General features: G+C 46.4%; 3 protein-coding genes across 4 annotated transcripts; 1 reads left to right on the top strand and 2 right to left on the bottom strand.

Annotated features, from left to right (window-relative positions):
• Positions 1 to 3,189: 3,189 nt before the first annotated feature.
• On the bottom strand, positions 3,190 to 14,837 carry TM6SF2 (transmembrane 6 superfamily member 2). Its single transcript, XM_077842163.1, has 10 exons — positions 14,514 to 14,837; positions 11,577 to 11,680; positions 10,698 to 10,795; positions 10,130 to 10,233; positions 9,278 to 9,360; positions 8,793 to 8,917; positions 7,270 to 7,371; positions 6,804 to 6,896; positions 6,232 to 6,351; positions 3,190 to 4,319 (listed from the first exon to the last, which is right to left on the bottom strand). Exons 1-10 carry the CDS (start codon positions 14,603 to 14,605, stop codon positions 4,113 to 4,115), a joined length of 1,128 nt encoding a protein of 375 aa, XP_077698289.1. The 5' UTR covers positions 14,606 to 14,837; the 3' UTR covers positions 3,190 to 4,112.
• Positions 14,838 to 19,637: 4,800 nt separating this feature from the next.
• On the bottom strand, positions 19,638 to 43,293 carry SUGP1 (SURP and G-patch domain containing 1). 2 transcript variants are annotated; one of them, XM_077841888.1, is made up of 14 exons: positions 43,233 to 43,293; positions 41,961 to 42,132; positions 41,027 to 41,130; positions 40,329 to 40,556; positions 38,084 to 38,207; positions 36,998 to 37,101; positions 34,954 to 35,077; positions 32,201 to 32,502; positions 26,093 to 26,199; positions 25,200 to 25,377; positions 24,759 to 24,865; positions 23,577 to 23,722; positions 21,919 to 22,048; positions 19,638 to 20,789 (listed from the first exon to the last, which is right to left on the bottom strand). In XM_077841888.1, exons 1-14 carry the CDS (start codon positions 43,255 to 43,257, stop codon positions 20,763 to 20,765), a joined length of 1,878 nt encoding a protein of 625 aa, XP_077698014.1. In that variant the 5' UTR covers positions 43,258 to 43,293; the 3' UTR covers positions 19,638 to 20,762. The 2 variants fall into 2 exon arrangements, with proteins under 2 accessions (XP_077698014.1, XP_077698016.1); XM_077841890.1 differs by having other exon boundaries at positions 40,329 to 40,553.
• Positions 43,294 to 43,812: 519 nt separating this feature from the next.
• Positions 43,813 to 69,957, top strand: MAU2 (MAU2 sister chromatid cohesion factor). Its single transcript, XM_077841783.1, has 19 exons — positions 43,813 to 44,229; positions 44,650 to 44,667; positions 44,929 to 44,994; positions 45,931 to 46,026; positions 47,858 to 47,952; positions 48,967 to 48,994; positions 49,554 to 49,709; positions 49,940 to 50,086; positions 51,232 to 51,322; positions 52,016 to 52,119; positions 53,469 to 53,546; positions 54,326 to 54,391; positions 55,259 to 55,342; positions 56,461 to 56,510; positions 56,786 to 56,863; positions 57,394 to 57,505; positions 58,683 to 58,773; positions 63,542 to 63,669; positions 65,288 to 69,957. The coding sequence occupies exons 1-19, from the start codon at positions 43,813 to 43,815 to the stop codon at positions 65,360 to 65,362; spliced, it is 1,980 nt and encodes a 659-aa protein (XP_077697909.1). The 3' UTR covers positions 65,363 to 69,957.
• Positions 69,958 to 70,194: the final 237 nt, after the last annotated feature.

The following is a 70,194-nucleotide window of genomic DNA, read 5'->3' as shown; positions in this document are numbered from 1 at the left end:
GGCGGGGGGGGGGGAAGACTTGGGAAGGAGAAAGGAGCCGGGCTCGGTCACTGCCGGGAGCTGGCAGCTGGGGCTGTGCCGCAGACAGCAGGATGCTCTGCCCGTGGGGGGAGACATGGGGTGGGTCTGCTACAGCGAAAAGGGGAGCGCCTAGAGACCCCCCACCCCGATCAGGGCCCCTCGTGCCGGGCACTAAGCAGACCCAGCAGGAGACAGTCCCTGCCCCTAGAGCCCACAGCCTGAATGCACCAGACAGACAAAGGAAGGATCATTCACCCCATTTTACAGCTGGAGCACTGAGCCCCAGAGAGACCCAGTGACTCGCCCAGGACCACCCAGCGAGTCAGTGGCAGAGCTGGGCATTAAACCCAGAGCTCCTGAACCCAGGCTCAGGGCCCTTAACCACAAGCCCCCTGGGCTCCTTCATTCTCTTTCCCCAGGGCTCCCTCCTGCCTGTGCTGCCCAGCTCCCCCAGCCCACCTGCCCTCCTGCGCGACAGGCAGAGCAGGTGCGCGCTGTCCCGGGCTGTGGCCGCTAGGGGGCAGCAGACAGGCTGATGGGATACCTGTAACCTGCAAGGGGTTGCCCCGGTAGGGCAAGGGGAGCTGGCTGTGGCCCCCCCCTCCAGCCACTGCTTTCCCGGGCTGCGGAGGACATGATCCCCTCACTGATCACGGCATCTCCAGAGCCCCCCACCCACTTCTGCCCAGGCTGCGGCACTGGTGGGGCAGGGGAAGGGCCAGGTGGCATTGCATGGCCATCATTGCAGGCTGGAGCCAGGGGCTGGGAGTCAGGCGGCCTGGCCTCAATCCTCATCTCCGGGGGGTGCCGCGGGGTCACAGGGAGACAGGGGCATTCAGCGGTTAGAGGAGAAGGAGCTAACACGCAGCAGGCCAAGGCTGCATTTCGCCTGAGCCCCTTGAGCGCCGGCTGGGCTGCGACCCTGCAGCCTGGCTGCCGAGTCCCCCGGGCGTTGCTCACTCCGTGCCCCACTTCTCAGCCGCTGCACCGGGGCCTTCTGAGGGCAGAGACCCTCGCCCTGCTCCCCGCATGTCACTGCCGCAGGCCCCGCGTGGGGGTGGCTCCCGCTGCTGGGAGTAGGCCCCTGGGATTCGGGGCTCACGCTGCGGCGGCATGAGCGACAGGATGGGGGGATCACACCCCAGCCTCTGTCTGTTTTTCAGGCATGTGCTAATTAAGGCCCTGGGGCCGTAGGGCACCGAGGGGGGGAAGCACCAGGTTCAGCAGAGGTAGCGAGCCCCATGGGTCGCTGGGCTCTCCCTGAAGCTCCCAGGCTTTCAAACCAACCCACCAAAGCACCAAGCTTCAGGAAACTCGCTTGAATTCTGCAAAACCGCCCCCAAGCCTTGGTATAAACAAGTGAGTGACACGCGGCTGTGCACCCGCACCCCTAGGAACTAGTGCGTCTGCAGGTCCCTCGGGCATGCACGCCATACAGGAGCATGTGTGAACACGCACACCCACGCACAGCTCCAGGCACCCAGCCATGAGTGGTTAGACACAGACTCACACAGTGATGGACATGCAGATACACTCCACAGCTGCCCCTGCTGGAGGTAGGGGCACATTAGACTTTATAGATGTGGAAACTGAGGCACAGACAGGTTAGTGGAATCATCAAAGCTGGGGATAGGAATCCTGACGCCCAAGTACCTGCTCTAACCACTACACCCCACTCTCTTCCAAAGCCAGGAATTCTAGCTCCCGGTGCAGCCCTCAGAACTTAAATTGGTTGCATGGGTCGTGGTCTCTGGCCCACACACCAGGCTTCTGTGTTAGCCGGCATGTGGACAGGGAATGCACGTTAATGGGAGGGGCCACGACTTTGATCTGGTGTGGGGGAGGGAGATGGGGGGGTGCTGGAGCTGGTCCCTGTCAGCCGCTTGCCCTGGCCTGCACCATGCTGTGTTCTTAGCATGGTGGGTCCCTAAGCCCCGGCTGGGCTGGGCAGCTCTCCGAGTCAAGGGGCCAAGGGCTCAGAGCTGCAGCACAAACACAGACATGCCAAACCCGCCAACAAAATGCAGAAACTGGGCTTGTTTTTGGCTTAATTGGCTTGTGAGCTGCTTGTTGGCTAGTTTTTGGCTTGTAGCTTGTTTGGCTCAAAGCTTATTGCTTTTGTTTCCTTTTTTTTTTTTTTTATCAGCTCCCAGCAAGAAGGGGCAAGTGGGGTGGGGGGCAAGCAGGGGCAAGGGGGGAGAGAGTCAGGGGTGCACAGCAGGCCCACCACAGTCCCAGACTGCAGGCCGGGCGGATCTAGTCACATAAAGTGTTGGGATTCTTAGGGACTGGCTTGTTTTGAAATGGGATTCGCTTGATTTTGGGCTTACTGTGAAAGTCGGGTGCTTATTCACTGCGTGAAACTTGGCAACCGTGCACAAAAGCCTGGCCCCAGCTCGAGACGTTTTGCTCCCCGCTGTCTCCCAGAGGGCTGGGTTGCCCATGCCCCATTTTTCTGGGAGGGGGACCCTGGCGCAGACCTGGACTGGGGAGCGTTTGAGTCGGGGCTGAGCAGAGCCTCAGGGGCAGCACACGAGAAGGGGGAGCGCGGGGCTCAGACAGGGGAACAGCAGGCACATGGGACATCATCCCCCCATTCTGCATCCTGGGCTGGAACCCTCAGGACACCCTGGACAGACCCAGCCCTGCCCCCCGACCCCACCCCACCCCACCCACACACCTGAGCCCTCTCTGGTACACTGCAGCCCATGGAGGCTGTGAAGAGATAAGGGTGGGGAAGGGGCCCAGCTTCTGCCTCCCCTGGGCAGGCACCGTCCCACAAGGGCTCATTGATTTGGAGCTGTGCAGGTTGTGGTGTCCCAACGTGAGACACTGAGCACCTGCTCCTTAGGGGGGCCAAGCCCCCACTGCTCCTGGCTGCAGCTGGGGGGTGGGGGTGGGCTCAGCTAGGCCCTGCCAGTAGCCACTGTGGAAAGCAGGAGGGCCCTATTCTGTAGCAAACCGCGCACTGGAGCTCAGGGCAGCTGAGGGCCTAGCATCCCCTCAGGGGCTGGAGACTGTGGGGGGGGGCGGGGGAGACTTCTCAGTGAGCACCCTTGTCAGAACCACACAGCACAGTTCAGGAAATCGATCCACCCCCCGCAGCAGGGACTGTGAGCACCTGAAAAAGTATCCAGCCACAGCAGGGTTAAAAAGTCACAGCACAAAATGATTTTATTCTGTAAACGGTTTGTTACGGAGGGTCTCTGGCACCTCCCTTCTTTAAGCATTGCAGCATGGCTAGGGAACAAAGCCTCCCCCACCCACCCGACATGGCTTTGCAGAACAAGAGGACCCTGTGAGCAGCAATCCTTAGGGAGACGCAGGCTGCAGGGTGCCCCATGGCACCGACAGGGGCAGGGCAGTGGGAGCAGGCTTTGGAACGGGAGACAGGTTCCCCCAAGCCAGGACATGGCCAGTCACTCCAGAGCCAAGCTCCTAAACACCACCAGGGTCACAGCAGCCAGCACAGCCTCAAGGCACCTCTGCCTCCATCACCTTTCCCCTGGTGCCAGGGCAGCCTGGACCCCAAGGGCCGTCCCGGCAGAAGGGCCCACAGCTGCCAACACCATTAAGGACTCCAAGGCAAAGGCCAACAGGGAGGCAGGGGGAAGAGGGCTCAGAGCAACCACTCGGCACCCTAGGCCTGGTGGTTGGTGCTAGGGAGGGGAGGGAGACACACGCCCTCACTTCAGAGCGCTCCCTTCTGGCAGGGTGAGGAGTGCCGCTGAGGGGCTGAAGTGCCAATCAGGCCTGGAAAAGAACTTCAGAGCTCCATGAAGGATGGGGGGGGCGGGGGTAGCCCAGGGCCAAAGAGGAGGAACAAGACCCTGCCATGCACAAAATCCCTGACCGCCTGCTGTAAAACTCCCCCCCACCCCCAAAGCAGGGATCCTCCTTCCCTTCAGTGGCTTGTCCCCTGGAGCCACATGGCCCGGTTATTAACCCAGCAGGGACGGAGATTTCGTCATTCTGCTGCCTCCATCCAGGCTGAGCGTATTGGGGCCCGGGGGGGGGGATGTTCGGGGAGGGAGGGTAGCAGCTCCCCCTTGCAGTGTCCTGGCACTGGAGGCAGGAGCCAGGCTTTCTCCTCACTGATGCTTCTTGATCCCATCCTGGCCGGTGGGAGCAGCTGGCTGGAAGAAGCCAGGGCTGTGGAGACAGCGGTAGGCGAGGAGGTGCGGGCCCAGCGCATAGAGGATGTTGGTGAGGAGGAAGATCCACCAGACCTCCTCCGGGGTGCGGTAGGGGTAGGGGGTGCGGTGGTGCAGGGAGGAGCCCACGTGGGAGAACTGGGCCTGAAATGCACAAGAGGGGCAGGGTGATGGGAGACGCTGCCCACGGCACCTGCCCCATGAGCCCCCTGCCAGCCCCTCCCTCTACAGTGAGTGGGAAGCCTTGCCCTGGTGGGGCCCCAGCGAAATGACTTGGCTAAGGGGCAGTGAGCGGGTGCCAGCGGACAGTGCTGGCTCCCACCCCTGGGCGCAGGCCCCAGGTTCGAGAGGAAGGCTGAAGGGAAAGCACCTTTGATTCTATTGCACCATGGAGACATAGCCAACAGAACTCATGTCCACAAGACTGTAAGGGCCAGACGCTCCCATCTCAGCTCCAGCAACCTGCCCAAACAACGGGGGCGGCTTCTCACACTGCTCTGCACCCAGCAGCTCCACCACAAACAACAGGGGCAGGGGCAGATTCTCCATTTAGAGCAACAGGGATTGCTGAGGGCTGATCTCCTTTCAAGTGCTGGCCCCATTCCCCACCCCTGCAGCCCAAGTGTCACAAGAGGGTTAGACCCTGTTATGCATAAATCCAGCAGGGCCAAGAACTAGGGATTAAAGAGGGTAAGCCCCATCCTCATGCACCAGGGCATAAAAGTGCATCAGCAGCTGGGGTCAGGAAGGAATTGCCTTGGGAAGATAATGGTGCACAGCCAGGCACACAATGGGGTTTGTCCCCAGGGGAATCCAACACTGGTCCCTGTTGGGCCAAGGGGTTTGGGCTAGCCGGCCCCAGGGCTACACTGGGGCAGCCGTACCCATGCTGATAGCAGGGCTGCATGTTCCCCCATGCCCTGTTGATAGCTACACGGGGCGCTGGCTCAAGTCTATTTCTGTGAAACTAATCCACGTCCGCCATTAACATCCGCTGAGAGAGTAATTATAAGGCTCTGCTCGTTGCCATAGAAACTGCTCCACATGCAAACCCAAGGACGGGGGAATCGTGAGAGGTCAGAACATGCTTGTCCAGGAGCCTAGTGCAGGGGCACTGGCCCAGTGACACACCAGCCCTTTAATGCATTGGCCCTGCACTGCCCGTGACTCCCGCCTACAGACAGCATTGCTCTTGCTGAACCACGGAGCGGGGCTAGGAGCGGGACTGACTAGTAGCTAGGTGGCTCGGTGCAGTGGCAGATGCTGTTTGCAGTTCAGAGCCCTGTGCCAGCCCGGAGGAGGGGTGTGAAGGCTGCTGGGACCATGGCCTGAAACCTAGGCCTCCCCCGAGACACGGGCTCAAGGAAAGATCTGGGAAGCTGGCACTGACAGCTGAATCTGCCACTCCATCCCAGTGGTAAGTTTCAGAGCAACCTCCGGCTGTGCTTTGAGCAGAGCGCGATTTCCAGGTGTAAACAGGGGTGACTGTGGTTCCAGAACATCGTGTCCCCAGGCCTGTCCCCTCCTACACCCACAGGGAGACCCGGAGGCAAGAACAGCACAGAACCCAAGGCAGGAATCAAACGTCCCTGCAACTCCAGACAAAATAAGAGGGATAAGCCTCAGTTTTATCTCGTCCCCCGACTCCAGAGCTGGAGCCCTCATGTGGCTTAGCAGTGAGGAGATCCTGGGTTCCCAGCATCTGTGGGACCCCAGTGGACAGGGCTGGACCCACCCCTTGCCCCTCCCCTCGTTTTACAGCGGACTGAGTTAAAGAAAAAAACCACCAGGACACTTGGGTTCTATTCCTAGCTCTGCCGCAGACTGGCTGGGTGGCCTTGGCCCAGTCACCTGCCACCCCCAACCCCTCCCATCTCCCTCTAAACTGTGAGCACCTGGGGGCAGGGACTGTCTCTCACTCGCCGTTGATGAAGCCCCAGCAGAACGGGGCCCTGTTCTCATCCACAGTCTCTACTGCAATACCCCTACTAACAGGCCCAGGGTCTGCTGCTCCCCAGGGGCTGTGCAACAAATCCCAGCCCCAGCCCCTCGTTACCTGCGCTACGGCCCCAGCAAACACCAGGGCCCAGTCGGGCAGCCATGTGCAGCCAGGCCGCAGGAGCCCATAAATGCCAAGGCAGAAGAACGGGAGGACGTAGAACATGTAGACCAGCATCTGGGAGCAAAGGGAGAGAGGTCAGCACAGGCCTGAGCCAGGGCAAACTGTGAGCACAGGGCAGGGACTGGGAGAAGTAAGGAAGCGAGTCCAAGAACAGAGGTAGGCCTGGACCGGAGCCCTGGATGCAAAACTGCCCTGGGCTTGCAGGAATGCCCAGCAGGATGCTCAAAATCCCAGGCCCCCAGGGACACCTACAAGCAGCCCCAATGTTCCCAGGTAGTTAAAATAAATGAATAAGCAGCACCCTCTTCTAAGGGATTTAGGTGCACAAGTCTATACACTCCAACATCCCATACGGCCCTTTATAGAGCCTCCCCCTGAATCTCTCTGGGCCTGAATTCCCTGCCTGGACAATGGGGATACTGATTCCGCCATTCTCCTACCCTTTGTCCGGCAGCCTCCAAGAACCTGCACGGAGAGCAGCTGGACCCAGTGGGCTCCACACTCACCTGCACTTTGGGGTAGGCGACGGGGTCACGCAGATATGGCTCGTACTGGTAAATGTAGTTGAAGCAGGAATCGGACGGACAGTCCAGGACCACCTGGAGACACAAGCAGAGTGCATGGGAGAGCCATCTCTGATCCCCCCACACCGACCCCTCACCCAGTTGCCCCCAGGAGATACAGAGTGCATGGGACAGCCAGATCTGAGAGCCCACGGCCATTCCCCACCCTCACATCAACCCCAGGCCAAGCTGCCCCTCTGAGATAAGCAGAGTGCATGGGAGATCTGGCCCCTGTCCCTGCCCCTCCCACATGCCCCACTGACTCACAGACTTTAAAGCCAGAAGGGACCACCATGTTCATGTAGTCCAACCTTCTGCACATTGCAGGCCCCAGAACCTCCCCTTCCCTACTTCTCCCCTGTAATAGAGCCCAACCCTCTGGCTGAGTCACCGACTGGCCAGCCCTTACCAGCCCTCTGAAGAACGTGAACGTCGCAGCCACCAGCAGGAACAGGATCAAGCCCAAATCCAGGGGCCGCTGATACAGACTTCTCTGCTGCTCCGCCACAACCTGAACACAAGCAGCCGCTGTGGGTGTCAGGGCCCGGGACGCTGGCCCTTTAAGTGGAAAACTTGAAAGGGCCAAATTTAAAAAGCCAGTTCTCTTTGCCTCCCCCTGGCTGGGCAGAAACCTCGATCCAGGGCCAGCAGCCCCAGGGGAGTCTAGCTCAGGACAGGCAGCGTCTCCTCCCTTTGAAGGGCGGATCCATTCCCAGCCTCAGCACATTCTGCTTTTAAACAGGCAGTGAGTGGCGGGAACCTCCTGCCAGGGCTGCTCTGGAGACTGAGGTTTCCAGAGAGAGGCCTTGCTCCGCGGGAAGGGAGGGGGACGAGGATGGACAGGGCTGCGTTCATCCCCCATTCAGATGCAAAAAACATTTTTTAAATTAAAGTCCCTTAAAAGAATAAAAGGAGGGGGTGGTTCCCCCCGTCCTGAGCCCAGTGAGTTAAGGATAAAGGGCTCCGCAGCCGTCCCTAGGCAGGGCAATCAGACATGCCCAGGGCCCTTCTCCCGTCCACGCTGCATTGGACTCACATCTACAGCTCTGCGTGGGCTAGTGCAGTGTTTCTCAAGGACCAGTCCGTGGACCGGCACCGGTCCGGAGGTCTCCCTGACACAGTTTAGGATGGCAGCAAGCCGGTCCCTGGTATCAAAACAGTTGAGAAACACTGGGCTAGAGGCCAGGACCGGAACGGGAGGCATGAGACCTGGGTTCTGTTCAGTGATCCTGGGCCCGTCTTGTCTACTCAGCTTGGAGCAGCCCTGCCTGTCTCTCGCCGGATCTGTGCAGCGCCTGGCACAACGGGCGCTGGAAGACGCCCCCAGGCCTAGTGGTGCCAAAGCAGCATCTCCGCTCAGCTAGCCAAGGGAGCGGACAAGCCTGAGCGGGTGAGACACACACCAACCAGCAGAGGGCAGCAGCGCACAGACACATTAACAGGGAGAGAGTGTGGACCCGGCACCAAAAGCAACTGCATTTGCCCTCCTGGCGAAAGGGTGCCAGCCAGCTGTGCCTGCGATGAGGGCTGGGTAAGGGATCGGGGCAATTCCTGCCAGGTTCGCTCATCCACCCCCAGCCTCCAAAACGGGGGTTTTCTCAAACAACGGTGTAAAATACGGGGCTGGAATATGGGAAAAACCAATCAGCGGCTTGAACCCGAACCAAGCCCTTAGCTCGGATGGAGGCCAGTGATGGAGAAGGGGGACCCGGCTCCGAGAACAGCGCCCCAAGGCTCGGTAATGATCCCAAGGGGCCAGGAGCTCAGTGTCCCAGCCCCAATGGAAGATGTCACCTGCAGATTCCCTAGCCACAGGCAGGGGGGTTGGCTCCGCACAGGCCCAGGGCACCCCCTGCCCAGTCACCAACACCCGCACGTTCCTTGCAGGCCACCTGCCCCAGATGGGGACCCCCAGCCCACCAGCCCGCCTACCTTCTCAGCAGTGCAGCAGGGAAGGGATTTTGGCTGGCTGAAGAGTCTCATCCCAGCCCAGATTGGGATCAGGATGTAGGGCACATTGAGCAGAAAGGAGGGGCGGATCTCAGAGCTGTACTTCCCTAAGAGAGAAGAGTCCCCGGTTGTGCGTGGAGCAAGACCAACCCTAGAGACCGGCACCTTTGGTTAACCCCATGGAGAGTGCGTAGCAACACCCCACTCCTCCCACATTCCCCCCTGCAACATTCCACCCCTATGGGGTGGGAAAAGGGGGTTACTGCCCCACGCACACCCCAGCTTCTCTGCCACCAAGGGGGCCTGTCTGCCAGTTTTAGTGATGCATGCTGGACTTAAACCTGCAACTCTGGGGTGTGTCCCTGCAGAGGCAGAGCGGAGCAAGGGCAACACGGGAAGGACACAGAGACCAGAGCTCAGAGCGGAGGGTAGCTCCCCAGGGCTTGTTGCTGGCAGGCACCCCATACCTAACATGTTCCCAGGCAGGAAGACAACAACGCTCATCATCAGGGAGCCCAGCCAGTAGAGACCCAGGGTCCTGTAGTTCTTCCTGGGGAGACAGTGGAAATTCAACACCCTCTTGGGGCTCACCCCATCACTCAACCCCTGCTGCATTCATAGGTTTCTTCCCCTCGCCTGCTCTCCGGCATTAGTGGCAAGGTGGGGTCAGCCCTGCCACGCTCACAGCATGTGGGTTCAGAAGCGCACTCCACCACCCCAGAGCAGCCTCCCCTCCAACAGCCGCTCTTCCCTTGCAGCATCCCAGCACTGGGAAGGGACTGCTACCCTGCCTGGCTTCCCACCACCAGAGCGCCCTGGCTGCAGGCCCTCACCAGCCCAGGAATTCTTCCTCACATTGGCTCCAGGCGCTGCCCATTCCTCACAGGGCTGCTACCAGCTGGGCAGGGCACATCCATGCCCGGAGTTTCCCTCGCCCACCTTGGGCTGCTGCCCTGTACCGACTGAAGCTCCCCACTGTTCCTGCACTAGAATCAAATGATAAGAGGGCTGGAGTTCGGGTCAGTTACTCAGCCCGGCTCTCCATGCCCATGGCCGGGAGGTCCCCTGAGAACAGGCCCACGCAGGAGATTTCTGCCGCTTCCAATCCTGGCTGGGACCTTGTGCAAAATACTACTGGACAGCTGACTATGGTTCTCTTAGCGCCCCCCCTTGCCCCCCTCCCCAGACTGTTCCAGCAAAAAGCAACCCCCACTCTCCTCCACCCACCACTTGGAAGCAGCCATGCAGTGCCCTGCCAGTGAGAAGCCCAGTGAGTGAACAGGAGACCCCAATTGGCTGCAGCCCCAGTCCCCTCTTACCTTTGTGTGATGGCTATGATCATGGCGAGGTAGAGAAGGTAGTGCACAATGCCATCCCAGTAACAGATCATGATGCCGTAAGCCGTGCGTAGGTACGGCTCGCCCTGCCCACCAGAAAGGCATCAAGTCACTTCCCCAGCTGGGCATGACGACGCAGGCTCCAGAGATGGATCCGCTCAGCCCAATGCCCACATGCTCCTGCCCCTATCTGGCTACTCTACCAGTGCTCCTCCCCGCTCCCTGACGGGCATGGGGAGCTGCCGGTGGCTTAGGAGATGGAGCTGTGCCCCTGTTTAACATACGCACTGAGCTGAAGCCACAGCTCATTTAAAGGAACAAGGGGTCAGATCTCCAACATGGTTGCTTAGACCTCTGCCAATAAGTGCAGCATGGCTTTAAATCCCCTTTGCACCGGGGGAAGTGCCTGCCCGCAGGGGATCAGGCCCATGGTGTTTGTAAGGGAGCAGGGATGGGACGCCACGGGGTCTGGCCAGGGCAGTGTGATGTTCTAGCCTCGCTGGCAGGCATCCCACTGGGAATGGGCAGGTGACGGCAGCCGGGGTGGTACCTCCTTCATGTAGAACTCCATGAAGCCGCTGATGTAGCCATCCTCCTCCAGTGAGATGATCAGGTCGATGACAGAGGTGAAGGAGAACACCGTGAACACTGCAGGTGGGGAGAGAGGGAGGCAGGCTCACCTCTGTAGGGGGCCCCCAGCCACTTCCCTGCCAGGCTGCCCTGGGTCCCCCAAACACACAGGCCTCTCCCCAGCTCAGAGGGGACCTGCACTTGCAGTGACAAGTCCCAGCCTCACCTGTCAGCAGGGGAATTCTCCGCTCCCTAAAGCATGAGGGGCACAAGCCAGGTGGAGCAGGCACGGGGCAGGAGCCACCCACTGTCCGCCCTGCTTGTGGAGCTCAGCCCCGGAACCACCCTCGGTGGGAGCTTCGTTCATTTGTTCTTTGGCAATTGAGACCCCGTCCAACCTCACTCCCTTGTTGCAGAGCCCCCCCCCACCCCGCCTCTCGCAGGCATCGCAGCCCTCGCCACTCCCTGCACAAGCTGTCATGCCAGGAGCCAGCGTGTGCCTGCTGATGTGATGTTTTTGCCAGGCAGGCACCTTTCACCAGGGGACTGAGCTGTGCCCTCACCCCGCATGGGCTGCCTGACAGCTGTCACATAGGAGCAGCCTCCAGTCACTGGCAGCCAGGGCTAGATCTGGGCCTGACGTGGGTTCTTCAGTGCACTACGCATCCCCTGCACCATCCAGAGCCACTGGCACCGGCTCAGACGCGTCTTCAATTCCCCCGAATCTCGCCCACCCACCTGCCACCAACAGAGACACAGGGCTCATCCAACCACATTGGCTTGCTGCCTCTCTTGCCCAGGTAGGTGAAACAGGAGACAGGAAGGGGTCACTAAGCAAGGCCGCCCTGCCGAGACTCACCATAGAAAAGGGGATCCTGGGAACGGCTCCCTTCGCCCAGAAGATACACCATGGAGAACAGAACCAGCAGCACCAGTACCCCCATCACCGCGATAGCCACTGGGCTGTAATACACGCCGACAAGGGACAGGTCAGACTCTCGCAGTGTGACGCAAGGGGCTGCTGAGGGCAGGGCAACGCCCCTGCCCAGCCTCTGGCCCAATTAACTGCCCCATCTCCTCTTAACGTGGGGATGAAGCCCATCCGCAGAGGAGACTGAAGACAGTGGATGGAGTAAATGGGAGTTTTGCCATTGAGTTCAATGAGACCAGGCTTTCCCCCCGCGCCTCAGTTTCCACCACTCCCCATGACCCTGTTGGCAGAGTGGGTAAGAGGCCACAGCCTGGGGTCCGATCTTGCTCACTCCTGCTGAATTCTGAGGGGTTACTCTAGATAGTGGTGCCTGGACCCCCAATAAAGTACAACTGTCTGGCTGGGATCCCTTGGGCAAACCCACTGGGCGGCAGCTCCCAGCTGGGATCCTGTGGAGCACAGCCTCCTTGGGTGGAGGGAGGGGCCTCTTGTAGCAGAGCAAAGGATCCTCCTGCTGCCTAGGGTTTTGCTTTTGGAAGGGGTGGGGGACAGGAGGGGTTTTGCCAACACCAGCCGCTTGATGCAGCAGGGTTCAAAGTACATCCAGTTTACAAGCCGGGGCAGGCCAAAAGCCGAGCCCTCAGGCTGAGCAGAGCACACGGCAGCATCCATGCGGCAGAGCAGATCCGATCAGATCAGAGCCGGGCAGATTGAGTTCAAACACTTAGGAAGGGCCTGATCCAACATCCCCTGCAGTCAGAGGGAGTCCTGCCTGTCTGCTGACTTTGTGGGGTTGGGCGGGACCCTGGGTGGGGAAATGCCCCCAACATGCAGGGTACTAGGAACAAGCAGAGGTTGACAGTGCTGCAACCCCCATTCACCCATCCAACTTTGCTTTTCTTGGAGCCAGGTCACCCCTTTGCTCCCATGGGTACAGGACAGAGCTCTGCTCGGTGACAAGGGGCTTTGTGATGAATACGAGGCGATTCCATAACTCGGGAGATGAAGGTAGCACTAGGGAAGCAGGAGAAAAGAGAGAACCATAGGTCCATGTCAATTATTATTTATATTATGGTCGCACCTAGAAACCCTAGCCAAGATCAAGGCACTACAGAGACACATGAGGGATGGTTCCTACCCCAAAGAGCCTACAGTCTAAGTAGACAGGGCAAAGGGTGGGAGGGGAAACTGAGGCAAAAGAAGGGAAACGACTTGCCCAAGGTGTGACATAACTGAGCATGGAGGGAAATGACAGGCACTTTCTCCTCCTGAAATTCAGACCCAGCACCCCAGCAGAAGCTGCTTCGAGAAGTCTCCTGCACAAGTACAAAGACAGGGCCTCGTCTCTCAACCGTCCAGGCCATTGTTACAATGGGCAAAATGCCAAAGCAGGGGCCACATGCTGGGTTTTATTCTGAAATGTCATTGTAGTTGAAATCATTAAGATTTCCATCTCCCTTCCCAGGTGCGGCACTGCCTTCACACAGGAATATGGATGGCCATGAGCTGATGCACTGTTATCAGAGACCATGTAAACCGATTAGAAAGTGAATCTATAATGAGGGGATAGATACTGCAAATTTGTGCTAGGACAGAGGGAAATCCATCCCGAGCTCTCTTCTGCTCTTCCAAGAAGCAATTTCATTAGCTGTAATAGCTACAAGACCAGCAGAGCTACCCTTTTTGCTTTGTGAGCTATAAAGCCGAAAATATTAAGGCATTTTCCAATAAAGCCTTTCACCCTGTTGCAAAAAAAGAGAAAGCCATTGCTAATCCTGGCATTCAACAGGCGGGGTTAACAGCTTACACTCCGAAAGTATCACCCATCAGCCAGGGAGCTCATCTGCGGCCCACAGACTGCGGGACAGCAGAGAACAGCCTCAATTAAGCAAGGCTGAGGGTCCCCCGGCCCTAGCTCACACAGAGGAGCGGAGGTCAGGCTAAAAACCCGGGGTGTGAACAAGTCTCTGGGTATATTTAATGCAGCCGTGCTCCAGTACTGCAAGAGGCGGAGAACAGTCTGTGCCTGGCCTTAAGAAGTAACCCCCAAAATACCAGTGATGGGGGAGATGTGAGCAAGTGCTGTCTAAAGTGCCCCGTAGAGGCTACCCCGCCACTGTCATTACTGACAGTAATTACAATAACACCCACAGGCCCCCAAGAGACCAGGGCCCCATTGTGCCAGGCGCTGCACAGACAGACTAGGCCCTCGGCCAAAGAGCTCACAATGGCACTAGATAAACACTTGCTGTGTCCCCATCTCTGTTCGGGACGGAGATCCTTCCTTTCATCCCACCCTTTGGCTGCCTTGTCTTCATTAGAGGGCAAACTCTTCAGGGCAGGGGTGGCTCTCAGCCTGCCTCTGTGCAGTGCCCGGCATGGTGGGGCCCTGAGCAGACTGGAATACAAATAATAAAGGCAGATTTGCACATGCTTTGTTTCCACCTTTACACTACAGGGAAATCACAGCTAGGTAGATTCCAAGGCCAGAAGGGACCCTTGTGATCACCTGGTCTGACCCGGATAACACAAAGCCAGAGAACTGCCCCCAAACCCCTCCTTCTTTGTTGTTCCCTTGTCTGGGGGGAAAGACTAGAAACAGGTCCTACAGCTGGGCACCCAGTCCTAGGAGCACAGGGACGGGCCCTCGCCAGGCGCCAGGCAAGGGGTTGTTAAGAAGAAAGAGGGAAACTCTCCTGCTCTGGCTTTAAAACTCCCAGCGCCAGGCTGTGGCAAAGGCTTCCCCAGCGATTGCACAAGGCAGGGGACTCAGGCCGGGGCGGCCCCGCAAGCCCGGCAGGCGCAGCCCCAAAGCCTGCGCGCCCCCGGGAACGCAGCGCAGCGCAGCGCAGGCCGGGTACTTACTGCGCCAAGGCGGCGATGGAGTTCAGCGCGCAGGACACCGGGAAGGCGGCGAGCGACAAGCCGACGGCTCCCGGGACCGCAGGCAGCTGCATGGCGGAGGGGCCCCGCTGCCAGCCCGCTGCCAGCAGCCTCCCACCCGCGCTCCTTGCTGGGGCCAGAGGGAAGCGGACAAAAGTCCCCCAGAAGCGCCCGGGCCAGTCAGTTGCCCCGAGTCCAACCCAGCCCGCCGCGCATGATCCCCGGCCTCCATGCAAAGGTCGCAGACTTTCGTCCCCCGGGCGACTCTCTCGTGCCCAGCCTGAGTCAACACGGCGCGCTCCCGGGTGGAGCTGCTCGCCCAGAGGCGGAGCCGGAGCCGGAGCCTTTGCCCCGCCTGCCGCTTTGCTTCAGCTCCTCCGCTTTGCAGCGTCTGCCAAGGAAGTTTTCAGAAACAGTAAGATCGAGGCCGGGAGGCTCCTTCCCCCCCTCGGTTAGAGCCAGGCGCTGGGACTCCTGGGTTCGATTCCCCCCTCGCCCCCGGTTAGAGCCAGGCGTTGGGACTCCTGGGTTCTATCCGTCCTCGTCCCCCCCGACTCCTTTGGTGACCTTAGACAAGCCAAGTCAGCCTGCGTTTCCCCCACCTGGAGCCTGGCCTGCTAGAACATTCACACAGGGCTGCCTGGCAGTTCAGTCCACCTTTGCCCAGTGCTTGAGCAGCGTTGGGAAGACAAGGGCTACCCCAGCAAGAGTCAGCGGGAAAGGACTTGGAAACCTGCCGGCCTCCTTAGCCAGCTCCTGCGACCCCCCCTGCAAAACACAACCCAGGCAGGCACCCGCCACGCCTGGCTCCAACTCACCAGGTGCCCACCCAACCTCTGCTGCACTCAGAGCCAGCTGGGCTATTTGTTAGTTTCAGATGCAGAGACGTTGATATCTGGTTAGCAACTACCCCCAGCCCACCTCCGGCCTGCCCTCGCATCCTGCTGGTAATGGCACCTTCTCCAGTGGCAGATGGAGGAAGCTGCAACACGGATGCCTTCAATAACACTCTTTATCGTCCGGGATGGCAGCAGCATCGCCCCATGCTGTCGGGACCATTGACAAGGAGAAAGGGCTTCACAGCCAAGTGGCCTGAAGTGGTCCTAAGCACTATCATCATCTCACCAAACAGAACCACTCCTACATCTTGGGAGGCGGTGTCTTTTCAGCTGAGCTCTTCATTTCCAAGCTGATCAACTACAGCTCTGAAGAAGAGGCTGGTTGCTGGGCGCCAGTTTCTGTGCCCTGGAAACCCACATTTTCCAGTTAGTCCCCAGAGATTCCATCAGGTCTAAGTTGCTCAGATACAATCGCACAGATATGCCCACTAGAGGCGCTTGCAATGTTGAGAGTCCCGATTTTGCTTACGTAAGATTGTCCTTAGCAAAATAAATGTCCTTACTTAAGTCTGTGGAACTCATTGCCAAAGGATGGTTTTGAGAGAAAGAACCTAGCAAAATTCAAAGAGGGACTGGACATTTATCTGGTAAGGAGAATAACCAGAGTTAATGGTAGTTAATGCTAATGGAAAGAGTTTTGGAAGGGCGATGAAACCTCATTTATTAGGAGTTAAGCCAATTTCTATTAGGACGCAGGAGAGACCTTTATGGGAGGAAATTACCCCACATCTGCCTACTGCAGGGCTTCTTGCACCATCCTCTGAAGAGAGTGGATACTGGACTAGATAGACCATGAGTTGGATCCAGGCTGGCTATTCTACTTCCTGCTTTCATAATCATGAGGCTGAACATCTGACAGTCCCTCTCTCTCTGGCCCCAATTTATTCCTACTCTGACTTCATTGGGTTTATGTCACAAATGCCTCTAGGTTCTTAAAAGGATGCATTTGGGTTCCTGTCTGCTCCCTAAATGCTCTCTCCCATGGAAGTGACAGCCAAGAATATTGCATCTCTTCACCCTTGACATCTTACTGCTTTTGACCCCGATAGTCTGATTACATTCCATTACTCTGTAACTGCTCTAAGTACTTTACTGAGCAACCCAGGCTTCTTGCTGACCTTGAATGAGATAATTCAGCGTTGGTTCAAGAACATAAACCTCCCCCCCCCCCCCAAAAAAAAAAAAAAGTTAGAAAAAGCCCGCAGGTCAGCGTCCTCTGCCAGGGAAACAAAAAGACCTATTTCAGTGGTAATCAGATCACGTTGCCAAGGCAGTGTAAGATTGCTCCTTGGTGCACATTGAGAGCTCTGTCCAGTCTCTCTAAGTATCCAGGGATGCAGTCTCTGCTTCTGTCCCTGGGCAGCTGTTTCCACAGTCTCAACCCATCTATGGTGTTTTCCCTCCACTATGCAGCTTTTCTTCATTTAATCTAATTAATCTTGAGGTTTATAGAGCTCACACCTTATCATTGCAGCATCTGAGCTCCTCACAAACATTAATGAATGCATCCTCATAGCAAGTAATAGCTCTATTGTACCGATGGGGAAATAAGGCATAGATTCTTAAGGTCACCCAGGGAGGCTATGGCAGGTGCCGAATTGAACCCAGATCTCCTGAGTCCCAAGCCAATGCATTAACTATAAGACCATCCTTCCTCCTTGTTTACTAGCCCCACTACATAGACTGCTTAAGTTTATACACAAAGGGGTCACGCTGGTCTCCTTGACATTCACGTGGAAATGCTGTCCAGAAAGACTAAGATGTACTCCACAAGGTGTTTTGAAAAGCTTGGTGACTGAAGCATTTTCTTCCCATTCATCCTGGAAATCTGTAGCATCCAAACAGCTCAAGAGAAAAAACATCTTCAGATTTTGAGAGAGAGAGAATGAAAAGCCCACGAAAGCAACCACTTTTTACATGCCTTTGAGAGAATTTTAATCAGCAGAGGTAGAGCAGGTATTTCAAGGTCTCTGTTGAGGCAAGGCTCAGTTTCCAGCAAGATTGTGACCTCTCCATTTAACCTCTCTTTTCAGAAATTGAGAGTCAATGCCAGTTGTCGGGGGAGGGACCTGGTTGAATGGTAGCACGTAGAATGTGCCAGAAACGTTCCAAGAACGAAGTGTTGTTTGTCAGACATTAAAAAAAAACAAAGTTGCTGTCATGTGACCTTTCACCTTGCTTCCAAAAGCTTTCCATCTGAGCCGTTGTGTCATTCCTTTGCTCCATCACGATTCAGAGTCCACGGATGAATTAGTGGCTGTGCACTTTGCCCTGCACTGTTTCATTGCTTCGTTATGCGGCAGCAGAAGTGGAAGTTACTTTGTATATGCCCCGCGATGACAATTCATCTTATTAAGCAACAATTCAAAGTACAGGCAGTTGTACATGCACTGATTAATAGCAGGGGGCGTGAATACAGCTCTGCCCCACCTCACACATTTGTGGGGTTTTAGCGCTTGTGAAAGGTACCGGATTATCAGCCACAGAGGCCAAAGTCCCATTTGCTCCCACACAAGCACAGAAGCGTAAACCTCCCCCCAGCACTGCACTATCCGGGACGGAGAGGGGAGTTCGATCTCCCTGGGCCATCCAGTGGTTAAAGTGTGTAACTTTACATTCTGACTGTAAACGCCTCAGGGAAGGCAGTCATTGCCCAGCTCCCACTGGCACGGGGCATGCATCCTGCCTGTGACCACTGGCCGCTCCCACAAGTACTGGACAATAAAGTAAAATAACAAAATGACAGGCACAGACCTTAGGCTCCAAATTTAAGCACACTTTAGAATTACTATTACAAGTAAGGAATCTTTTCTGCATTCTAATGATCCACTTGAACATCGAAGTATCAATACATCTATCCCTTGCTTCACATGTCTCTGTCCCCATGCCTTTGGCCATAGCTGCGGTCAGCAGAGAAATCCCTTCTTATAAACTAGAGTGGGTGAATGGCAAGGCATTCTCTGTGTGGGTTCAAGACTCTGGAACGTGCTCTCCTTTGGTTAGGAATAGACCTGGGCACACTAAAAAGAGGCAGTGGTTTGGTAGGATTCAGGGAGAAGGCTGAGGACAGGCTTCGAGCTGATAAAGGGACAGAAAGGTGTTTTTTGGAGATGTTTGTGGAGGTCGTGGGCTGAGCTCCCGTTGAATTGATCATTTAATATTGTTAAGATAGAGATGTCGTGTTAATGGCGCATTTGGTGTTTTTAATTATTTAAATTGAAATAAATAAAAGTTGAGCCAGAGATGCCCACACAGAGGAACAAAGCTTGTACCAATGTACAGGGTGCTTCTGAGAAACAAGGCCATTGCCATATTGGTGTGTGCTGAAAGAGGCATACAGGACATCTGCCAACAGAAGAGTGGGCAGGAAAAGCAGGGTATACTCACTTTTCAAGAGAGATTTGCAAACCATGGAAGAGTGAAAACACTTGGCAGTCTCTGCAGCATTTGATTAGCTGTAGATATTTCACCAGCTGTTTAAAAGAGGAAACCTGCACAAGCACCAGTCTGCACTGCCTTAAAAAAACATCCCTAATGGCTGGCTACGAGGGATTCTCCATATATTATTGCACCTATACTTGAAGTGAACATTCTGATAATGTGCCCATGTCTACAGCAGCCATCCTCACGGCTATTGGGATTGGGCCTGGGACTTCAGCCCACAAAGGTACAGTCACTGGAATTCAATGCTGTAAGTTAACTTTACGAAGCCCAGCTGACTTGAGCAGCAAGCTCTGTTCCCTGCAGTGCTTTTGGTCTTTCATAAATGTGGAAACGTTGTTAAGAAGTTCTGCTTAGTTTCATTCATGCCCAAAGACCCAGCAGGTGGAGAGGAGAAACAAGAAGAGAGCAGCACACCCTAAAACTGTGAGGCTCATAAACTAAATGGATCAACTAAACACCCCAGGAAAGTCTGAATGTTACAGCAGCCTTAATAGTTTTGGGAGAAGCTCAGCCTCACCAGTGGCCTGCCAAAATTTCCTACCTTTATTACCTAATGTTTCATAGTTATTGCCCATGTGCTGATTAGCCACATCAGCTGCAATACCCCAGTGTGCAAGCTGTAATAAGCGCACCTGTTACCCTGGCATATATCACTGCCAGGAATGGATCACATATTTCTTAGTTGCAAGCCTGACTGCCTGAGTTTCCGAGGTGCCCATACATTTAATTTTCCCATGATGAACTCATATCAAATTGACCAGTCTCTGTTTTTATTTTTTATTGAAAGCCAAGCCATTAACTCTACATCACTGAGAAAGGTGAATCACATACTAAATGGTAAGATTTTGGTATCAGGGCAGAAGGGGCAAACAACAAACATGGGGAGGGGAAAAAAATCTTACAATTTGAGATGTTCTGAAGAATACTACCATGGGGCTGTATGTTCACCCACAAAAACCTGTGGCAAGGCCACTGCTTCTGATCAGACTGTGATAAAAAGCTAGGGGGCAGATGGGTGTGAGTTTGTTTACAGCCAGAGCAGAGGAGAGTTGCAATGCAGCGGTGTTTCACAGACCAATAAAAATCCACTGGCCTTTAATAACTCAGGTTTGAAGGCCTGGTTCTCTGCCACCCACATCCACAGAAAGGATATGTGGGCCTCTTGTTTTGCTGAAAGCTGTGTGTGAATTTAGTGTTCAGGAAAGTGATGGACAAATGGCACTGGCACTGGGCAAATTTCCCCAGCAGGCCTCAATCCCCCACTGTGTCGCTCTGCTCCAGACTTTGTTTTTCTACGAAGCAGAGATAAAACAAATAGGCACTGGGTTTGCAGTTTCAGCTGGAGGCCAGACTCTTTATACTTGTGATTTAATACAGGATTTGAACTCAGATCTTCGGGGGAAAAGGCTAGTCAACTAACTGATACTCACCTTTGGGGGCTAAGGGGGCTGCCTCGTATATATTTTTAATAAAGCTACGGCCAAGGCAGAATAGGCTGCATATCTGAGCAGTGGATGCAAAAAAACACAAAAAAATGTATTTCTTGGCAAGTAACATGGCACTGAGCAATAAACCAATGGAGTCCCTGAACTATTCCCATTAGTATCTTTGGTGCTACCCTTCTGTAGAGGAGGGCACCGGATAAAAACCTCCATTCTCACCTGCTCTCTTCTCCTTTTTGAATACCATCCCAGGCCTTGTTTGATGCAGTTGTCATGGCACTCAAGTGTGCAGTGAGTGGGCTTCTAGGCCTTTGTTCTGGGTGAAGATGTCATTGTGACTTTAATAGATTTTACAATATTTGCAAAAAAAGGATGATAATGCAGTTTTGTAACATTTCACAGTAAAATTACAACAGTATTGAAAATACTTTGTCCTGAAAACGCTATCAGTAGTAAGGTCTCCTCGGATTGTTCTGTAGAAAAGGGAACAACAACAGAAGATTAATTAAAATTGCAATTTGAACAGAACAATGACTATGTGAGCTTAATTAATATTAATTGAAGGACTCCACTGAAATAGGAGGTTTCAAGGGGTGAAATCTGAGGTTTCCTCTGGAAAATTACAAATGGAATGCAAGACTAAGTGCATTGGCCTGCTGGATGTAATGCAGAGTCACATGCAAACTGATAAGCTTTTTGCCATAAGAATGGTTATTCAACATAAAACATGCTGGGATTCAAGGACAACCCATCAGCTTCTTTTGTAGGCAGTATTTATACTTGGCACATACAGCTTCCAGCTAAACACAGGAACTTTTGTATTAAAAATAATAGCCAGGAGAGCTGACTGTCCGGGGTGTTGTGGTATTCATGATTTGATTCAACACAAGAACAGAACCAAAAGGAAAATCTCCTAGTGTGAATTGTTACAGTTCATTTCCCTGTGACTGTTACTTTATTTGCTCAATTAAAATGTAACTCTTGGGGATATTTAGGAATATCCTCTGATGAAAAGGTACAATACAAGCGCTTTACAAACACTGAGTCTCACATTCTACACACACTTTCCTGAGGTGAAGGAGAAGGTTAGACTCAGCATTTATATTTTACATGTAGGGAAACAACTACAGGCAGGTGATTTGCCCCAGGTTGTAGAGTGAGCCAGTAGCAGAGTTGGGAATAAACTCTTGGGGCGCAGATCTCCATGGCTCTGCCCCTTGTGCAGTCATTTACATCACTATCAAGGGAGTGGAAACTCCCAACACCCACATTTGATACTATTTTACACCCACTTTATACTGTGTAAATGGCTGCACAATGGGCAGGACAAAGGAGAATGAGGCCCCAGAGTCCCAACTCCTAGGTCCCCGTGCTAGCTGGAGCCTGCCTCAGAGGGGTGCTGTGGAGATTAGTTGGTATTTGGGAAACACTTTGAAGATGAAGGGCCATACTGTGTCCTCTCTGTTTTTACACAAGGCAAAATTGGCCATAAAGATAAAGTATTCTGGAGCACTAATACTCCCCGTCCTCCCCCTTATAGGATATGGGCAGAGACACTATTGAAGCTTCACTATGTCGGAAGTGTGTTAGGAGTCACCTCACCAAAGGGTTGGGTCGGAACCTGTAGGCCAACATCATTCTTTTACGAAATGCCTCATACTCGTCATCCTCCTTCGATAGCTCAGCGGGACGATCGATCCCAAACCCAGCTCCGTCCACTGCAGTGGTACCCCTGTTTAAAAAAACAACCACAAAAAACCCCCTTCTAGTAAAGCAGATGCTAACAGAACATCTCTCTGCTAATCAAAAGAACCCACCACCTCATAGGATCTGCCCTCCTAACCAGAGCACAGAGACCAAGACAAAGGGACCATGTTTGCATTGCACAGGCGAAGACAGATCTGCAGCAATCAGGGTAGCTAGTTTTGACCTCAGAACAGTGCAGTGCTATTACAGAACAGTGCAGTGCAAGCTCATTCCTCCAACCAGCAAACCTCGCTGCTGTAGTGAGAAGCTGTGGCGTAAATACAGTGCTAGTTAAACAAAGGGTTAATTAAGCATGTAACAGGGATAATTCTCAGTGCTTTGGGTGCCTCTCTAGTGAAGGATCCCCTGCCATGCTTATTAGCCTCTGGCAGTTAAGGTGACCAAACGCAATGATCTGGACCTTGCTTATTTAAGGAATGAGCATGAAACAGAAGGTGGCTACCTCACACCCCCAAAAGGGAGTCACTGGAAGATAAATCAGTATTCTTCCCTGTGCATCAGACAGCTCCCTTGCCTTGCCAAGTCATAGACATCAGAGATGACAGAGCCTCTTAAGTCACATTTTGCCCAACTGTGCAGTGCAGGATTGCTCCCTGCAGCACATTTGGGAAAGGTGCAGTGGAAGCCTCATTATTCTGTACACAATAATCTCTCCCCACAGCTCTTGATTTAAGTGGGCCACTACTTCACCAGACAGATATTCCTGAGAGAAAGGAGCTGAAATGCTTTGTAGAGACACTTCATCTGTGGTTTCCACTAGATATGCACAACTGTAGTTTACAAAGGACCCACTGGATGGGAAACATTCTTAACTGCTTTCATTATCAATATTTAGTTTCCCTATAGTCCAGCATACACCACAAGCAGCTGGTCATTCTGATCCACTTTGGATGCAATTACTCTTTATTATCCCAAAAACACTTGAGTAAAGAAACAGACTGATGTCCAGAGGGATGGCATGTACACACAAAGCTTTCTGCTTGGTACTGACGTGGCTTTTAAAAACAGTTGGAGCAGTACCATCTAGTAACTGCCCTTGATGGACAGCGCACCAGAGACCAGCAAGTCTGCTTCAGAGTTCTCCAGCTACATAAGGCATGCATTGGATATTTAATCACATACAGCACTTTACAAACATTGATCAATCCTCACATGGCCTGTGTGAGGAAGTAAGCACTACCCCCATTTTAAAGATGGGGAAACTGAGGAACAGAGTATGTGTCTCAGAGGATGGCACTGTGAGAGTCAAGGTTAGAATTCAGAAGCTCCTGGCCCATGCTCAGAGCACAGATCATCTATCTAATTCTGGAACCAGAAACACCTCAGTAGATTTTTTTCCCCCCCTTTATGAAAAAGGTTCTATGCACCGTCCAAATTATGAACCTCAGCCATATTCATTCCAGCTGCTTCCAACAAGCTGGGAAGCGAGCATCAGCACCTACCTGACAGAAAAGGACTGAATCAACAGAAAGAAAATACAACATTTTGCTTACTTGCTGACTGGATTTTTAATCCCCTGTCCATCGGAGCCAAGCCCATCACCCTCCTTCCAGCCCATCTTCATCAGCATTTGGTAACCTATATTCTCCACGGTCAGTTTGAATTCCTTGTACTCAGAATAATCTGGTTCGCGACCTTCCTGCAGGGCAACAAAAGGCAACACGAGTTACACTGCATCACTCCACTCGAGTAGGGGAGCAGGGAAAGAACCACGTAGGGGAGATTAGTGTGGGCCGGGCAAAGAGTCAGGGACAGTTAATAATTTTAACAAAACTTCTTGGGATTCCATTGCTCGTCCACCACAGGGGAGGAAACAGGTAAGTGATACAGCACAGCAGAGCCACCCAGAGTCCAAAATGTAATCTGCAAGGTGCAGGGAGTGCAACTATGAGATTAAATTGAGACGTATCAGGCTTCTGAATTGAAAGCTGCTCACTGGGCTGGCTCCAAAGATGGCTCTTATTTAAAAAGAGATCTTACCTCAGGCCCCATCTCCAGTGCTGGCTACAAAGGAACACTATCAAGGATGCCAGCAGAGTTGGCAGGAGCCAAGGGCTCTGCATAGGCTTTATATTTTTGCTTTATTACATTTGTCTGGCTAAAAATTCCAATTTTCCCTACCTGGTATTAGTGATTCCTCATCCTGCTCGGACACTGGAACTGCAGACTTGTCGGCAAGCAGTCTGAAAACTCTGTTTCACTGTAATGTTACCTAGTGCCCTGTACCCCTTGCTGACGTACTGTTTTGTCACTCAGCCCAGCCAGGCTTCCCCGTGAATCACAATAGATCAGCCCCCCACCTCCTTTAGTGACATGACCCCTGGGGGATGGAGTTGTTTTTCCTTTAGTCTCCAGCGGTGGAAGAACATCAGCATCCCACAGCTGTGCTGAATCAGGACCCCAGCTCTTTTCAAAGGCTGATGCCAAGGGGTTCAGCACAAAGTGCAGACATTTCTGCAAGTGGATGGGGAGCCTGTACAGGCTTGAAGTATTAAAAAAAACCCCAAAAACTTGCTTGCAAAGAAGCTATACCAGTAAGTGGCTCACAGAACTGCAGGCAGCCTACTCTGGTAAATGGCTGAAAATGCTTGAGTACTTTCCCTCAGTGCTACCAGACAGGTCAGATTTCTGCTGGAGAGTTCCACTGTGGCCTAGGAAACTGTCGCTCATTTCACCTTTAATGCCTTGAACGTCTCCATGAATTTCTCCAGCTCATCAGGTGGCAGGAAGTCCCCGATGAAATGCTTCCCTCTGCCCATCTGGGTCAGTTGCTCGGCCCACTCTGCTCAAGACATGGAGGGGAGAAAAAAAAGCATAGTAATGATAAAGAAATGTTCTTTTATAGCACCTTTGACTTCAGGATCTCAAAGTGCTTCACAAAGCATTAAGCTTCACAACCCCATGTGAAGTGGGTGTTATCTCCATTCTACGGGTGGGGAAAACGAAGCACAAAGGTTAAATGACTTGCCCAAGGGCACTCAGTGAGTCGGTGGCAGAGCTAGGAATGTCTTGACTAATCCCCTGCTCTAGCCACAAGACCTCATACTCCTTTCTATGGAAGTCTCAGCACAGCAGCAGAACAAGAGGAAATCCAGTGCTGAGGCTTTCCCACCCACCTCGTGTCTTGTCCATTTCCATGCGTCGAAGCTGATGTTCCCATGTCCCCAGTTCATTGTCTACCTCCTCATCGCTGTCATAATCATGCTGGTGCTGCTGAACCGCTTTTTCCCACATCACCTGCATTTCCTGCATGGCTCGCTTGTGTTTCATGATCATGTCATACATCTGCTGCATCTAGGGAAGCAAAACAGTAGCCTGCTCAGTGAGGCAGCTAGTCTGTAGGCAGCAGAGTGGACACAGAGAGGTCCCTAAGTTCTGCAGTAGAGCACATGGCTGCCTTATCGATGAGACAGAAACGCAGGCCATGAAGACTACAAATCCCAGCAGGCAATGCTGAATCCAACTGCAAGCAGCTTACTGCTCAGGTCAAACAGGAGCATCACCTGCTGGCATCTTTGAGAGCTGCACCCATACATTAACAATGTGGGCAGCTGCCATGTGACCCTTTTTATGTAGTTTGTAGTTTAAATGCAGCCCTCAGGATCCCAAAAGTGGCCAGTAATGATACCCTGAACAACAGTAACACAAATCTCAGCAGGGAAGAAAAGTGACACAATAAGCCTTGCAGACATTGGGCTTTAGTTGGAAAGGGCATTAAGTCCTACATGGATAGCATATAAGAGGAAAGGTGAGCTCACAACCAGAACATTTTTTTGTTTAGCGGGGAGATGGGTTGGCTGGATTTTGCTCATGTCCTCCTATGCTCTATAATGCATTTCTGCTGACCACAGCATCATCTGATACTTACAAATCCAATATGAATCCAAGACGTTTTGTTTGTTCAGCCCCTGGGAAAATCTCTGTTGTCTATCTCCACCCCTAACCCAACCATGCTGCAATGCAATGTACTGCTGCACAAATTAGCTTAGAAATCATTTCATGGCATTACCTCCTGCTGCTCCTTCAGCTGTTTCTTCTGCGCATCAGAGAGCTCTGTCACACCCACTAGTCCAACCGGTTTCCCTTTTTCATAACCAAGACCCTTGAGGTCCTGAACTGAAATAAGCAAATGTTAAAGATTTTCAAAAAACTGAGCCAGCCGTTCAAGACAGCAGAACCATATCCCAACATCCTATCCATTTAAATCTTACAGTCTGTTTCATAACTCCAGCATTAAGATGCTAAGCTGCACAACTCCCAGTAGTACTCTAAAGACTCACAGAAGAAAGACTCATTAGGTCACACTCCACCTCCTGGCCAACTCAGAACTGTTCTCCACATTTGTATTCTCTAGGGCTTTGTTCTGTCTAGTTTCAGATATTCCCCAGCTTCCCTTGGGAAACTATTCTACAGTCTTGGAGATCACAAAGTCAGGAAGTCTGTCCTCCCAGGCAGGCTAACGTTACCCTCTCTTAATTTAAGCTTATTTCTTTTCATTAAGCTCCTTTATGAATCTCCCTACCACAAATAAACTGGTATTTAATTATACAGCATTAAGTGCCCAGCAGATTTCAGTCTGTCAGTGTAGTGCTCAGTACATCTATCCAGTAACTGTACTGTGTTTACTATATGAATAGCTACCAGTCATTCAGAATGATAAAATGATCACACCTTTTTTGGAAATTACCACTCCCTACTACATGTTTAATTTCTCAGCTACAGAATTCAGAAGGACAAGGACATCAGGCCTCCTGCCTTTAAAGAGGAGACATATTTTAAGTCTAAGCTTGATGTCTCCGTTGGTGTATCCCTGTTCTTCTTCGTCTGGGTCTCAAGCTCCTGTTTTGAAATGATTTTACCTGCTGTTGTATTGGAAAGGCCCTGCAATTAGGTTTTAAGCTCAGTAAGGCAGGCCCCTGCTGATTTTGAAAGGCCATTCAGTGCTGTGCGTTCATAGGGGCATTTTAAAATTGCATAATGATCTCTCTTTAAGAAAATATTTCTGCAGCAATAAAAACAACAAACAAAAATATTCCTGGGGTGGTGAAGCCAAGATTTACAATGAAGAGCAACTTGCAAGGCTAGTCTATTTCTAACTAACTGGGCTGACAGCTCCCCTGTTAAACATCTAAGAGTTGCAGTTAAGTATTTAAAGGATTGCAAAAAACCCCCCACAAACCCTGCACTTGAAAGTACATTATGTTTTTCAATACAAGGGGAAGGATTTTTTCCTAGTGACTACAAAAACCTCATATTTAATTAAAAAAAAGGAGTACTTGTGGCACCTTAGAGACTAACCAATTTATCTGAGCATAAGCTTGGTTGGTCTCTAAGGTGCCACAAGTACTCCTTTTCTTTTTGCGAATACAGACTAACACGGCTGCTACTCTGAAATCCCTCATATTTAATGTGAACCCAGGCTATGGCTAAATTATGCTTCATTAATTATTCACTACCAATTAATTATGAAGCCTGATAATAATAGGATCATTGTTCATGACACCAAATGTCTGCGCAGATGGTAATTAGGTCCCAGGGGTCATCTCTCCAGTTCTCTCACTCTCACTTAGGGCAATTGATCAAAGTGCTTTATCCCCTTCCCCATATGGTTTTTGCCAAGCATGTCATGATTTGGAAATTGGTTTCAGAGTGGTAGCCATGTTACTCTGTATCAGCAAAAAGAACAAGGACTATTTGTGGCAGTTAGTCTCTAAGGTGCCACAAGTACTCCTCGTTCTTTTTGATGATCTGGAAAGTGGCTTCCTTAGCACCTGCCTCCAAACAAGAGCATAAAGCAGTCCAGCAGTTCATGCTCATATGGTCGAGAGCACTTGGATACTCATATAATCAGTCTTAAGAGCAAACTGTGTATATCGAGTTCAGCAGAAACATGGCAAGAGATATTCTAAGACAGAGTTAGAAATAAACTGGCTCACTCCAGGCCCTGTGAAGTACTGAGTATGCCCTCAATTCCCAATGAAATAATAGCAAATAAAAAACCAAACCTATACATAAAATTATCGGACAGAGGCCCTTTAAATAAAGCACATGATTCTTCTCTCACATACACCAGTGAGAATCAGGAGCAGCTCCACTGATGGAAGACTAGTGAGAGGAGAATCAGGCTCAAAATGTCCTATGGGAGACTTTAGTGGCAGCGCCAAACACAGGGTCAGCCCCGTTCTCAAGGAACAGGAAGCCTCTTTGGCTACATTGAAGAAATCCGTTCGACCTTCACAGAGAAGGTCAGCAGCTGTTTGACTTAGTTCTAGATGGCATAAACTCTCAGGCTAACAGCACAACACAGCTCAGGAGGCCAATGTATCGGCAAGCTTCCGGGGAGAGCCTTAAAAGGAGAAGGGTGAGATAGAGAGGCATCTTTTTTTCCATCCCAGACATACAGTGCATGCCTTTGCTCCTCTTTGCACTAAAACTGTACATCCGGTTTCATGGAACCAACATATGATCTTGCAGCTCCAGGCCAACATGACAATAACCTGCTGAAAGACCTATTGTACGTGTTTAGCTCGGTGCACCAAGGCTAATTAAAAAATCCCTCAAAGTGACACCTATTATATCCAGGCAAAGTAGACAGAAGGAAGAAAGTCTTTGGTGCAGGTGGGAAAACTATTGTAGAACAAAGCCAAGACAGGTGCCTGGGCAACTTGTATTAATCTGCACATATTGCAAAGACATCAGCACGCTTACCTAAACCGGGCCACGGGACTGAGAGTGTTAGCCAGGGCACGCTCGTGCCATGAAAACAGGCAGAAGATGCAGAACTGCTCCTCAGCTGGGATAAAGAGCTGCTTTCATCCTCGGAAAAGTGTGCCTTGCAAAACATTACCTTTGGCCACAACCAGGTGAATGGTGCCATTTGCATCTGCAGCATCGAGCAGAAGACTACCGGAAAGTTTACCCCTACCCACATGTCTGGAGAGGAGGTCTCCCTTCCTTTCACAACAAGTGCAATCACTCTATAGCCAAAGGGAGCCATTAGCTGCCTGACTTTTGACTCAGTGTTCTGAAGATCATATTAATTACAACTAGACAGATCCAAACCAGCGCTCCGCCCCCAATCCAAAGTTAGCACCAGACGTGCCCAGACAACACTCACGAATTCTCCTGTAGTTCCGAGACTTTACTAATTAATAGCACCCCTGTTCTATTCAGCATTTTGAATACTCACTGTAGTATACAAGCTGCTAAGTGTCTAAACATCAATATACGTAAGAGGAGCATCATATCTGTCCAAAAGGGCCATACTACACTCTTCACTCCGCATGATACTGATTTAAGACTGAAAACTGACATGGAATGAATGAGAAATAATAAACAGTCCTTGCCTAACTGTCCAAGGCTCCAAAGCAGCAACATCTACGAAGCAGATGGGGCTGGGGAGGCATGGACCATTTAAAGCACATTTTGTGGCTCTAACTCCAGCAGGGCCATGGCTATAATTTGGTATTCTAGTCATCTGTCAAGTTAAAGATGTTAATGCTAGAAGAGGATTATTCCATCTGAAACAATAAACATTTTCCCTGCAGAGCATTAACACAGTGTTAACGGTCAATTTCTTATGACTGGCAGATTGTTTGCCGTCTTTTCCTTTACTTGACAACGCCCTGTGGAAAGTGAGCATGCCACCTGTCTAATTAAGAGGAAGCTAACACGGAGGTTAAAGGAAAAAGCAAGTAATTTTAGCAGGAAGACACAAAGGAATGTGCGGCTGTAAGACTCTATCAGACCCCAAATGCAGCATGATGCGCAAGGCAGGAATTCACTTATTTTATTATGATAGCATCTGCCCAGCTTTGGCTTTTTAACTTTTTTTTTAAAAAATGTATTAAAATAGATAAATGAAGGTGTGACAACCCATGTAGCCTGCCTTTTACACAAGTTAGAGACATTAAATGTCTGAAGGAAAGAAGGACTCCAGCAATACAGAATGAGGGGAAACCTTGGCATTTGATTTCGGTCTCACTAGGAAAAGGAATAGAAGATCAGACCAGTGGTCCATTTAGCCTGGTATCTCCCTCCCTCCCCCTCCCTCCAGACAGAGCTGGCTGAAACTCAAAGTTTCCATTTTGCGGGAAGTTTCAACGTTTCAAAATTTGTTTTAATTCCAAACAGTATCAGTGCTAAACTGTTTCATTACAACACAAACAGGAGACACTGATCTAGAAAAGATAACATGTCAATGAGTCCTAAGTAGCAGCTGCCCTTTGTGATTTAAAAAAAAAAAAATCTCTACTACTGATGTAAAAATAAAAAAACCCATAAAATAAAATTCTAAATGAAGTTGTCCAAAATGAAACATTTGTTGTTTCAAAATATCCCCCCCTTCAGGAATTTTTGTTGAAATCAACATTTTTTTTAAGCTGTTTAGATTTCAATGGAAACTGTTTTTCATCAAAACATTTTGACAAAGGATGTCTGACCAGCTCTATTCCTGATCCCTGTGGCCATCAGCTGACACTACAAAGCATCTTACCCTTTATCTTGGCCATCCAGTGTTATTAATGGCCATGCAATTATCCAGTCTCTCTTAAAACCCAGCCACAGTACATGACCCAATGACTTGCTGTGACAGTGAACTCCACAGGCTGAATGTATGCACTTGTGAACTCACTCCGCAGCTCAGAATGACATTAGAGCTTGTTTTCTAGAAAGAGTGCAACATTTCCACTCTCTATACTCACACCAATACCCCTCCACACCCTTTCCCCTCATCACACTAGATGGGCAACGTATTCAAAGACAGTTGCACCTGAAAAATGCTTGCATTCATCAGGGGCCCTTGAAAGTCATGCTTTCACGTGCACATAGCCAGTTCACCGTTGGACTCATTACCTATCTACACATGCATACATGGGACATAAGCGTTTAAATTTTGCAGGCACAGTAAGAGTGCCTCTATTGGAAAAAGAGTCCTCTCGTGTTTGATGTGAGTTGCACCCCTAAAGGGGTCTGCAGCATGCTGTCCTCAGAGAGAAATCACAACCCTGGATCAGGGAGCAGTCCCATGACTTGAAATAGGTCCTGGAAACCAAAAATTGGAAACTGGCAGCTTTGCTTGCATCCCTCAGCGCAGTGATTCTCAACCAGGGGTACATGTACCTCTGGGGGTATTCAGAGGACTTCCAGGGGTACATCAACTTATCTAGATATTTGCCTAGTTTTACAACAGGCTACATAAAAAGCACTAGCGAAGTCAGGACAAACTAAACTTTCATAGACAATGATTTGTTTATACTGTTCTGTATACTACACACTGAAATGTAAGTACACTATTTATATTCCAATTGATTTATTTTATAATTATATGGTAAAAATGAGAAAGTAAACAATTTTTCAGTAATAGTGTGCTGTGACTTCTGTATTTTTGTGTCTGATTTTGTAAGTTTTTAAGTGAGGTGAAACTTGGGGGTACACAACACAAAGACTCTTGAAGGGGTACAGTAGTCTGGAAAGGTTGAGAGCCACTGCCTTAGCACCATGAGCAAAGCTATTTATGTTTAGTTATTTTTCTGACCCATCATCATCAAAGGTAGGATAGAAGAGCTGCCCAAGGATGTCAGCCCACCATGGGGAATAAGCGGAATTCATACTTCAACATTTGTTTTCTGACCGTCTCTATTCCTGAAGTGAAATAGCCCTAAATAGCATAAAGAAAAGGAGTACTTGTGGCACCTTAGAGACTAACCGTGAGCTATAGCTTACGAAAGCTTATGCTCAAATAAATTGGTTAGTCTCTAAGGTGCCACAAGTACTCCTTTTCTTTTTGCGAATACAGACTAACACGGCTTCTACTCTGAAACCTAAATAGCATGGAGGCTGAGGCTATAATGAGCTACCGCTCAGCAGAGTTTTAAAGATAGCTGGAAAGCGATAAGATTCCAATCCCCAGAGTCAATGAGATAAAGTGGTTTATCTGGATTTGCACATGAGAGTTAGCTGCTAGACTTCGCTGAGAGATAGAAGGTTGCTGACTGGGGAGATTACAACAAGAGATAGACTCACAGGGTATTCTGTTTACAGAGCCAACTGAATTAGAACAGATCACAAGCTACCAGGAAAAAAAAATCCAATCAACCCCAAATACAGAACCACTAACCTGACAATGGGGAGGGAGAAGAGTTCAACTCCTGCTGGGCAAGCTCTGGGGGGGGCAAGTCAACCTTTTCCTCCTCTGGCCCCCATCTGCTCTTCCTCCTCTTTTTAGAGGCAGCTGCAACCGGCTGTTTAGAGGAAGCTGGAGAGGATGAAGAGGACGGTGTGGCCTCAGGAATGCTCTTGTGTTTCAGGTTGGGTTCCAGCACAAAAGGTGTCCCTATGGAGTTGTTCTTGGCCTTACGGAACTCCTCCAGCTTCTGCCGGTAATATTTGTAGCCTTTGCTGTTTGGTTCATATAAAAACCTAAGTTTAAAAAAGAAAAAGTTTTGCGTGCAACAGTTCAATTCAGAGATAGGTCTAACAGTGATTTGGCCAGGAACTCTCCTCCCCACGTGCTTGGAAATACCTCCTGCCTCCTTCAAACCCACTTCTTTCACTTCACCCCTGGATACTTCTCTCCCCTCTGGTGCCTCATTTGCCTGGGGTGCAAGTTAGCCTGTGAGCCCCTTGGGACAGGGACTTCATGGCTGTTTGTAAATGCACCATGGCTAATGGTTACAATACCATAGAAAGACAGAGAAATAATAAGGAAGTGGTTGTTCTGGTTAGGCATCTGATGCCTTTACAAGATCACATTGTCAGTGGAAACATAAAATCTTCCCCCAATCCCCCTGCTGTACTCCACACAGCCTGTTCCCGTTCACAAGAGATGCATCTTCACCTTACCAAACAGAAAAATGGACTAGTGGTTAGAGCAAACTCCCACTCAAGTACTCACCTTACTGACACTAAGTCATTTTATGTAATCCCACCCTCCCCCACACCCAGAGCTCACTGCCATAGGCTGTAATCTCATGAACAAATAATGTCTTTTCCCTTTTGGGTGGAGGGAAAATCCTATTTCAATCTCTGTGGGAGGAATAGGAAGTGTCTGCAATCTAACAGCCACACAGATTAGACACACTCAGATTTGTTACAAATCTATCCACCGCTTCCCCCGTCCCCATTTAAGCATTTTAACATAAAACCATAACTACCTTCAAACTTCCCCATCCCTCACTCTTCAAAGGATCAGTTTATTATTGGATACAGCCTCTTATTAGGAGACTGTTGTGTTCTTGCAGGAGAACACACTCAGTTAGGTAATAGGTCCGTTCTGTCTATAACTGCATGATTCTACACAGGCCCATGCACACATGTGTCTCTGCTGTATTCAAAAATTCACCAAGGTGTGACCTCGCACGCCCTAACTCAGACAAAGCTGCTGCACACTTCAATGGGCATTGTTTCAGGGTAGCGCGTGGAGAGCGGGATCGGACCCTCCATGAGCAATACATGAAGTAACCCAAGCAGCAGGCCCAGATGGGATTCCCAGCAGGGCTTTAAGGGAGTTAAATGACAAAGCGGCTCAGACGTTAGTACGTCTGTCTGACATGCCACTCAACACAAGGGGGCGGGGATTCCAGAGGGCAGGATGGCAGTTAATATAATGCCAAGATTTCAAGAAGGAACAGGCTAATTAAAAACTGGTGAGTCTAGCTTCATTCCCAGGAAACATATTGTAACTCCTTGTAATGGCAGAAACAATGAGCTGCTTGGGTGAGAAGAAAAACAAGGCACTTCCCAGTGGGGATTGTGAGTAATGGGGTCTGTCAGATAAACTGATGAGAAATTTTCCAAAGGGTGGAGGAGGGGCTCTTCCTGGAATTTAGTTAAGGCGCCCTACAAAGCGGCAGTGAGTATCAGCCCCAGATGATGGACATGGGTGAAAGGGAGCTGCAGGGAAAGGTGTAAAGGATTAGAATGAATACTAGCGCATTGCCATGGAAGGGAGGAAGTGAATGCACAATTAGGGAAATCAGATACTAATCAAATGCCAGTTTGTTTAGAGTATTTTCTGGTCAGAAATGGCAGTCTTGGGCTGGGATTTGGGTTCTAGGCTTGGTCAGCTCTAGGAGTGTCCGATAGCAGGAAATAAGTAGAACAAAAGCTGTGTTGCACCGCGAGTGCTTGGACTGGAAAAGGGGTGACCTACCCGGCACAAAGCAGCGTCCGTTATTTATAACATGTTTTGGGTGCTACCGTAATATGTGCTGAACAGACATAGAGGGGAAATAGCGCCAGCACCCAAAATTTACAATCCTATGCCTGATCCTCCAATGAGCTTTGCGCAGAGGGACCCCTGTACCCATGCAGAGCTCACTGGAGAATCCAGGCCTAAGACAACAACAAAAACAGACCAAAGGGAGCAAAAAGGGATACAACATACACACAGAGGGATCAGGTGATGGCAGCATGACTCCAGTGCCATGATATCTAATACAAGAGAAGATGAAATAATAAATATTGACTCATTTCTAGCAGCCACTGAAGCAGCAGTGGGACTAAGGAGTAATATGAATGAGGAGAGGGTAACACATTCAGGAAGTGTGTTCCATGCACAGAGGGGAACATGAAACAGAAGTGAACGCACAGGGTATCGATGCGGGTAACGCTGTCTGGCAAAGTGGAAATAGCAAAAAGTAAAGGTCAGACTTCAGGACAATTAAATCGCACTAACATGACGAAAGATGGTGTTAAGTGGTTGCAGCAGTGGACTGTGAAGTAGGACTCCCGGGCTCTATACCCAGTTTCACATATAGTCATTCTGCAGCTTGTATCCTAAGTCTTATTCATAGGGGTTTGTCCCCTGTAAACCCTGCTAAAAACAAACACAAAAAACATGCATACTCAGCTGCAGGCTTCTTCCTTTACCTGAAAGCATGGTTCTCCCGGTTGTTCTGCAAGGCAATAGCTTCCACCTCTGGACCCCCGTCTGCTATGAACCTGGCCAGCTTCTCAGCAAAGTTCTTGGTCTCTTCCTCCTCTGGGGGTGAAACTTTAAGCAGGCTGTCAATACTGGGCCCAACTCACACACCCAACAGTCAAAAGCCTATCTGTTCTACGGACCCCAAGAGTGGAATAAGGGCAAGAGGAGGGGTTTATTTTTAAGAATAACGTAAAGAAACACAGTCAAATGGTCAAGAGTTCTTATCACTGGGTAAGCAGTGAGGTATCAGCTAGCGCGATGGCTCTGTATCCAGGGGAATGGCCAGGACTTTCACTCTCTGATTTTCTGCATGCCAGGGGGCAGGTGAGAGTAGACTAATACACAAGGCAGCTTTCCCCTTCTGAAAACCCATATTTGTCTCTCGCACTTAGGAAGGCAGCTAGTTTTGTCCTCCTGTACTGGATATTTGCCCATAGCAGAAAACCACAATGCAATCGGTCATCTCTAGTTAAGGCCCCCACTTCTGAAGTCAGTGGGAGCTTTGCCAGGATTGCAGCCCTCAGAAATGAGTGTGGCAGGTCACATGTGAGAGAGAGTGGTTTGTGTTACTCTCATGGTTGTGCTGGCCAATCTGGAGGAAAAGAGGAAAGTAGTGCTCCATACAGAGCCTTCGTCCCACTCTTACCTGGAGGAGGGAGCTACTGCAGCCCTAGTCCAATGGTACAGAGAAAGCTCTGACAGTGAATATTGTCAGAGCAATTCCCCCTTATGAACAATCAAACAAGTATTTTATTTACATACAACTGCCTTATACGGTACTTCTCATCTTCAGAGCACTATGGCAACAAGGCTTAATGGTTAGAGCACAGGAGTAGGCATCCAGGCGACCTGATTTGTTGCATGGGCTTGGGCATGTCAGAACATTTCCTTGCCTCAATGTCCCATCTGCAAAGGGTGGATAATACCACTTAACTATTAGGGTGCTGCAAGGATTAATTAATTGGTGTTTTCAGAGCACTATGGACCTAAAAAGCTCTATAAAAATCATTGCTACTGTGTGTTAACTAATAAACCTTCAACACCCTGCACTGGTAAACAGCATTAATCCCCTTTTTACAGCTGAAGAAATGGAGAAGAGAGGTTAAGTGATTTGCCATGGTCACACAGGATTTCTGTGCCAGAGGCTGGATTAGAAGCGAGATGTTCCTGACCCAAAAATCGTGCTTAGCTCACCAGGCAACTCCCTCCTTCCCGAAATATTTAATTTTTTGCATTTCACTGCCCTGGACATTAATTCACTGGCAGATCATCTGCTCCTGCTGCTTCTCCACCTAAAGCCACAATTCCCAATTTGCAAGAACCCATCTGTTGGCTATGGAATTATGATGCAAGCTAAATGTAATGTCTTTCAATGGGGAATAAGCAGCAGAAACAGGGGAATGAATGCTGAAGAAACAAAGACCCTGTTTCCATCTTGACTCATGTAGAGTGAAGTTAGAAAGCAAACGAGAGTACCTGAGAAGCAAGACAGATTCTAAATCTATTGTCTTTCAGGGTTGGAACATCATTTTCAGGACCAAACAATGCAGAATCTTCTTCCTTCTAGCTCACTTTCCTGAAGACGTTTGGGAAATACTAGGATACTCTTCCTCCACAGGAAGCAATCCTGCAAGCTCTCAGTGTGTTGGACTCGCACTGATTTCAATGGGACTTTCATGCGTGGAGAGCTCCCTTATAGACTTAAGGAAATGAATATAGTGGCATCCCTTAAGAATCAGGCTCTCTTATTGACTCAGGAAATGAATATAGTGGCATCAGAGATCGATGCCAGGAAACATCATACAACTCCCTTTGTGACAGTGCTTTACTTACAGGCAGCAAGAGACCAACAGCAAGACTAAAGCTGCTGCATATTCTACTTCGATTGATTCTTAAAATGTCTAACTAGCAGTTATTGAGAGCACTGACAAAGACTTTATGATCTACATTTCATGATTGAGAGGTTGTGCTCCCAACCCCCTCACTTACCTTTCTGACAAGAGGACGTCTGCAAACTCTGATTCTCTTTTTTCATTTCTGCTACTTTCTTTCTGTAGTACAGGAATTCCCTGCTGTTCTTATCATGTAAAAATCTGGAGTGGAGAGGAGAAAAAAGTTACTAAAGCATATTTTGAGATGTTAATGTTTCTGCCCACTTGGTACAAAACAAAAAAAGACTAGACTAGACAAAATCAGAAGATAAACTACTCTGAAAATACCTTAAATGACTCCATTTATAAATTGTATAGCATAACACAGTGTTTCTCAACCGGGGTCTGGCGGGGCACAAGCAGGTTTCAGAGTGTCTGTCAAGCAGGGCCAATGTTAGACTTGCTGGGGCCCACGGCAGAAAGCCAAAGCCCCACAGCCCTGAGCCCCGCCACCCAGGGTTGAAGTCAAACCTGAGCAATGTAACCTTGCGGAGTTCCTGTGGCATGGTTTTCGTATTCAGAAAACCAGTTCTTGTGGCACAGGTGGGCTGTGGAGTTTTTATAGATTGGGGGGGGGGGGGGCCTCAAAAAAAAGGTTGAGAACCCCTGGACTATAACACTTTATACCTGTAAACCTCACAGCACTTTGGGAACATAAGCAACAGTAGCCCCATTTTACAGACGGGGAAATGACAGAGAGGAGTGAACCTACGGTCTCCTGACTCCCAGCCCAGCACTCTTATCTGCTAGACCACAATAGCATAGAGTCAGGGCTCCTGGGTTCTCCTTCTAACTGCTACTGATTTGCGACGTGTCCTCAGCAAAGTCATTTCCTCTCTATACCTCAGTTTCCCCATCTATAAAACAAGGCCAATAACACTCAGCTACCTCAAAGGAGATAGTGAGACATAACTGACTGGTGTTTGTAAAGCGCTTGGAGATCCATGGCTAGAAGGCTGTCCAGATGCACAGAGTATTCTTATGGTACTTTGTGAAAACATATGAAGGAAATGACACCATAAAGATCAAACCCCCCTCTTCCCAGAAGATCACAAAGCCCCTGCTCTATGCATGCAGGGCCTAGGTTTTTCACCTTGAGATATACTATGCTGCTTTAGCAAATTAAGTTTGCCCCCAAACTTACGAAAATGCTGGATTATCCTTGTAGTCTTCCATAGCGACCTTTTCTAATTCTGGTCCCCCTTCGGCCACGAACCTAGCCAGCTTTTCCACCACTTTCCGGGTCTCTGCATCCTCTGGGGGTAAAACTTTAAGCAGGCTGTCAGTACTGGGGTTCAACTCACACACCCAACAGGCACATTACTTCTAAGAACCACAGCGGTAGACAAGAGTGGGATGGGGATGAGGAGAAAAACGATGAAATGGGGAGCCAGTCTTACACAGCTGCACAAGTTACAAATCCGAGTTACTCTCAGGCCTTACCCTCCCAGTGGGAAAGGAACGATCTGACTAGAACCTTTTATGAGAGAAAATAGAAGATTTGGATTCCTTCCAGTTTAGGGTTCAATTGCAATTTGCTATGTAATTAGCTACTAACAATTCTAACATACACACTCACAACGGGGTGGGGGACAATGTGGCTGTTTTTTAAAATAATGTATTGTTCATGAAGGGGCATGGATTTCAGCTCCTGAGATGTCAGGCTTTATCCACATACCAGACACAGTCTGGGCAGTGGGAGCGTAAGCTTCCGCATGCTGCATCTGCCAGTGTGCCTTAACCAGGAAGGACCATTACCAGATGGGAGAGAGCTGACTCTCTGAGAAGTTACCCTTCGGCCTCTCTATTGAGACTGCCAACAAGGGGCCAATTCATCTCAAGTATCAGAGGAAGTCCAATAAAGGACACATGTTCACTGGGAACTAGACAGAGACCAGACAAATTTCACACAGGCCACTGAACAGCTATCAGACAGTAACAGATTTGACAGCACTGACCTAGGCTAGATTTGACCCAATGACCAAAAAGCAAAAAAGTCCATATCCTAGTACCAATCCCATTAGCCGTTTTTCAGTTGTTGTAGGGATGTTTAATTCCTGCTTTGGTTTCTACACGGTTATGTGCAGATCTGCCTGAGATTTTGCTTAAGTTTCTGATGGAAATAGCAATAAGGCAGATCCCATATAGCAAGAAGTGGTCTTTCTAATGCATCATTAAAACCATTTCACATTTTGTTTAATCACGTAACATGAAGCCTAGCTAGGAGGTCTGTAAATATGCCCAGACTGACTCTCCTTCTAAACCATTCGTTCAAAACATGAATGGAAATTCAAGTTACTAGCTGGAAAGCAGGGCTCAAATAAGTTTCTCTAAGATCATCTTGGCCCTAAATTTATATTACACTTTATGTTATTTGATATGCTGCAGCATTCTTTATTCTCTTTGATATTCCAACCTAATCAAGGAGTCATAGATCCCAGGGCCAGAAGGGGCCATTGTGATCATCTAGTCTGACTCCCTGTATAACACAGGCCATAAACTTCCCCAAAATAATTCCTAGAGCTTCTCTTTTAGAATAAGGATCCAATCCTGATTTAAAGGGTAAGGAAAGAAGCTCACAGTCAAGATGTCCAAAATGGTGATTTCCTAATGAAACTCTGGAAAGATGGGAGGGCTTCACTTCTATCTGATCTCCATAAAATGCTTAGTGTTCAGACAGCCACTCCTGAAAAGGGAGCCTTTCATTTTCAATTGATTAAAACAAACCAGATATGTCTCAAGACCACCTTTTAAAAAAGAATTGTGCACCATCCAGCCTGCTTTCTAGCTGCAAAGGCAGACACCCTTCTACCACCAACATCTAAGCAAGCTCAACTAAGTGGAGGAAAGATTAGAACACACCCTTCCCCTCCCTACTCCTTAGGGTATGTGAATTTTGTAATGGTGAAAGGTGCTGGCTTGACAGCCCTGGAGAAGACAGTCCTCTATTCACAGCACAGGCAATGGTAGGGGGAGCGTCTCCCACTCTGGCTAACAAATGTGTATCAGCCCCAAACTAGAGGAACAGTATCTAAGGGTGAGGAGGGAGTTCACTCTCCATGGTCCAGTAATTCAATCCTCAGCCCTGTCATGAAGTTGGCAACAAGGGGGCCAATCAGTGTCAATTGTAGTGTTTATATTTTGTGATGCAGACACCTGCCCATTGGGATCTGGGCTGAAAAATACTTTCTCATGTGCTGTGATTTGGTAAGATCTTTCCAATGAGAAAGCATCAAGCAATAACTTTTCCCCATAAGAAAGACTGTAAACAGAAGTCTGAAAAAGCATTAAACCAAGCTGTTTCCCATCTGAACCCTTACCGATAGCCTAACTGAACCTGCATGCAAAATAAATAAGAAGTGATTTCAGTTCAATAGGATGCAACTTACTTTTAATTTCCAACCATTGCTCATAATCCTCCTCTTCATCATCATCTGGCGATTGAAACACACTGAGGCGGTTAGCAACTGGCATCTGTTTGGAATGGGAGTAATTCTTCACTTGGTTCACCATGCTGCTCGTGCCCAAGCTGGGACGTTTCCCAATCAGGATGGGTTTCTTCCCGGTGCTTGAAGCAGAGGTGTTTGCAGAAACGTTGCCAGAACTTGGGGAAGCTTCTTAAAAAAGAAGGGGGGGTGGGGTGGGAAAATCTGTGTATCCTTTCTGATTTGATCTGAGGAGTTTGCATAGGGCACTAATATGGTTACCACAGTGGACTGTGTTTAATTTTAGGTTTACAGATGTTTGTTGGTAAACACCAATCTCAGCCAAGCAGCTGAGTTTAAGGAAGACTAGGATCTCCCGGAAATGTTAAGAAAATACATTTCAAGCTCGAGAACATATCTTGCTAAATATAGATGGTAGCAATGCAAGCTTCTGTACCCCATACTGCCTCACCAAGTCACCTTCATCTTAGTTTAGAGGGACCACTTCTATTTCAGTATTTAAAGTAACCAATGTTAGCAAACAGTTTGCACTCTCTAACACTGGGCTCTTCCGTGTCAATACACCTTTAGAGCAGCTCTCATGCTGCTGGTGTCACAAAGGAGAAGAGGGAGGACTTTCTGTTGCTCAAGAATCAACTTACCAGTACTTGATTTTTCCTTCTGCAGCTTAAGAAACTGCTGGAGAAAGCTGCCGTCATTGGCAAATTTGTTGGAAACAGAGGCTTCGTTTTCACCACTTTCATCTCTAAATAGAAAAAAAGAAGAGAAGGAGATTAGATGCTTCATGTCCTTCCTTGTAGCTCAGAGAGCAAAATAAAATGCCAATAATTGCTAATCTCTCAAGGTGGAAAGGGACCACTTGTCTCAGCACTTCCCAATAATATAGCATTTTCAAAATATTAGATACTAATTAATCTCCACGATACCCCTGTTAGGTATTAGTAACCCTACTTAACGGATTGGAAAGTGAAACAGGAAGTTGAGTAAGTCACTTATTCTAAACCTGCAATGAGTCATGGTCGGAAGCTGGAGTTAGAATTCAGGTGTTTCTGATTCCCAGTTGAGTGCTTGGACTACATCTCTCCCGCTGTACAAAATGCCCCTACATTTTCTAAATCTCCACAGCCACAGAATTTGCCTATTATGGAATTATCTGTGCATCCCATGTAGTTCACTCCCCACCCTACTGAAACAGGGCTGCTGCTAGCAGAGTTTCTGTATCATTTCCCTGAGCAGCATTTGTTCAGAGGACTACACTAACCAAACCATGCTAGAGACTAACCCCACAGTAGTTTCCAAAACAAGGTTTACAGAATAAAAGTATCAGGCAGAAAGCCCCAGGGAAAACAAACTAGGTCTCTGCTAGCAACAATCATGTTTAATTGTTGTTGCTAGCTGCTCAACCATGGACAATACTTTAGAAAGGAGACAAGACGCTGAAAACTGCCTAGCATAAAAAGGAAGATGTACTAAAGTACTAAATTTAATTTTACTAAAGGGTTTTTTTAAATCAGTCCTGTATGTAATGGTTTCTGAAACAAAATTTAGTGACAAAACCTTATGATTCTTACGCACTCATTGAGCCGAGGGGGTTGTTGGCTGGCCAGGTGATTCCGTTTTGCTTGCTGCTCCATTTTGGCCTCAATTTCTTTCTTCTTTTGTGCTATCAATTCCTCCTGATGAAGGATATTCATATTCATCTTCACAGATTTAGATGGTGTAACGCCAAACCATCTGCTAGCTTTTCCTGGAGAAACAAAGTGGGATCAAAATTTTCTTCCCTTTATGAGATCATCTAGAGAAATATTAGAGTGCTTATAAATAACTGGAGGGGCATGAGAGAAAAATCAAAAACCACGTTTCCACTTCTACTATTCCTGACTTTTACATCATCTGACTAGGGGACATTTGGTAAGTCCTTTAACTTCTATCTCAGACTTGGTCTACATCTAAAACTTGGTTCTCCCTAGCTACACTACTCAGGACTGTGAAAAACTTCACATCCTGTACAACATGTTGAGGTCAACCTAAACCCCACTGTAGATGCGCTAGGTCAACAGACGAATTCTTCCATCAATCTAGCTACTGCCTTTTGAGGGGGTGGATTTACAACAGCAATCGAGAAATCCCTTCCATCACTGGAGTGTCTACACTACAGCAGCCTTGCTGCAGCGCTTGTCGTATAGACATACCCTTAGATTGCCCCCTCTAACAGGACACATCCGTGAGACTTAACCTACATTTTGCGAGCGCTTTAGAAATCCTCAAACAAAAGGTGTTACAGAAAGACAGAGCATTCTTATATTCGGCTAGAGACTCTCACATTTGAGATGACAGTGCATTCTCTCCCAAGGTGAAGGGCTTTGCTGTACGTGTATCAATCAGGCATTTAAAACATCACTTTTTAAAAGTCTCCCTCATTTGTACAATTACAGCTTGGCAGCCAGAGTTCTGAGGGCGGCGGGGAAGGTGGCTGCTGATCTGCCTAGGGGGAAAGGCTTTTCGCTTCCAGGGCTGGGCTGTGACTGATGGCAGACCCACAGCAGTCGGGGGCCCCGCCAACCCTGCTGCTGAGAGCCCGGGCCTGCAGGGGCGGCCCCTTTAGACGGGATGCCGGGCTCGAGCCTGGGGAGGGGCGGGGAGAGGACGAAGGGGGCTGAACCCCCTTAGAAGGAGTTAAGCCCCCTGTGAGGGGCCGGGCTCTGCTTGGGAGCAAGGGCCGTTCCCCAGCCTGGGGAAGGGGGCAGGACCGGGGCCGGGCTGGAGGAGGGGCTCTCTCTCAGACAGGCGGGGAGGCAGCAGGGCCGGGGGGAGGCTAGGCCCAGGCTGCGGAGACAACATCGGTACCTGGAGCATCCCGGGAGTTGTCCATTTTGATGTCGTTATCCCACAATGCAACGCGGTTACCTGGGCTTATGGGATGGAAATGGAGGGCAGGGCTAATGCCCCGCAAAGGCGCCTGGGAGTTGTAGTCCGAAATCCAGAAAGCGGGAGATGGAAGGGGTGGGAAAGCTGGAAGGATTAAAGGCCATCTCTCTTCTGTATGTGGTCCAAGATCCCACCCTCGCCCCAACTGCCGGATTCGGCCTCTCGGGCAGGACTGAAGGCAGGGACTACGACTTCCATGAGACTGCGCGCGGGAAGTCCCGTTGAGAGAGCGCAGTTCTCGCGCGATTTGGCGAGGCCTCCAAAGAGGCGGGGGAGACGGGGAGTGAAGAACAACATTTCCCATGAGCCTGTTGGCGGGGACGAGGCCCTCCTGGGAGGCGAGGGCCGCTCGCCAGCGCGTGATTTGCTCCGAGTTCTCGCGTGACCTATGCGCGCCGGGGCTGCCCAGCCCTGTGAGGCAGGCTCGCGACTCCATGTCCCAGACGCCCTTGCGCGGGCAGCCGCCCCCGCCCCCGCGTTGTGGCGGCGGCGGCCTGAGATGGCGGCGGTCGCTGCGGGTGGCTCGGGCTCGGCCGCCGGGGCGGCTCCTCAGCAGCAGCAGCAACAGCCGCCGCCGCCGCAGCAGCCGGCGGGGGGCGCGGCGGGGTCGGGCTCCGGGGAGGCCGGCGGGGGCGGCGCTGGGGCCGGGGCGGGCTCGGGCGGCGGGGCCGGGCCCGGGCCCGGGCCCGGAGGCGGGGGCGGGGGCGAGTCGTGGTACCTGGCGCTGCTGGGCCTGGCCGAGCACTTCCGCACGTCGAGCCCGCCCAAGGTGCGGCTGTGCGTGCACTGCCTCCAGGCCGTGCTGCCCCGCAAGCCGCCGGCCCGCATGGAGGCCCGCACCCACCTGCAGCTGGGCTCCGTGCTCTACCACCACACCCGCAACGGGGACCAGGCCCGCGGGCACCTGGAGAAGGCGGTGAGGGGCGGCGCAGGCCGAGGGGTAGCGGGCCCCAGAGGAGGCAGTGAGAGAGTGGGGGGCTGGGGGAGGGCAGGAGGCTGGGGTCCTGCAGGGTGCTGACGGGTGGAGGCTGACGGCCACTGACTACTCTCCCCGCGTCCCTTCGTGGGAGTCAGGCTGCTCTCTGCCCCAGCCAGCTTGTGATTTGGTGCCCTACTGAGCAAGGGGGCCAGGCTGTTGTCTGGTGGGCTGAGTGAAGGGTTTCATGCCATGGAGGGAGACTGTGCTGGCTCCTCGATTGAGGCCCATGAGCCATGTTCTGTCTGTTTACCAAAGAAATTGTAGTATGAAGGAACGGGTGGCCATGGGGCAGTTTCTTAAATGAACCCTTTCGTATTGTTGACTGTGCACTGACTCATCTGTTGTCTTCTCTTACAGTGGATGATATCACAACAAGTATCCTTTCCTGATCATCTGACGGTAGAAATTTAATAGCTGAACACTCATGTTTATAGCCTGGATTTAATGTGAAGTATTTCGACAAACAAAACTGGCCAGAGTGAACCTGATTCAGTATTTTGTAGGTTGTTCTCACCAGTTCCCAGACGTGGGCTTTTCTTAAATCTTTAAGCTTTGTCTTGGCATATTGAGCATTCATGGGTGGACTAATACATATTGCAACAAAGTTTAATATTTACTTAACTTTGATGCTGCTAGATTCCACAGTTTGAAGATGTTAAATTTGAAGCAGCAAGCCTTCTGTCTGAACTGTACTGTCAAGAGGTAAGTGTATTGAGGCTGCTCCTAAAATATGGTACTTTGCTGATCATGAGTGCCCTATCGAGGGGGTGAAGGGTTTTTGACAATTTACAAATATTTTTTGTATTAGAACCACATGTGCACACATCAGTTACAACGTACTCCTGATTATGGGTGATCTCTGGTGCAGGGAAGCTTAATTTGTAGTGAAGTAATATGGAAGTTCCAAGGTGTTTCAATATATCCCATTATGCTGGTTGCAATTACCATTACAATTAAGAAGTTCTATGATAAAATGAAAAGGAGTACTTGTGGCACCTTAGAGACTAACCAATTTATCTGAGCATGAGCTTTCGTGAGCTACAGCTCACTTCATCGGATGCATCCGATGAAGTGAGCTGTAGCTCACGAAAGCTTATGCTCAAATAAATTGGTTAGTCTCTAAGGTGCCACAAGTACTCCTTTTCTTTTTGAATACAGACTAACACGGCTGTTACTCTGAAACCTATGATAAAATGAGTTTACAAACCTTACTTATTCCATTAGTCATGGAGGAAAATACAGGCTAACTTTTTTTTTGGAGTTTTCTGAGATACTTGTGTTTTGTGCCTTGAATATTTTGGATTAGATTTACTAAAAGACCTTTAAAAGGGGTCTTCAGTTTTTGCAGGCAAGCCCATTTGTGTTCTCTAGTATGCATTTTTGTGCACGCATGAAGGGTTATGAGTGTACAGATGGATTTATGTACTAATATTGTTCAGCACATCTTTTGAGGACTGCAAATTTGATTACTAATGTCAGTGTTTGTGTTCAATTTTTTTTGTTTTTTTTTGCTTTCAGACTTTTAAATTGGGACCAAACCAGAATATCTTTCATTAAATCTCAACTGCTTTCAGTGCTGAAGATTCATTATTTTGGTTGGTTTTACTGTTGATTTTAAGGTACATATTTTTATTTCAGAATTCAGTTGATGCAGCAAAGCCTTTGTTGCGTAAAGCCATCCAGATTTCACAGCAGACGCCGTACTGGCACTGTAGACTACTTTTTCAGCTTGCCGTAAGTATTATTCAGGTGTCTTATAAAGCTGCATAAAAGGACTGTGAAAATGTCAGGAAGAAAGTATAATTTATATGTAAATTTCTAGATTTTTGCAAAGAGGAGAGAATACTTCTGTATTACTGAGGACACAGCAAGGCTTGGGTGTCTGTCTCTTGATCCAGTGGCTGGAACTAGTGCATAGATGGAACTGCCGAGAGTGTTTCATGTTGTACTATTGTGATAGACTTCAAATGGAGTCTAGTACAGGCCTCCTTGCCTGTAGGGGTGGTGATGTGGCTGGCAGGAGAAGCGGGGGAGATCCTCAGGGTTCTAGCAGGGACATAGAATCCTGAGAAAAGGTAGAAGAATCCCCTTCAAAATGTACATAAAACAGATACCTCCCCACACAGCCTGACTGGATTGAATAGAGAGTTTCCTACTTGAGGATGGTGTGAGAGAAGTGTGGGTTCCACTGTTTTCCACTTGCCTTAACATCCAAAGCCAAACTGGGTTGGAAAGTGGAATTACTACGAAGGCTTCAGATCAACATCAGAAATGTTGTTCTCCCTTTTTCGTAAATGTTCTTATGCATGGCTTCAGTTGCACGTTTAACGCAGTACTGGTTTTTAGGCATCATCTGAGAACAATCTTGGAATTAGGAGGTGTGCTTGACATCTTGTCCTTACTTTTGTTGTACATGTGTTCAGCGGATACTACTTAACCGATCTATAGGGTATCCCAGACTGTTAGGATTAGAAGTTCATCATATCATCCAAAGAGTTTACAGGCTAACCAAGTAGTGAGAGAGGCAGGTCTTGCTCTCTGCTGGACCTGTACAGTCAAGAGAGCATTGTTCAGCAATATCTCTTCCAAGATGTGCCTTTTCTCAGCAGCCTGATAGATACACAGAATACAATGAAGGCTGTTTGATAAGGATTGAGGGAATTGCGCTTTAGAGGCACTTTCTTTCAAAAGGGAGCTTGCCAAACTATTCTCTTGAAGGATGTGTTAACATTCACCTGTACTCCTCTTCTTCCCCCATTCTGTATAGGCTCAATCAAATAGCAACAACTTATTTCCTTGAAAATGACTCGTTTGTGTAATTTGAGTTGAGATTTTTGAGAGCCTTGCACTTCTGTCAGTTAAGGGGGAAATGTTTACTTATCAGTGAGTTGTATGTGTACGTATAAGAAGCTTAACCTCCAGTTATATTCTGTGCTTCTGCGAAAGATTCTTCTTACAAACCCCAAATATGTTGCTGGTATTGTGACATGTTTCTTTCTAGCTTCCTCCTGGTCAAAAGGCCTGAATTCTTTATTCTGTTGCATATTTCACTGAGATGGATTGGCTTTCTGGCTGGAGATTGGGAAAATTGCAATTTCAGAAACTAAGGATGCATCACAAGAAAACCTACACCACTCTTCTTCCTTGGCCTGGAGCATTGAATATCAGGTCGTGCTCACTGACTTTATGATAGTGCCTTCTCTGCCAAAAGAACCCCTGCTGTTTTTGACTGTATGTTAGGTTTAGATGAGGCTGTATGTAGAGTAGACCACCTCTACTCTATGATAACTTGGATACGTGTTTTAAAAAAAAAAAGGTTTGAAGGGGATTTTCTTTGAAATGTTGAAAACTTTTTTAGAAGAGGAATAGGAAAAGTTTCATGAAAAGGCCTTCTGTTGTGTTCAGGTGACATGTAAAGAACTCCTATTAAGCAGTTGTATCAAACTTTAATTTCATAACAAAATGTCCAATTATTGTAACAGGAGTACCAAAAGAAAAAAACATAACTGGAAGTTTGAGTCATCAAAAATGCTAACTTGAAAACTGACTTTTTTTTTCTCTTCAGCAACTTCACACACTTGAAAAAGATTTGGTATCTGCATGTGACCTTCTAGGAGTTGGAGCAGAATATGCCCGGGTAGTAGGATCAGAATATACCAGGTATGTTGCCTTCACCTACCTTTCCCAGAAATATTTTAATTTATTCTAATTTACATTGAGATGCTGGTTGCAAATGAGCTTCTGTAAATCCATCATAATCAAAGCAGCATTTCTCATGTATTCTCTCTCTCAAATCTGAGTCTCTTGCTCTCGCCCATCCAAGGCTGCTTTTAACAGGAAACAAACACTGGCAGTCTGCACCAAAGTTCTGGAGATTCTTATTCTTAAACAGAACTTTGTTTGCCCTCCTCATCTACTCACATCTTCCCAACATGCAGGCTTTAGCCTTTAGCTCCCCTGCAAATGGGGACCTTCCAAGGCTTAGATACAGACCTAAAGCCTCAGACTTTTTATTTCCCTGGCACTGTGATTTGGACTCCTTTTTCCAATTTTAAACTTGCCTTCCTCTTCTAGCTCTGGCAGGCCCCTTATTGCTGCTTTGAGTGGAGCCCCAGAGATAGAGGACAATGGGTGTTTTCTATATTTTGGTGCATAGACCGCAAAAATTTGATTAAACCCTCTTCTCCCACCCCACACATTACCTTATAATTTACCGTATGTTGTGTCTTTTACGTCGGAGATACTCTAAAGTCTGGTCTGCCACCACTGGGGTGGCTGCACCCAGCCAATGCACACAGGATGCTGCACAGTAATGAAGGAGGACACTTGTGCTTTGATAAGTAGGACCATGGGATGATGGCCTTGCAGAGCAGGCAGGACCTCTTTTTGTAAGATCTCATTTCAAAGGTCTTCAGATGGTAGATTGCATGGACTTCATTTACCATGAAAGGGTGAAGGGCTGAGTTGGTTCTACTAGACTTTTGACCCAGGCTCCCAGGCAGTCTAAGCATTATAAGTGTGATGCCTATAAGAATAGCTTGTTTCCTCTGGCCTAGTATAGTCCACGCTGAAAAGATCTGCAGCAGTCTCTTACCCTGAGTTTTCTCTCATGAGTATATCTTTGTTCAGTGTTGTACCTTCTTAGAGCTGTAACACAGTTTTGTTTTATTTCAGGGCACTGTTTCTGCTAAGTAAAGGGATGGTAAGTTGGATATATTTAAGTGTAACAAATAAGCAAGCAAGTTAATACTGTTACTTCATACGTTTTATCGGGACAAAATAAGGCTTTGCTCTTGAAATTGTCTAGTTTGTGAGTTGTGTGCCTTCCTTGTGCCAAGCATATTTTGCTTCATTTCCGTGAGCGGGCATGATGTTTGAAATGCACCTGAAATCTGCTCTTTGGCATGCAGGATTCTTATGTAGTTCAATGTCTTGCCTGCTCATAATAGCAACACACAAGTAATTTCATGAAGAAATCAAGCACTGTTAGTTATTGGCGTATCTCAGATTAGGGAAGTTGATTATAATCAGTGAAGAAGCCCTTTTGTGATGCAGGATGAAAGGTCCAATAACATATAATGACCAGTTTTTTTTAAAAAAGAACACCTTTAAAGTTAACATCTTAAGTCTACATTTAGGGACTTAAATAAATGAGACCCGACATTCAAAAGGGAAGAGCACTCAACAGCTTCAACTCAGCTTCACTGAGCATTTAAGCTGTTTTTTCTGCACTGTTTATATACGTAATGCTTTTCTTATAGCTTCTTTTAATGGAACGGAAACTGCAGGAAGTGCACCCACTCCTTACTCTGTGTGGACAGATAGTTGAAAACTGGCAAGGAAATCCCATCCAGAAAGAATCATTGCGTGTGTTCTTCTTGGTGCTGCAGGTGACTCATTACCTGGATGCTGGGCAGGTATGTGAATGATAATTGTGCAAAGTTATATGTTTGGGAATCAGGGAAAGATTCCTGTCCAAAAGGCTGTGATGTGTTATGAAATTACTGCATCAGCTTATGCCTTAAAGTAGACTAAACTCTTTAAGGCAATGACTGTTAACTGGTTGGCACGTTTACTGAACTGTATACATATTCAGGTGTTGTCCCAGATAGCATGACCTGTGTCTGATATGAATCAACTTTCACAGGTGAAAAGTGTGAAACCGTGTCTGAAGCAGCTCCAGCAGTGCATTCAGACCATATCGACTCTTCATGACGATGAAATTCTACCCAGCAACCCAGCAGATCTCTTTCACTGGCTGCCGAAGGAGCACATGTGTGTGCTGGTCTACCTGGTGAGAAGCTTTGTTTTACTTAAGCGGCCATTGTTAACTGATGGGGTGTGGGATAAGTGTGCTCATTTCACGTGAGGATGGACCTTGTATCCAGAGTATGATCCAGTGTACAAGCACTTTAGTTCTTCAAATGATTGTGGAATTCACCATTTTATGTATGGACTGAATGCACAGTACAGAGCAAAGAGTTTTTACTTCTGCCCTCCCACATGTGCATACTTCTTCTCATCTAATGCTTGACCCTTGCTCTCCACAGGGATCAAAAAGATGCAGTTCATCCTGTAAGTTCAAACTTACTGAGTCAGAGTATGGTGACTTATGTGGCTTAAAACAACCAACAGATGGCAAACATGGTCTGAAAGAATTGGCTAGGAGAGCTTGCCATTCCCCACCCTGTTGTAGTGTGTTTTAAATGCAGTGGTTTTTAATGCAATAGCCTTTTGCTTCTAGAAACCAGAGTGGTCACAAGTAAGTGTGAATCTGGTGCTCTCAAATTTAGTTCCTAGTGGTCCAAGTCACCACATGGTAAGCTGCAGTTGACAATCAAGGTCTTCTAAATAGCAGCGGATGTTCTATGTTGTGGGAGACTCCACTTGGAAGAGCAGTTAACTTACATGGAAGTTTAATAATCTATGGAGTTTTGCTCTAGAAAGTGACTTTGTAAAGATGGCATCCAGATGGATCAGCCCTGCCAACTAAACCTGGGATCTGAAAATCACACAGTTTTTTCTAGCTTGTCTGTAATCACCGGTAATAAAGGTTTTTCAGGCTGCGTGTTTCTTCTACCATTAGCTTCAAATTCTGGTCTGTGACACCTATGCAACTTTTTATTCCCTTCAGTAATGGCAGCATTTAAAGGGGTTGTACAAGAAGCCCTGAAAATGAAACTTAGTTAACAATGACATCAATACATGAGCCAAGTAGAATCCAGCTCATTCTCCTAGAGCTATGTTGGTTCTTCATGACTGACAGCTGCAGAAACTTGTCTTTTTAACAAAGCAAGGAGATATGACTCCATGTGCCCGAAAATACTTAACTCATCTTTTGAAATTGACTAGATTTCAAGTTGATTTTAAATTGCTTTGACTTCAGTTCTGGAATGTGACTCTAGACTTTCAGACCCTCTTTCTTACATTCTGTGGCAGGTGACAGTGATGCATTCCATGCAAGCAGGATACCTGGAGAAGGCACAAAAGTACACAGACAAAGCACTCATGCAGCTAGAAAAGCTAAAAAGTAAGTATTAGGGTTAAAACTTTTGATGAGTTGCAAGGCACCTTTATCTGGTGCTAACATAAAAATACCAAAAACTGCAATCTGCCTGCAAGAACAGGCACCTCTAATGCTATTGATCTGTTTGGGGTTACTTCCATAAGCCTATGTATGAGGATTTACTGCTCAGCTGTAAGAATTTTGCTCTGGTCTGAAGGTTAGTTTATTAAGATCTGAGTCCAGAACAAGAATTCTTTCCTGTACAAATTTACTGATTAGCCTGCTGAGTTATGGGAGTACAAAAAGATTAATTCATCAGTTCCTAGCAGTTTTTAAACTGCTCTGTAGAAACTTTGCTATCCAAATGACTGGACTATTCAAGATCCCACTTATTGGAAGCAAAGTCATGATCCCCAGGGGTTCAGCTAAGTGAAGCTTGGACTACCATTCTTCCCTGATCAAGGAACAATTCTCCTTTTAAAAATAGGCTCACTTCCCCAGTGGCAGCTGAAACAGTAGGTGGGAGCAAGCTGACTTTTCTGATGCCACATAGTTCATATAGACTTCTGCTCAGAAGTCTTTGTGCTGAAGTTCTGTTGAACTGTCAGCATCAGGGAAGCTAGCTTTGTAGTAGTTATTTAGGGCCTAGGCAATGGGGTTAGGATGTTTTAATACTATATAACTTTATTTCCTGAACTACCTTTGCTTCCCTCTTAGTGTTGGACTGCAGTCCTATTTTGTCATCTTTCCAAGTTATTTTGTTGGAACATATTATCATGTGTCGGCTTGTGACTGGGCACAAAGCTACAGCACTGCAGGAGGTAAAACTCTTTTGATCGCTTCCATGCTCGTTTAATCTTTTGAATATTCATGAATCTTTGCAATAAATGTTAGTTAAAAAATATGGACATTTAATTTCCAAATAACATGTTCAGACTCTCGCTGGAATTCCAGTAGTCTTAGTGTAACTACGAACAATGCATAGCAGTGTCTCGGAATCCTTAATAAGACACTGGCAAGGTTCTTAAGCCTTGAAATTAAACTACCTTCCATACCTCATTTGAGAGCACTTCAGAGATTTTACTCACAGGGTTTTAAAATAGTATAGGTTGCTAATGGCCAGAACTGAGTTCCAGATACTTTCCCCTCATCCTCTTTTTCTGTCACCCTTAACTATGCCACCATACTTCCTTCACTCAAACCCATAACTAGAGTTGTCTTCAACTCTTCTTTCCCTAACTTCCATATAGTGTCCACCACATGACACTTCAACCTGTGCATACATAAGATACAACTGTTTCTATTCATACAGCTAAAACTGTCATCCAGGCTCTCCTCTCCATCCTGATAGTTCATAAAAAATGCAGTTGAAGATTAATTTTCCTCACTTGTTCCTCTGATCAAGTCATCCCCCTTTTGAATCCTTCGACTGGTTCCCCATTCTCTATTTGGCTCTAGCTCAGGCATATTGCACTGGCTTTTCCAGCCCTTCACAACCCTGCCCTTCCCTACTTATCTTTGTCTAATTATGTCACCACCTCCTTCCTCCCCTCTGATGGTAATACTGGTCTCAGCTTCCCTTTTGTCCAGTCCTCCCCCAAATGTCTGCATTGTCTTCCATTCCATCCCTTTTTTATGGAATATGCTTTCTGAATTGGTCCACTGACCTTTCAAATCTTTTAACACTGCCTACCACAGCATTTAGAAGAAATTAGCCAAGTAATAGTGGCTAAATAAAGGAGCAGCTGGTGATGGTTCATGGGTTGTTCGTTTTTTTTAACCCTTTGAATGTTTTGTCCCTCTTCCATCTTTTGTCGCATGTTGTTTTGGATTGTGAGCTCTTCAGGACTGGAACCATGACTTCATGTGGGTGGATAGTGCCCAGCACATGATAGAATCTACCATAAAGCAAATAATTCTGAAAACTGACTGGTGCACACATCCCAGACAGGGAAGAGCCTATACACACTGATCTATGTACGGCTTAGCTTGCAACGTGTCTGGACTCTACTTTAAAGGTGCAAAGCATAGCTTAACTTAAATTTGAGCAAAGCACAGCAATAAGCTAATTGGCTTTTACAGTTCAGGCAGTTGGGAAGTGGGGGCAGGCTCAGCCTAGACGTAATAAAGAAATAATTGGTTTAATCTTTTAAAATATTTTTTCTAACAGATCTCACAAGTCTGTCAACTCTGCCAGCAGTCTCCCAGACTGTTTTCTAATCATGCTGCGCAGCTACATACTCTCCTAGTGAGTACACACTATTACTGTTGAATTTTGACCTATACATGGCACCATAACTAGAGTTCCACCTTAATTATTTCAGATAACTGTTCTAGTGATGCAAACCTCAGCCAGATTTTTAGACTTGCACCAGGCAAGATCATTTAATAATTTTATAGAAATCTTGTAAATTGCCTCAGTCTGTCTTTTAAGCAAACACCAAGCATTTTGTAATAGCCATAGAACAGTGAAATAGTTAAACTCTTCTCCTTTAAAAATACAGCACATTTAAGTATGGGAGCTTTGCAAGTGAACATCCACAAGGTATATTGTATGCGTTAGGGAATGCATTTTGGTAACAGAAAAAGCATAAGATGATTCACTGTATGTAGAATTTGTATTTTTAATGTTATATGAAACAAACGGATTCTAAAAAGAAATGAACTTTACAATAATTTGAGAAGTTGGCAATACAGGAATTACTTGATCTTCTCAAGTGAACCAAACAAAACTGAGGCTTGCTGGTGTCTGGCATAACACATTAAATTGTTTTCCTGTTAATGCCTCATAACCACTGTTCCCTCTAAGGTGTGCGCGCGCGCACAGATCCTAAACCCTGTGCACACAGCGAAATACTGCACAGAAGAAATTTTTTTGCGCACATGGGCCCTCAAAAATGAGAGGGAACATTGCTCATAACTTCAAGATTTAGTGGATCAAACTTGCAACCATCTCCTTTACTTGCAGAATTGCAATTTTGCTACAGTTACTAGAATGCTTAGTCTAAAATGCACTTTCTTTTACAGGGGCTTTACTGCATTTCTGTTAATTGCATGGACAATGCAGAAGCACAGTTTACTACTGCATTGCGGGTAAGGTTTAATGCTAAAACTACTTGCTGTAGCTCTATTAAATGTAGACGTGGGCATAGAGTAGACGTACCTTCAATTTCTCTAGGGTGTGTCCTCTAGTAACCTTTTATGAAGCAGCCATGGGTTTTGCTTTACATCTCCTTGGGTAAGGCAAAGCTATCTTACCCAGTGAAACGTATGAATAGATCATTCCACTATTCCTGTTGAGAGGGGGAGGATTAAGACTTGAGGGGCGCAGAGCCTGAGTGCTTTAATATTATCATGGGTTTCAGAGTAGCAGCCGTGTTAGTCTGTATTCGCAAAAAGAAAAGGATGCATCCGATGAAGTGAGCTGTAGCTCACGAAAGCTTATGCTCAAATAAATTGGTTAGTCTCTAAGGTGCCACAAGTCCTCCTTTTCTTTTTGGGAATATTATCATTGGTGCTCGCAACAATCTCTCTTTACTAGAATGGGGCAATATCAGAGGACACTGTGCTCAAAGGGCTGGCTTAGCAGTTCCATCTCACCCAAACTGAGATTACTTTAATATGAAGAGACATAAGAGTAACTAAGATGAAGCAGCAAATTCTTAAGGAGCTTGGAATAATGAAACAAAACAAAAAAGCCTCACCACAGGAATGGGGTGTTTAAATGCTGCCTGTCATGTATTTTGCTTTAGAGACTTTTACAGACTGCTGTTGGGTTTAATATTTATTAACAGCTTCTCAGAAATGAGTTCTGTGTATGAACACACTTTTGAGTGTCTAGATGGCTTGGCTCTTCTGGGCTGCGCTATTTCTTTGTCTTGTGAGGGCTGTAAACATGCTGCTTAGTGACTAATACCAGTCTAGCTATTTCTGGTTTAGTTTTATATTCTTCTATTTTAGCTCACCACACATCAGGAATTGTGGGCATTTATCGTGACAAACCTGGCCAGTGTGTACATCAGGGAAGGCAACAGACACCAAGAGGTATGTGACTGGCTGCTTCTGATCTGTGGCTTTACAAGGTGCATATTTGCAAGAGGAAAAAATTTTAGCACAGCTCTTTGATTATTCATTCTTGGTGTGCTTTGCCACAAGGGGGAGTGCTTTGTTGGGCAACCACCCATCTGATCAACATGGCGTCATTTATTAATAATATTACTTACAGGGGCTTGAGGGTATGAGTTGCCCTGGGGCAGACCGTTAAAGGAAACGAGCATTTTGGATCCTACAGAGAGGTGTGATTTAGATGTCGGAGCACAGCAGTGGGAGTCAGGAACTTGAGTCCTAATCTCAGGCCTGTCACTGACTCCCTCTGTGATCTTGAGCCAATCACTTAAATTGTTCATTTCAGTTTCCATCTGTATCTGAGGGCAATATCTACATTACATGGAGTTTAATAAGAATTAATTAAATGATTATGAAGTGTTTGGAAATGGACATTTTCAGGTGGTGGTTGTTACCCACAGAGGACTGATCAATCAACCCTCTTCCCAAAGAAGTTTACATCAACTTTCAAGTATTTATCATTTGTACAGCAGTATTTGTGTATTCTCTCTAGCACTTATGATTGGGTTCTTTAGCTATTTTTCAGAAACAGTGTTATACTTTCAAGTGTTATACTTAGTCTTTTATGGACAATTACATTGTCAATTTGAACAAGCAAAAGCTGAAGCACGTTAAAAGGGGATACTTGGAGAATGAAAATTAGTCAACTTAATTTTTGTTTAGTGTCAGGTTCTGGTTCTTGTTAGTCAGCAAGATGATTCAGCTTTTGGATTTCAAGCACTCCTGTCATATGTTTCCATTAAAAGTCTTTCCAGTTAAATTTGAAGTTTCATGCTAACACTTATGAAGTCTAAAAAAAATAGAAAATTGTTCTTTGTAAACCTGATTTTTCGAGCCAATATTGAGCTGATGGAACCCTTCCAATGTTGGAATGTTCCATCTTGTGTTCTAGCCAGTAACAACAAATGTTTGCTATGTTTTTATATAACTTGAGCATTCTGCTTTATGTACTGCTCCCATTAAAACATTTGTATCCCATACTGTTAGCTAATACTTGTTAGAAACAATTTTTTTCCATTTCTGTTTCTTGACTACAGCTTTACAGTTTATTGGAAAGGATAAATCCAGACCACAACTTCCCTGTAAGGTAGGGATTCTGGATATCTTCTAAATGCTATTTTTGCAAGGGTGTTTTTATGGCTCTTGCCTTGTAAAATTCTTAAAATAAAAAAAAGCAAGCATGAAAACCAAATGATCAGCTTTGAAGTCAAGGAATGGATGCATACAGGTTTTTCAATCTTTGGCACAAAGAATTTTGCTTTGATTATGAAATGCTGGAAAATAAATTCCTAGAATGTATCCTGTATTACGCATCTGATTATTGTAAAACTCGTGGATTTAAGTTTATCGCTTTGTCCCCAGCTCTCACTGTCTCCGAGCAGCTGCTTTCTACATCCGAGGACTGTTCTCCTTCTTCCAAGGAAGATACAATGAAGCAAAGTGAGTGCAAAGTCAGTGCCATTTGGAAGGAGTGAGCGAGAGGGAAAAATGGCTCTTTCATACAAAAGAGAGGGAAGATGAGACTCTTCCAGGTCTACCAGAATCCTTCTCCCCTTGAATTTGGCCAGGTTGATTTAATACCTGCTGTTTGCCTAAATAGGATTGACAAACAGTTTAGAGAAATTCCCCTTTAGATTTTCTTCTCTACAGCTTTGGATTCCTAGTAATGACAATATCTAGCACTCTTTGTTGGTAGATCTCAAAGTGCTTTACAAATGTCTATATTGTTATCCCCATTTTACAGATAGGGAAACTGAGGCGCACAGAGAGCAAGTGACTTGCACAAGGTGTCGCAACCAGCCAATGTCAGAGCTTGGAGCAGATCTTAGGTCTCCAGAGTCCCAGTATTTGCCCCTTGACTTCCGCAGTTAGTCTTTCTGTTCTGGATTATGGTTATTACATATTTGTTACATATTCGAAGAAAAGGAGAATGTTTTATACAATGTTTCATTTTTGTTCTGTTTTGATAGACGATTTTTGCGAGAGACGCTGAAAATGTCAAATGCAGAAGACTTGAACCGATTAACAGCATGTTCTCTTGTACTCCTGGGTCATATATTCTATGTGTTAGGGAATCACAGGGTAAGCCTTTACAGTCTTCAGTATTACTACTGAGACCCTTGTTTTACTTGCTATTTGCCAAAAAAATCAGTGAGTTTTGTAAAACTAATCTGTCTTCTGAGTTCCACACATAAAGCTGGCGGCATATTGACTTTTTAATTTGTGATTTGCATGTTTAATGGTACGTTGACAAAGCAATGACATTTGCAATCTATTTCGGAAGATTGTATTTTCATAATGTTTAAAATCATTTGAAAAGAGGATCAAAGTAGAGGAGAAATGGTTTAAACTGGATTGTTTTGGAAAGGATTCTGAATTCAGATTCTCATTTTTTTTTTAAATCCTCATGCTGTGGCAAGATGATGCATGCAATGTTTTCCCTGATGTGCCCAGTAGATGTACTCTAATTCCTGTTGTGTTGAAAGATCTTAGACCACTTTAGACTGTATTTTAGGGGTTACTGTCCTACCTCAGAAACACAGCCACCTCCTGGGTTGAAACTTGACAGCCATTCTGTGGTTACCAAAGTTGTTTCAATTTCAGCAATAATTTATATGTAATTATGGGTGATTCATATATTGAAACAAAATCCTTAATAGGTCACTTGCTTTGAAAGTTACTAGTCTTAATTGGCCCCTTGCATATTGTAGCCGTTCTCTATATTTGCCATCTTTGTCCTCATTTGCTTTTCTTATGCATTGGGGAGCAGTAAACTTTAACTCTGGACTTCCTCTGTGTACTCTGTCTGCGTCCGTCTGTCATACACATAATGTATAGTGTGTGTTCAGGTGTTTGTAGTCTCTTCTAAATACATCCTGATATCTGGTGCTTGGATTTAGTTTGCTGCAGCAGATCCAGTAAATGATGAAATAACAAAACAGGGGTTATACAGAGGAATATAATCTCACATGAGATCGATTCTAATAGCCCAGGAGTGGCACTGTCTGTCATGTTATTGCATAGGTGAAAATTGCCCTGAGTAGCTCTTAACTAATACATGAGAACAGTGTTGGGTTAAGAGTTAGCTAGATATTCTAGATGGCAGTGAATATCTTCGAGGTGGGAGGGGAGGAGCTGGGGGCTGTGAGCATTCCATTGTGTGACTTGTTATACAAATTTTACGGAACACTTTTATATCTTAAAGAAAAATATCTGTGGCTACAATGAGTGTTTGACCTTAATATGCATTCTTGACTAGGAAAGTAATAACATGGTGGTACCAGCCATGCAACTTGCTAGCAAGATCCCAGACATGTCTGTGCAACTATGGTCTTCAGCTCTGTTGCGAGGTAAGTTAGTCAAAGTGTAGCTCCTATATGTCTGTATACAAGACAAGTAGCAAGTTGAGTTCTTAGGACTGGGGAGAGGGGAAAGACCATGCTTTTCGATTCTAATGCTTACCAAGAAGCTAGTGGCATAAACATCTTATGACCCCAGTTTTTTTAGGCGTATATGTGGCTGAAAGACAAGAAAAGTTAATTTTCTGACCTGATATGCTCATATTTAAAGTGTGTGGAAATCAGGTGCTTCTTCCAGAGAAGCTCTGCGGGAGAAGCTGGTGTCAGTCACTTGAGTGTCAGAAATCCCAACTATCAGTCCTGCTGTGCAGCAGCTCGCATAAGCTAATGTAGCCTCTCATTTGCAGCTGTTCAGACTTGATGCCCAGGTTTTGGGCAGAATGATCTTGGCCAAAATTTTCAAAAGTTACAGGTTGATTTTTGAATGTCCAACTTGCCACCTTAGAGGGGCTTGACTTTCAGAAAGTTTTGAGAACCATCCTCTGAAAATCAGTCCCACATAATGTCTCCAGGTGGGCACCCAAAATCACTAGTCACTTTTTAAAATCTTGGCCTTAGGTGTCTCATTGGAAGCCTGTAATTTTTAAGAAACTTTTTTTCCCGCTTTTTCAGATTATTGCACTAGCTCCTAACTGTTCCCACCATCAGCCAACTTGTATGCTGATCTTATTTGCCCAGAAATAACGCCACCTGTTAGTCACTAAAGAGGTGTGATTCACAGAGGAGAAAAAGATCAGGAAACATTGGCTTACAGTAGCTACAGTTATGAGCCGGTGTAGCAGTCTGAAAAAGAAAGGGGAAATGTTTGAGTGGCTTTTCAGTGCCTGATAGCAGGAGTGGTAGTCTCAAATCTTAATGTCACCTTTTCTAGTTCAGCATTAGGGTGCAAGGTGAAAGAAAGGAAAGTAAATTAAACCAGGAGGGACAGGGTGGTCAAGTGGGAAAACAAAAAAGTAAACCCCAAGAAAATACCAGATAGATGCTAATGGCTGTTCCAGGAGCCTATTGAATCTTTGACACCAGCCCCAGATTTTTTGGACGCCGAGGTCATCCCTGCATGTTTTGCTACAACAGTAGAATCACTAATGCTTGCAGTTTATAGTGTCTCCATGAATGTCTTGCAAAAGGGGTGGGAGAGAATCTTATATTGCTCTCTAGCAATCCCATGTGGCTCTCACAAGAGCAGTGTTAAATTAATCCAGAGAGAGGTTGATCTAGTTCTTGACTAGAAAGGCAGGTTAGCCTGCTGTAAAGCTGAGAGGGCAGATGAATAGGCAGGATTCTAGAGGATGTTTTGTAGTTGATTCTCTCACAAAGTATCTCTTTTTCAACATTATTCTCTGTATTTCACCATGTCCTGTGTTCTGGATACTGGGAGCATTGATTGTTTCACTTAATAGTTTCTGCTGCTGTCAGAGCATTCATAAATAGGGAGGGGGAGACTGTTATACCACATCATACATAAATATAATTTAATTTGACTCCCATCAGACCCAGGATGCTTTATACAAATATTGACTAGTTTCTTGGCAGACTGTGTTAATGCTACAGTTGACTTATCCTGCAGCTTCAGTTTAATATAAATAGTCACGTTACTACAAAGCCTGTGCTGCGCATTAAGCGCTGCAGGCAGGAAAGGCCAGACTTACATTCTCCTGTTTTCCTGCTGCTTTGGTTAAAAATGTCTTCCAAGTAACTGAAATACTTTTCTAATTATTATGTGAGTGTAGCTCTTGCATGAGGTGCGTTGATGGCTCTAGAGGCTGACACCCTCAATTTATCCTTAGTCCGGGTGCAATATGAACTTCCCCCACACTGTCCCATCAGTGTGCATTATCCATGCCTTGAAGAGACATTGAGTGGAGAGGGGAACTCTGTCTCAGTAGACGTTACCTGCTGGGACTGCCTGCAAGAGGTCCACTTGTTTCATGGTGTGGATACTTGTCCACTAGTAACTAGCCTGTGGCTCATTAATTTACTGTGAATAGATTGCCAAGCAGTCAGCCATCTGAGTACCATTTTTCAGTCACTAGTCAACTGCAATAAGATTTTCCTCTTGCCTGCAGTCCTTGTATGTGATTACAGGTCTTTCATAAAGTTTCTGTCAAGGAAATGGCAGTCACCTTGAAATAGATTAAAGCTCTTCAGTAATGGGGGATGAGAAAACCATATACATGGATAGTTTGTGGAATTGCCCATACTGAAGAAACAGCCCTGGGTTAGTACACTAGAATGTGGCAAAATATTTAGGAGTCAAATCAGTATGATGGCAAAATACACCACACAGAGGCTCTTTATCTTGGCACTGTCATCCTGGTAATCTTTTAAACAATTAAGATGCTTAAGGGAGAGCTTGATTGCTAATAAGTATTGTATTCACTGCAGGATAGCACTGCTTCAGGTTTCTGATGATAGAAAATATAAGAATTCTTTTTGCTTAATTGAAGGTTATTTGTGCATAATGATAGCTGCTTATTTAGCCCAGATTTCCCCTTTGGATCACAAAAAAACGCAACTTTATCTCATAAATTCCTCCTGTGTTCACATCATAGAATTGCTGATGAAAAAGCACTGGGCTACTAGTCATGGAGAGTATCCTGGCAAAATGGAAGTATTAAGGGTGGATTGGCACCCTTAAGAGCTGTCCCTTCCACTTTGCTCTGCAGAGCATTTTGAAACTTCACACAGCTACTAAACGCTGCAGTGCTCCTGCCTACCTTTGACATTTTTCTACACCTCTTCCTACTTCCTCAGCTTGTCTAGCATGGGCCTCCTCTTCATCACTTTTCACGATGTTACCGCTGTTTGGGGTGAGAGCCTTCTTCACTGCAGTTCATCACATTGGGAATAGCCATTCTGTATTTCTGGGCCTTGTTGATTCTCCATCTGTCTTCAGATTGCATTTGAAAACTTAATTTTTTCTCTTGTGAACACAGAATCAGTTAACTTCAGCTGTATTTTAACTTTGGAGGTGGAATATGGTTTAGCTGAAACACTACCTATTGAAACACTACACTGAGAACCCATTCTATGTATACACCAACTTCCGTTCTGCTTAAGTGTCATAGTGATGAGAATTTTCTGTATAAACAGAGATATTTAGTGTTGAAACAAAGTTCTTCAGTCACCTAATATTAGAGCAGCTTGGAAAATCAAATGGATTGTGTATGCTGTTTGGGGTTGAGCAGGAGACTGGCAGGCATCTGTGGCAGAAACTGATCTCAGGAAAGGCAGAATCCAAAGTGGATAATGCCTGGGATGTGATGTGAAGGCAGCTATGACTGCTTTCCCCCAAGCAATGCCAAAAAGAGGCTAATGACAAATGTGGAGAGACACAAAGATACTAGAAGGGGCACTAGGCACCGTGACTCCTGTATACAAAGTGCTCCTCTCCTGCACCAGACAGCGCTTCATAATGTGAGAGCAAGAATTATGTTGTGCGGCTCTTTTGGTACAAGTCTGAGCTAAAAAGGGATTAACTAGTTTAAATGAGCAAACGTTACATAGGGTGAGACTGTGATGCCAAGTTTCAGCCTATAGTGAATTAAAACAGCGCAGTTTTAAAGCTCCACAAAATTTGGGGTTTGTAATAGAAAATTATAACTCAACTTCTATTAAAATCAGCACTACTATCAGATTCATATAATTTCCTCTAATTACCAAGACCTGCAGTTGCACACTTTTTTCCAATAGATGGCACTGTAAACTAGACACACTGTCAAAGGTTGACAACAAGCAGATGTTTTCTGTTCAAGTAAGAATTACTGGTCCTTGTGGAGCTCCTGGCATATTGTCCATAGAGGTTGAAAATAAAATGAGAATAAATGTTTTGAAACAGGGAAGGATAACAGACGGTTCAGCAAAAGTGAAACTTTCTCCTGCCCTCTGATTGTGCAGAACAGGACAGTGCAATAGCAGGGAATGTTCGATGTGGCTGGTGTAATAGCATCAAGTATTTTAGGCATATTTTAAATATTTTTTATTGTATGCAGTATCTAAGATTAATCTGCCCTCAGATGCAAGTGTGCAGTTCCTACTGAAGACACTGGGAGGGAGTGCCTGTGAGGGTAAAAGTTAGCACCAAATGTAACTTTCGGCCGTTGTGGTCCAGTTCTGTCTGATCTTGCCTTTCCATTAAGTAGCTTGAGGTAAAAGCACTTGGAGTACCATACCCAAGTGACATAGTTAAGCCGATCTAATCTTCAGTGTAGGCAGTGCTAGGTAAATGGAAGAATTCTTTTTTCAACCTGGCTGCTGCCTCTTGGCGAGGTGTTTACCTATGCTGAGGGGAGAGCCCTTCCCGTTGGCGTAGGTAGTGTGAACACTGAAGCACTAAGGCAGTGCTGCTATAGTGGTGCCACTGCAGTATTTCTAGGTAGACTAACCCCGTTTCGTTATTTTCATTGTTCTCCCTTGCTGAAAATAACTTTTAAACATCCCTAGAGTAGCAGAAACACCTTTAAACTTCTCTGCAGAGTTGTTATAAAAGTATCAGGGCATACTATTTAAAGGGCAGACTTTTTTGGGGGGATAATCAATTTTAAAAGCTTTGGATTCAGTGTTCCTTGAAAATGACTTTATAAAAAATAGGAGACAGGAAGGAAGTTCCACATGGGGCTACACAAGTGACCTCCTCTTTCTCCAGCCAATAAAAAGGGGCATTCTTAAGCAATAAAAAATCCCATCTGCCCAAACTGTCAGCCATTTAATCTTTCTCTCAGTACAAAAATGTGACACACTCCACTTTTTTCTCTTTCAGATCTGAACAAAGCCTGTGGAAATGCAATGGACGCTCATGAGGCTGCACAGATGCATCAGAACTTTTCACAGCAGCTTCTTCAGGACCATATTGAAGCTTGTAGTCTTCCAGAACACAACCTAATTACGGTAGGTAGTCTTCATCTTTCAACAGTATGGTGTGTGTAAAGCAACACACTGATCTTTTCTCTCGTCTGCCACCACTCCCCCGACACACATGCATCTCAGTGAGTTGCCAAACTTCAGGCTGCTTCCTAATATTTACAATGGATGGATAACAGAAAAGAGAAATGGAGGTCAAATTAATGAGTTAACTTCTGTAAAGGCTGTTAGGTTGGTGATGTCTTTATTTCTCAACTGTGCTTTTCCCTGAGTGTCACATGATGATTTATTGCATGAGCAAAGTGGTTTTTGTAACCCGTCAGATGGTTCATTTTACTTACAGGTCTTGCTTTCAAAAGCAAGAAACCATTTATGTTCTGGATATGTTATTTGGTTATGGTAGTACACCCAGATCTTCAGTCTGAGAGATATTGTCTTGTACATTGCAAGAAATATCCACTACTGTTCACATTTCTGCCATATTTAGATTTTCTCTGTCTAAATCGAAATGTCGTTGGGTAGCCAGTCTAGGGTTTGTATCATTTTGTATCTATACAGACATTGCCATAAACTGAAGTTTTTTACCCCTTTGAATGTGCTAGTCTTCTGAAGTCACTTAGATTCACGTCTAACAGAACTAAATACAGTGTTTTATTTTGGAATCCAGAGAATTACCTTAACCTCTGACTCCCTAACTTTGACTGTCTGTGTCAAAATGTTCTGACACTCAGATTGTTTTGAAGAGGTAAAGAAGTCAATCCAATTTTTTTTTAATTAATCATAATTTAAATGTCTAACTTTCTGGGGACAAAATGAGATGGAGAATAGGAATAAATCATTTTATTGCTTTGTCTGCAGTATGTCCCTTTGTCTGCAGATTTCCCAGAGGAGGGAATGCTTGAGATATAACCTCTTGTTTACAAAGATGCCCACAGTAACTGTGATTCCCAGGAGCATGTGTATATAACCTGCAATCCCAGAGGGCACAGATTTCAGTGATAGTGCTGTGCTAGTGACTTCAGTTTGATGTCTACCTGCATTGCTGAGTTTTTCGTAATCCATGTTCTGATTGCATAGGCTAGATAATGTGGATTGGAAAAAATGTATATTACAAAAATTAGTTTTCTGTCTCGGCAGACTTCGTAAAATATAAAACATGCAAATGTATTAAGATGGGTGAGAAACAGGCCTTTATTGAATTTAATTTTGGTTGTAGCTTGAGCATTTTAATAGACTTGTACAGACAAACTCAACTTGGGGCCCTATCCATCAAATCTGTACTTAGGAGTGGTTTCAGGATTGGACCTTCACATTCTTATGGGAAGGAACAGGAAATGCATTCACTCAGTAACTTGCCAAACGTAGGTCAAATGAAGTAAGAGACCAATGTCTGAAATTAAACTGGACCCAGGATTGACTGGCCGTTTGAACAGCAGCATTTTGTCTCTGTGGTATATCCTAGTAATGGACTCCTGGCTGATAAAAATCAAACATTCTGGTTCTCAACTACTTTTGATGCCCTGCCTTTTAGTATCTCAATGTGGTAAATATTATATGGCCAACTCTTCATTTCTGATTTTCCTGTGATTTTTTTTCCCTCCCATGTAGTGTATATAGGATTTTCATATTGTATATTGTCTTTCAGTGGACAGATGGACCGCCTCCTGTACAGTTCCAGGCTCAGAATGGACCCACCACCAGCCTAGCCAGTCTCCTGTGAAAGAGAGAAACTACCAGGACAATGCTTAAAAAATGTAGCCAAAAATGGGGGGAATAACCAGAACATTTTTCCAAAAATTTTTCTGCAAAGAAAACAAAGCAAATTCCTCTTCTAGCGAGGGCCTCGTAGGAAATGGATTGATGATCACATAATGTACATTTCATAGACTTACAAAGTGAGAAGGGCATTTTAAGCTGCTTTTATGTAGCCTGTGTGAACATACAGCTAGTTTGTGTGTATACTCACCATCTGGTTTTAACTTGTTTTCCTCTTATCCAGAATTAAGGTTTAGACAACGAGGAACACTTGTTCCTTAAATTGGTTAGATCTTTGTTTTTAAAAAAGACTATAACAGAAAATGAAGAATGTATTCAGATTGGAACAGTGATCATAATCTAAATATTTAAACCCTACCTGAAATGATGCATGCCTGCTTTTATTGTTTTCTATGCTCTCCTCTCCCTGGGAGTAATTGGATAGAATCATGACTAGCCATAGGGGTACAAGAAGTTTCAGAAGTTGGTTCATGAAGTGGCATCCTTTCTTCTTCTGTATCAAGGCTTTGAGAGTGCCAGAAGTATTGGAATCCCATAATGAAGGTAAAAATTAGCTCATTTACTAGTTAGACTGTTGAAGAGAGAAGCAAATCAAAGTGTGTGGTTTAGGGTAAACAGTCCCCAAATCTGACATGAATATCTGTATAGAAGAGGCTTACAATAGAATAACACGTGCACCTGGGAAATCTTGCATTTCCAAACTTTTCCATATGCTGGGCAACTTTTCTGTTTTGGTACCTCAATTTTTGGAACCTTGCTGCTGTGAAGTTACTGTGTTTCTCTGTCTGTGTGCTGTCCAGCTGCCTACCAAAATAGGAAAGATGTGGTCACAGCTCGGTCATTTCCATTCTGCACAGTGGAGTTTGGCAGTTGTTAATTCTGTGGAGCAGTGTCAACAGCTTGTAGCTGGGATTCCAACATGCTGAGTGCAGAATGGTGTAAAGGTGGTCATACAGGGTTAAATGTTTCCCCTTTTTGGTAGCTCTGCATATTTCAATGGAAAAATATGTGGTGTTAAGATTTCTAACCAAACAAGTACTGCTGATATTCCAGTAATACTTGTGGGTTTTTTTTTAAGAAATGCTAATCTTACGTTTGGGGCAACTTTCTGACCTTAAAATTGTTGAGTCTAGCAGGAGTGTATTTGAAATTTCTCTCTTGGGGTGGTGGTTCTCCTATTTAGCAATCTGGCATCTGCCTGATGGCATATTATTTGCCTTCTAGAAATCAAAGTCTACTACTTGACCATTGAGAGAGAGAGATTTTTAATGGGACAAAAATCTGTTTTGTCCATGTAACGGTGGGGTTTTGTGATCCCTCTGCTTGCTGTACTGCCGCCGTGTAACCTCTTTCTTAGAGCTGTGCCGATGCACAAGCCATGGTAATTTTAGGCTTCATGTAGGTGGAAGATGCTTCAACTTCAGGCCTGCAGAGCAGTACTTGATGCAGCATAAACTTAGTTTTTTTCCCAGAACTCAAAAGATAACAGCATCTTTGTGAGCTGACAGGGCTTTATGGGTACTTTTATGCAAATAAGCATCTCTTGTTTCTCATAGTTCTATATATATAGAAACTGTTCCACAACATTTGTGATTGTGTTGATTTAAAAGAAGAGACACTATCTCCAGTGTGTCACCTGTTTTTTTTACCCAGGCTGGAATGCCATTCTTGTACCCAAGAAGGGTTGTGCAAGCTGATCATGAGGCACGCTACTTAGAGTATACTTTGCTGAGTTCCTTTGAATTATATCACTGACACTTAGCACAGTGCAGCCATCCCCAGGAAGGATCCCAGATTGACAGCTCTGGGGACAGAAATCCTCTCTCCTCATAAGACAGCTTTGGCAGCAGCACTGCAAGCTTGCACCACAGTACCAGTGTGGCTTCGGTTCTCACCAGGTGGATTCTGTTGCTGTCCTCTGATGGGGCTGCCAGAAGAGGTGCCAAATCGTGGTATGGGTGTCTGTCACTAGGAAGGGTACTGGCGCAATAGACTTTTCATACTGGCAATCAAGCAGCTGTCACTGCAGTCACTTTGTCTGGATTTCAGCCATTGATGATCAGGTGAATGGTGCCATATTTCATGTGCCATCCAGACCCCTGTCTTAGGACATCCCTTCTTAAAGCCCACAACCTTTACTCTGGGGCATGAAGCAATTAGTGTCTAGTACATCTATGGCCAGATTTCCAAAAGTGCTGAACAAACACCACCTCCCATTGAAACACTTATGGAAAGTGACCATATTCTCAGAGATGTTGAGCACCCCACCCCGCCCTCATGGTTCTCCACTTCTGGTTGTTGACTGGTCTTAAAAATATGCCCCCAGTTGTGGGTGCTGCTCAGTTGAAAATTCTATGAAAGAATCTTGGTTTAGAAGTGTTTATACTTTGCATTTGGATGTGTGTTAAAGAATGGAGCTTTTACAAAATGGGGTGGGAGTGTCTGTCTTCTGTCTGTCTGTCTTGCTTTCCCACTGATAGGGAACATTCTTGTTCTGTAATGTAATATTCAAATTAATACAAATATTTTTAAATAATTCCCTTCAAAGATTGGCCTATTCAGATGATCCAAGCACTGTTCCTTTGCCTTACTTCTAGGCTCCTGTTATCCACCCTAAGCTCTTTATTCACCAATCATGTTGTCATTCAACTGAAAGAAATCCATTATAAATGTTCGTTAAATGCCTCTTCTGTGAAGCAATGTAGGGGGGAGGAAACAAAAACTTGTAGTGGGCTGAGGATTAGGTATGGTTCACATGAAGTGTCTCCAGACAAGCTGGGCATGTTCACTTGAGTCTACACAGGTACGTTGCTTCCTGTGGCATTACTGCCTTCAAGCTTTCAGGGGAAGCAATTGGGTTTTCAAGGCTAAAGGTTATGAAAAGGCCATGTATTATCCTCTGTGCAGCTCTTCAGTTTGCAGTGGTGATTTTCTAGCTTCTTGTTGGCAATACCTTGGCACATATAGATTGCTTTTTTCTATCTGTAGAAAGCTTGTTGTAAAGTTATAGAAAATAACAATGGGAATTCCACCTGTTACCTGACTAGCCAACACTTGCTTCTTCATAGGAGGGTGGTGCTGCATTTCCAATTTTCTCTGGACAGAGTGGTATGCTTGTTCATATCTGTTGACAACTGACGTATCACCCACCATAGGCTTTGTTTGAATTCAAACTTCCTTTCCTTTCTCCTGCCTTCCTTCTGTGCGCAGAATTTCACACACTGTGTAAATTTGAATTAACCTGGTAATTTTGTATCTCTGAAACTCAGTGTACATTTGCTACAATGTACAATGCTTTTTGACTACACTTGTGTATTAAATTATTTAATAGTCATATTTGCTTTTCAATACATTTTGTACGTAGCGCAGATTAAAATAAGGGTCTCATAACTTAAGTTCTTCCTAATTTTAAAATGCATAGTATCTTTGGTCATCTGTATGTCAAGATGAACAGAAAACTAAAATTTACAATTTAGAAATTTTTGGTTAAATGCTTGATCTGACTTCAAATTGATTTGATCAACACTGCATATTTCTAGTCTTCAGACTCCTGTCCCTTAATTCCCTTTATATGAAACATACACGGTCGTTTTTATGAATTTCTTAAAAAAAAAAACAAAAAAAAACCTGTACAGTTTCTTTAGCGTTTTTAAATGAGTAGTAAAACTTATACAGAACCATTTTATCATTGTCATGTAGGTAGTGTAAAAACTTCAATATGTATAGACAATGCAGTCTGAAACAGTGTTTGTCTATTATATTTTCATTTTGTGTAGTACAGACTTCAGAGGGGTTTCAGCTAATAAATTGCATACTTGGGAAAGACCATTTAAATTAGCTCCCAGTTTCTTGAAAAAGTAGATAGGAAGTTTATTCCCCCTGTACGTACATACGTACGTACGTACACATGCGCACGCACAGAGAAATGTGTGATGGTACAACAGTGTTAGAGCCTTGAGTTGTTATCTTACCTATAGACACATGCAGTTCATCACTCTGTTGTTTTTACCGCTTTGATTTTAGTTTTTCAATTTACCCAGAGAATGGATAGTTTTCTTTTGTGACAGAAATTCTAATTAGTATACCATTTTGCTTTAATGTACGGGGTGCTGACAAAACTACATATCACACTAAATGAACCTGATTAGCATTTATAATATATGGCATTCATGCCACAATTATGGAAGCTCTTTTGCACCAGAGGGGTGGAGCAGGGAGCCAATCAGTATTTCAGCTTGTACAGAAAAATCTTCAGTGAAGAAAACAAAGTGAAGTATCACTTGTCTGTACTGTCCTGCTGTCTGAGCAAGTTTGTTGAATTATTCGCTGCCATGAAATGTTAATGTTAGATTAGGTCTGTACAACGTATTGTTTGTGTTTGTAGTTCTCCCTAAATACCAGGACTACTACTTCCGTCTAACACTGTAAATACCGTAACTGATGTAAGGAGACGTAACTTTAGGCATTAGTTTGTTGCATTTGGTTCCTCTCGTTTTCTATATTAGAAGAATTTTTAATAAAGTTTAATCTGGCCTCTAATTTTAGTAACTTGTAAAATACTAATTCCATTAGTTGTAGGTAACTATGACTACCAAGGCCTCTTATATGGAGGTGGTGACTCAACCCATCCTCCAGATCTGCCGTTGAAAGTTTAAGGTGGTGCTACTTTGGGACAAAACACTGTTCAGAGAGAGCTGTGCCCTAGCAGGACCCCAGCACAGTACATGCAAAGGGGTGATGTGGCAGCATGCAGGGAGGTGGAGGGCTGCTCAGTGT

Source organism: Eretmochelys imbricata, chromosome 25, assembly GCF_965152235.1.
Source record: "Eretmochelys imbricata isolate rEreImb1 chromosome 25, rEreImb1.hap1, whole genome shotgun sequence".
In the NCBI taxonomy this organism is placed as follows: Eukaryota; Metazoa; Chordata; order Testudines; family Cheloniidae; genus Eretmochelys; species Eretmochelys imbricata.
Note: the sequence above shows the minus strand (reverse complement) of the source record. Positions and strands in the feature narration are given on the sequence as shown.

Excerpts from the sequence above, each read along its gene's own strand:
- TM6SF2 (XM_077842163.1), bottom strand. The coding sequence starts at position 14,605 with ATGCAGCTGCCTGCGGTCCCGGGAGCCGTCGGCTTGTCGCTCGCCGCC. Across the intron at positions 9,361-10,129 it reads ATCATAGCCATCACACAAAG|GAAGAACTACAGGACCCTGG; the intron begins GTAAGAGGGGAC and ends CTGTCTCCCCAG. Across the intron at positions 7,372-8,792 it reads CCTGCTGCACTGCTGAGAAG|GTTGTGGCGGAGCAGCAGAG; the intron begins GTAGGCGGGCTG and ends GCTTGTGTTCAG.
- SUGP1 (XM_077841888.1), bottom strand. The coding sequence starts at position 43,257 with ATGGACAACTCCCGGGATGCTCCAG. Across the intron at positions 42,133-43,232 it reads CAACTCCCGGGATGCTCCAG|GAAAAGCTAGCAGATGGTTT; the intron begins GTACCGATGTTG and ends TTGTTTCTCCAG. Across the intron at positions 23,723-24,758 it reads AGACGTTCAAGGCATTAAAG|GAAGGTCGCGAACCAGATTA; the intron begins GTGAAATGAGCG and ends GTTGCCCTGCAG.
- MAU2 (XM_077841783.1), top strand. The coding sequence starts at position 43,813 with ATGGCGGCGGTCGCTGCGGGTGGCTCGGGCTCGGCCGCCGGGGCGGCT. Across the intron at positions 46,027-47,857 it reads GACTACTTTTTCAGCTTGCC|CAACTTCACACACTTGAAAA; the intron begins GTAAGTATTATT and ends TTTTCTCTTCAG. Across the intron at positions 52,120-53,468 it reads AAGCTACAGCACTGCAGGAG|ATCTCACAAGTCTGTCAACT; the intron begins GTAAAACTCTTT and ends TTTTTCTAACAG.